This window comes from Brachyhypopomus gauderio, chromosome 18 (assembly GCF_052324685.1).
Source record: "Brachyhypopomus gauderio isolate BG-103 chromosome 18, BGAUD_0.2, whole genome shotgun sequence".
Classification (NCBI taxonomy): Eukaryota; Metazoa; Chordata; class Actinopteri; order Gymnotiformes; family Hypopomidae; genus Brachyhypopomus; species Brachyhypopomus gauderio.
In genome coordinates this window covers 202,250-274,338 of record NC_135228.1, presented here as the reverse complement: position 1 = coordinate 274,338, position 72,089 = coordinate 202,250, and the positions used below count along the sequence as shown (strand labels likewise).

Here is a 72,089-nt window from a genome sequence, read left to right as displayed (position 1 = left end):
ACTTTGATGATGAATCTCTCACACTGAGCTGTGAGGGACACGGTGACTCTACTGGATGGAGAGTGAGACGATACACACACAGTGAGAGTGGGAGTGTGTCAGACTGTTCATCATTCTGGGGACCAATGACAGGATCTACATGCACAATCAACTTCCTTGCTACATCCCACACTGGAGTGTACTGGTGTCAGTCTGAATCTGGAGGGAGCAGTAATCCTGTCAACATCACAGTACACTGTGAGTCTCTATGTGGTGCAGGAAAAGGAAATGTTTGATTGCAGGGGAAAAGGAAATGTTTGATCACAGAATATTATGTACAGTAGAGGAGTGTGAGCCAGTACTGTCCTAAAATTGAACACTGGCCTTTATTCATTAAAACTATAAAGATCTATGAACTACTCTGTAACGCAGCATGCGCTGCGGAGCAAGGAGACGGACACAAATGCTGAGGAGAGCGAGATTTATTAAATGGAATTCTGAAGTCATGGTCATAAGGGCAGGCATGGGTCATATCGGGTAGGCAGTCTGAACGGGATAGGTAGACAGGCATGATAAACAAAATAGGCAGGGAACCAGAATGGCAGGAACAAACAGAGCAGACTCACCAAACAACAGAATACAAAAAATCACAGAATACAAAAATCAAAAGGGCACGAATGAACACGAAACAAAGAGCACTGGAAACTTAAACGAATCAGACACAAAACCAGTGATACCAGACTGGGGAAACACAGGGACTATAAGAACATGGAACTAAAAAAGACACAGCTGATCACACTGACAACACGGGCGTGGCAGACAGACGGAAACCAGGGTAACAGACAAGCTGGGCGGGATAACCGGGCAAGGAACAACACAGACACGAGGAACAGGGAACCATGGGACACGGCGAGAGACAGGGACTGCGGACCAGGGACAGGACACTACAGGACAGACTGGAGGGACAAGACCGGGCAAAGCAGGGCATGGAGACTGAGGCAGGGCAGAGACAGGAGACACGGAGACTGGCCAAGAGCATGACAGAGGACACAAGGAGATCGGACAGAGCCAGGGCAAGGCACAGGAGCAGGGCTGGACGGGAACGGACCGGGAACAGACACGGGAGTGGGGCCAGGGAACGGGGCAGAGGCAAACACAAAGGTAACTATACTCAGGACGATGGACACAGACACAGGAACGAAGCGGGTCACAATCTGGGGAACAGACAAGGGGACAGGAACACCACTGGACACTGACACAGGAACAGGTACACAGACTCGGGCAGACACAACTACGGGGACAGGAGCCAATATAAAACCAGGGACAGGACTGGGGAGCAAGGGGAACATGGGCAACGAGACAGGATAACAGGGTGGATTAGACAGCTCATTAAGTCCATGCCCACTAGAGGGCAGCATAGTCTCCGGGGAAACAGGCCAGGCCAGCTGACAGGCAGTGGGAACAGGTGGGGCCGGCAGATAGGGAACGGGAACAGGCGACGACCCCCTCTGGGTCGCGGGAACAGGAGCCGGCGTGGTGGACCCCTTCCAGGTCGCGGGAACAGGAGACGTGGATGACCCCTTCCAGGTCATGGGAACAGGAGGCGTGGATGACCCCTTCTGGGTTGCGGGAACAGGAGGCGTGGATGACCCCTTCCGGGTCGCGGCAACAGGCCGCTGCAGCAACGACACGTCTTTAGGGGGCAGAGCCACCGGGCTGATGTCCTCGGGGGGCAGAGCTGCCAAACTGACGTCCTCGGGATGCGGAGCTGCAAAATTGACGTCTTCGGGATGCGGAGCTGGCCACTCTTGCGGTGAGTGGCTACTACTCCCCCCAAAAAAATTTTTTGGGAGCTTTCAGGGAGTGGCTGGCGGAATCAGTGGAGGGAGGTCCTCATCCACGGGATCCTGGTTGAGCCTGGAAGAATACACAGACACAAAAGCCTCTCGGTTGCTTTCTCTGCGACGGCTCCGCCTCCCTTGAGGCGTCGGGAGCTCGCAGTAGGCATTGAGAGCCAACCGAGGGTTAAGCCAACGCTCGTCTGCGCACTCATTCCGTCTGCCGGCGACTTGCACTATAGGTTGCTCCTCCCTGTAGTGTTCACCAAGTCGGGCAGACACATAACGCTCAATAGGAGTCTCGTTGCGAATTCCATTTGAAAGAGATTGCGCTTTCCTCTGTGTGTGACGAGACTTCCTTGTTCCCACAGCGCCAGGGGAGTTCCTGTCTCTGGCTTATTCACACTGTAACACACGAGAGTTAAACTGCATAGGGGTAGCCAACAACTCGTTACAGCGACTGAACTCACCAGAGTCTCACTCCCTCGCTGTGTCCTGGTAGGATTGGTGGTTCTGTAATGAAGCGTGCGCTGCGGAGCGGGGAGACGGACACAAATGCTGAGGAGAGCGAGATTTATTAAATGGAATTCCGAAGTCGTGGTCGTAAGGGCAGGCATGGGTCATATCGGGTAGGCAGTCCAAACAGGATAGGTAGACAGGCATGATAAACAAAACAGGCAGGGAACCAGAATGGCAGGAACAAACAGAGCAGACTCACGATCAAGAGAATACAAAACCTCACAAGAGCAAGAATGAACACGATACAAAGAGCACTGGAAACCTAAACGGATCAAAGACACAAAACCACCGATACCAGACTGGGGAAACACAGGGACTATAAGAACATGGAACTAACAAGACACAGCTGATCACATTGATAACACGGGCGTGGCAGACAGACGGAAACCAGGGTAACAGACAAGCTGGCCGGGATAACCGGGCAAGGAACAACACAGACACGAGGAACAGGGAACCGGAGTGACACCTAAGAGAAGGGGCTGTAGCCCTACGTGACATACTCAATATCAGATTCATGAAACATAAATACAGTCAGTAGTATCATTTCTAGACACCAGAATACTAAATACTCACTCAGGGTTTATACCAGTGAAGCGCCTGAAAAATAATGGTGTCTCTTCAGACAGTGTAAAACTCAAGTTGTGTAACTCACTTACATTAACAACACAACAAAAAGAAAATGTTTTGTTCACAATAGCATACCATTAAAAAGATAAGAAACCTTCACATATTACATGGCCCTCAAGGCTGACCATCCAGCGCTGAATACAGCGTCCTGCTGTTCCACCTGAATCATGACAAAAAATACTGAGTTACAGTAAAGGAAATCATCTTCAGCACTCAATTTCTGAACTAAAATTTTAAATCTGGAATTCCACCCAATAATCCACCCAATTGTCACGTTGAGGTCCCAGACCCCTCCCTTTGGGCGTGTGTTTACGTCGTCTGCGTCTGCTCGTCTGCGTCTGTGTATCTCCGTGGGTGCGTCTGCGTCTGTGTATCTCCGTTTCGTCTCACCTGTGGCTCGTCTCGTCATCACGCGGGGTTTATGTGGTTTGTCTATTTAATGTGCGTTCGCGCAGTGTCCTGTGCTCGTCGTTGTCTGAGTCTACGTGTGTCTACACGTTATCCATGTTATAAGTGCGCGGTCTGCGCTCTGTGTGTGTCCAAAATAAACGTGACGTTGGAAGCAACGGAAAGGGTTTCTGTCTCGTCTGTCGCCTCACCCCAGCGTCACACCAATAAGCAGGAAAAGAAGTCTAATGTTATGTTGTGCGGTGTATTTACATCAATAAGCATCATTACGCTTCACAAATTCACTAATAAAATATGTGTGCCCACACATGTAGGAATCATCTGTGAAAATTTAGCTAGCTACTGAATCATTCTTCAACACACTCACATATTCAGTAGGCTGATAAAAACAAACTGAAAACTTTGCTAATATACTTTGCACCAATTTCCGAATATAATAAAACTGCTACTCACCAAATTACTTGCCTAGATGGGGATGGATGCAGAGAGACACAGATCCACGTTCCCATGTGTAGCTTGGTTTAAACAATGCAATTTCCCACAATGCAAAAAATACATCATCATACTGTAATTTAGATGGTTTGGTTGAATTAGTAGCGGTAAAGTGCTGTATTTTAGAAAAACAGTATAGTCCTGTTAAAAGAACATTAAATTACCAACTTTCTGTTTGTATTAACAGTAGAGTGTTGTTTTAAAAAATTAACAGTTAATACTGTTGGAATTCTGCTGTAAATTAACAGAAATTTTTTACAGTGCTTTTATTGAAAATACAACAATATTCCACGGCAAGCAGTGAGAGTTATGCACAGAGGCGTTGCACACAAAAGTGTATGGCGTGAAGTCTGGTCGGTCCAGGGTAACAACAGGAAGGCAGGTACAGAAAGGTACAGAAGGGTTATGCTGTGTGAGAGGTCTACAAGGGAAACAGAGGTCAGAACACGGGCAGGCAAAGGAATCTATACACAGCAAAATCAGCAGAGTTAAATATTAGGTGTTGATGAAATATTTGAGAGTAGAGAGTCAATCTGACTATTGCCCGAGTTAATCCAACTCTGAACAGAGTCTCATCTCTGTGGTTTTACTCCCAACTCCCAAAAAAACAGTGTCAAAATAAAGTGTTAAACAGGCTCTCCTTTAAAATAACTCTGAGAGTGTAAGTACGTCAAGTTCTCCTTTAAAATAACTCTGAGAGTGTAAGTATAAGGAATGCCACCTGATCTTCCCTAACCAGCCTCACCTGCCTCTCATTACCACGCCCCCTTTCAGTCACACTTATACAGTCACACTTATACTTCCCCAGCACGTCTCAGTCGCGAAGTATTGTTGACTCATGCCACATACCAAGCGTTTCTATCTCCTGTTTGATTCCTCGTGTTCTGACCCTTGCTCGCTCCATAGACCTCGTCTCCTCCCTAGCCCTTCTGTACCTCCTGGATTCTGCTCTCCCGTTACGACCTTGGACCGTCACGAGCACCCCAAGAGAACGTTACCACTGCTAATGCTAGTGATCTACTGGTCATTCTCTGTGTGTGTGATTTATGTAAATTGACTGCCTGGTCAATTCATTACATCAGCTTACATATTTCAGATCCTTTGATAAGTAGTTCTCCAATGAGAATGATAAAAGAGCTTGCATAGTGCCATATTGTTATATGTTGAAAATATGAGAATGTCATTCTGTATTTTTAATGGTTTTATTTTATGTGGTGCACATGATGAGAAAAAAATGATAAAACATGTAGTATGTGATTCTGTTTTGCAAGTTAAATTGAATTAATTGCACACCCAAAGCTGCAGTATGCAAATCAATATCAGCATTGTCAGGAACAGCACATGATCGCCGTGAGATGCGTTTCACCTGCCGCTCATCGCCCCTCCCCTTTCACGCTATTTAAGCTTCCTCCTCTATCTTCCGGGTTGCAAAGTATTGTTGGCATGCCATCTACCAAGCGTTATCTCCTGATTGCTCTCCTGTGTTTTGACCTCTACTCTCGTTCCAGACCTCGTCTCCAGCCTAGCCCTTTTGTACCTCCAGCCATCTGTCTACCCGGCGTGAACTCGGACCGTCCTGACCACGACAACCGCACTCACACACTGCACACACCACACGGAGTTATTCACCTGTGCGAGTACTCCGTATTCATTCAAGAAATAAAAACATCAGTACTCCGCATTTGGATCCGTGTCTTCCTGGTTGAAACGTTACATAATACTTTGCCTCTTTCAATGGATCCAGCGGACGTACCTGCACTCCTGGCCCAACAAGAGAACACCATCGCCGCACTTCAGGAAGACGTCCGACGACTCACGGAGACCATGCAAGCTCAAGCCGCACAGCTGCAGACGGCCCAACAACAGGTGGCACAACACCAGGCGATACAGCAGCAGGTATTCCAACAGCAGGCTTCCCAACACCAGACTGCTGCCGCTGTCGCTCCTCCTGGTTTTCCTCCTTGTATTCCTGTTGCAGTGCCGGAGCGGTACGACGGTTCTCCAGAGCGGTGTCAGAACTTTGTCATGCAGTGTTCCATGTACTTCGACTATCACCCAGTCCAGTTCCAAACGGAGAAACAAAAAATCCACTTCGTCCTGACGCACCTGACCGGGGAAGCTGGTGCCTGGGGTACTGCCCTGTGGAATAGTAAAGACCCGGCACTCGAATCCGAAGCTCAGTTCTCCATGCTATTCAAGTCCGTGTTTGATCACCCAGCTGCAGGAAGAGACGTGGGCACTATGTTATGTGAGATACACCAAGGACAACGCAGTGCAGCCGATTACGCAAGAGAGTTCCGTACCTTGGTTGCCGGTAGCGGATGGAGCGAACCCGCCTTGACGACAGTGTTCCGTAGAGGGCTAAGACAAGACCTTCAGGTAGAGCTCGCCTGCCGGGGTGAAGGAAAATCGCTGTCGGAGTTCATACAAACGGCTGTCAACATAGACAAGCTGCTGCTCACCCGCCGTCCGACATCAGGGAGAGGTCCTGCCTTCGCTGCTTCGAGTCGCCCAAATCAACCGACGTCTGATACTACGCGTGAAAGTGCAGAACCCATGCAACTGGGCAGAACACCCCTGTCTCTACACGAGAGGTCTCGGCGTCTGCGAGAGGGCTTGTGCCTGTACTGCGGTGAGAGAGGTCACTTCCGCGATCGCTGCCCGGTTTGCCCTACTCGCGCTGGGGAAGACACCACGAACAAACGAGTAAGCAACCCAGTGTTTTGTTTGAACCGTAAGAACCAGCTTAACTTGCCTGTACGAGTCACGTGGGGAGGCATATCCACTCACCTTTCTGGACTGTTAGACTCGGGGGCTGCAGGAAACATCATTGATGTTGACCTGGCGCACCGGTTGCACATCCCCACGACATCTGTCAGTCCTCCGTTGCGTGTTAATGCCCTAAACGGCCAGCCTATTGGTGAAGGGCTTATTACTCAGTGTACTGTACCTGTTGTACTCCAGGTGGGGCTGTTCCATACCGAACATATCCAGTTGCTTCTCCTGCCGTCACCCCGCGATCCGGTAGTTCTCGGGTTTCCTTGGCTGTCATTACACGACCCCACTGTTTCCTGGAAAGCTAGAGAAATCACGAAATGGGGTTCTCACTGTCTCGGGGGTTGTATGCACTTACCTCTCCGATCCACGTCTGTAGAAAGTCCTGACTCTCCTCTCGAAACCTCCTATCCCATGCAATACCAGGAGTATGCCGACGTCTTCAGTAAGGACAATGCCAGTCATCTGCCACCACATAGACCATGGGATTGTGTGATTGAGCTGCTGCCCGGGTCGCCTCTTCCGTGTCGTGCTAAGCCTTACCCTTTGTCCCGTCCTGAGGATGCAGCTATGGAACAGTACGTCGATGAGGCCCTCCAGAAAGGTTTCATTCGTCCGTCCACATCACCCGTAGCGGCGGGGTTCTTCTTTATAGAGAAGAAAGGGGGAGGACTGCGTCCTTGTATACAGTTGTGATCAAATTTATTCAACCCCCAATGCTGCGAAGGGTTTTACGGAATTCAGTGCACATTTGTAATTGTGTTCATAATGAAATCTTACAAGGACTTGTTAAAGAACTAAATGCAACTAAGATAGCATCAATTTTTTTTGTCATAAAGTATTAAATGGCCTTTTTGTGATTTCTTCATTGACACAATTATTCAATCCCTTTACGACTACCACTCCTAAGAACAGAGGTTCATTCCAGTGTTTTCCATCAGGTATTGAAAACATCTGTGGATGTCAACGAGCAGCAATCAAGCATGATAAGCACCAATTAGGCAGATTTAAAAGGACTGTGATACTCAGCTCCTTCTAGACATCTACTGGTGTGTTTCCAAGCATGGTGAAGGCAAGAGAATGGTCCCAGAAGACAAGAGAAGAGGTTATTGCTCTTCACAAGAATGGCAATGGATATAAAAAGATTGCGAAGTTGTTAAATATTCCAAGAGACACTATCGGAAGTATCATTCGCAAGTTCAAGTTAAAGGGCACAGTGGAAACGTTACCTGGTCGTGGCAGAAAGAAGATCCTGACCGCGACTGCTGTGCGCTACCTGAAGCGTAATGTGGAGAAAAATCCCCGCGTGACTGCTAAGGAACTGAAAAAAGACCTGTCAGATGTGGGCACTGAAGTTTCAGCTCAGACAATAAGGCGCGCACTGCATAACGAAGACCTCCATGCCAGAACGCCCAGACGCACCCCCTTGCTGACTCCAAAGAACAAGAAAAGTCGACTGCAGTATGCCAAAAGTCATGTGGACAAGCCACAAAGGTTTTGGAACAGTGTACTGTGGTCAGATGAAACTAAATTAGAACTGTTTGGGACAATGGACCAGCGCTATGTTTGGAGAAGGAAGAACCAGGCTTATGAACAAAAGAACACCTTGCCTACTGTGAAGCATGGCGGGGGGTCAATTATGCTTTGGGGCTGTTTTGCTTCTAATGGTACAGGAAAGCTTTAACGTGTGCAGGGTACCATGAATTCCCTTCAGTACCAGGAGATCTTGGAGGAAAATGTGATGGAGTCAGTCACAAACCTGCGGCTTGGGAGACGTTGGACCTTCCAACAGGACAATGATCCGAAGCACACATCCAAGTCCACTAGAGCATGGTTGAACATGAAAGGCTGGAACATTCTAGAGTGGCCATCGCAATCACCAGACTTAAATCCAATTGAGAACCTCTGGTGGGACCTAAAGAAGGCAGTTGCAGTGCGCAAGCCTAAGAATGTGACTGAACTGGAGGCTTTTGCCCATGAAGAATGGGCTAAGATACCCATAGGTCGCTGCAAGACACTTGTGTCAAGCTATGCTTCACGCTTGAAAGCTGTCATAACTGGAAAAGGATGTTGTACTAAGTACTAAAAAATAATGTCACTAGGGGGTTGAATAAAACTGATAATGATGTGAGCACAGTAAAGACATTTGTGGTTATTCCATCATAAATATTATGTTATGTTTGTCTAATTTATAAGTGCCTCTTTGATATAATTGTAAATAAGATGACTGAAATGATCAAAATCAATGTCAAACTGGCCAAAACACTTTATTTCAGTGAGGGTTGAATAAATTTGATCACAACTGTACACTATCGCGCACTCAACGCCGTCACGTCCAAGTTCGTTTATCCCCTTCCGTTCATCTCCGCTTCACAGGAGCGTCTTAGAGGAGCATGCATCTTTACGAAGTTGGACTTGCGAAGTGCTTACAATCTTGTTCGTATTCGAGAGGGAGACGAGTGGAAAACTGCTTTCGTCACTGCTCGAGGTCATTATGAGTATCTAGTCATGCCGTATGGATTAGCTAACAGCCCCTCAGTCTTCCAGGCGTTTATGGATGAGATATTCCAAGACATGATAGGACAGTACGTCATCGTTTACATAGATGATATTCTTATATATTCCTCATCAGAGGCCGACCACGTCCGGCACGTCTCCGCTGTACTAGCCCGCCTACGGCAGCATCACCTCTACGCAAAAGCTGAGAAATGTGAGTTTCACCGGACTTCCGTAGAATTCCTGGGATGTACTCTGTCTCCGGGGGAAATCTCTATGAATATGGACAAGGCGTCTGCAGTCGCGCTGTGGCCAGTGCCTCTAACGAGGAAGGAACTCCAGCGATTCCTGGGATTCGCGAACTTTTACCGTCGCTTTATCAGGGGCTTTGGTTCCGTGGCCGCTCCGCTGACGAATCTCCTACGGGGCGGGCAGCGTCTGCGCCTTGACTGGACGGCTGAGGCTGACCGGGCGTTTTCGATGCTCAAGAGAGCGTTCTCCTCCGCACCCATCCTTCACCTCCCTGACCCCCATGTTCCCTTGGTGGTCGAAGTCGACGCCTCTGAGGTGGGAGTGGGAGCGGTTCTCTCCCAGCGTCAAGGAAACCCCCCTAAATTGGTCCTTGTGCGTTTTACTCGAGAAAGTTGCAACCAGCAGAACAAAATTATGATGTGGGCAACCGTGAACTCCTGGCAGTGAAACTCGCCTTAGAACAGTGGAGACACTGGTTAGAGGGGGCGGAACATCCTTTTATTGTTTACACCGACCACAAAAATTTGGAGTACTTAAAGGAAGCCAAGCGACTTAACCCTCGCCAAGCCAGATGAGCGTTGTTCTTCTCCCGGTTCCGTTTTTCTGTCTCCTATAGACCCGGCTCAAAGAACACAAAGGCCGATGCCCTCTCACGCATCCACGATAAAGACCCCGTAGAAAAGGAACTGCAGTACATATTGCCATGCACCTGTTTCCTAGCTGCCGTTCGGTGGAATTTGCAAAGCGAGATGGAAGAAGCACTACGCACAGATCCCAGTCCAGACGATTGCCCGGCAGGAAAACAGTACGTCCCCGTGTCTATGAGAGGGCGACTCTTACAACTAGCTCACGATACGGCGGGTACAGGTCACCTGGGGATTACACGCACCATACATCTCATATCACGGCTCTATTGGTGGGCATCTCTGAAAGACGACGTTCGCGATTATATATTAGCTTGCAGCATCTGCGCGACGAGTCACACTCCCCGAACTCTCCCTGTAGGAAAGTTGCTTCCACTCGCTATTCCTCGCCGACCCTGGTCCCATATCGCGATGGATTTCATCACCGATTTACCGAAGTCCGAGGGCAACACTATCATTCTAGTTGTAGTCGATAGGTTCTCCAAGATGTGTCGCTTAATTCCTTTCCCCAAGTTACCCACTGCCATGGAAACCGCCCTGGCCGTTTTCACTTTCGTTTTCCGAGTCTTCGGGTTGCCCGAGGATATTGTTTCTGATAGGGGTGTCCAATTCACGTCACAATTGTGGAAACAATTCTGCAAACTGCTCGGGGTCACGGTTAGTCTCACCTCCGGCTACCATCCTCAGGCTAACGGGGAGGTGGAACGGGTAAATCAGGAGATAGGGAGGTTTTTGAGGCAATATTGCGTTTCCCAGGCGGGCTGGAGTAAATACCTACCTTGGGCGGAATATGCCCGGAACTCGCTAATGCATTCCTCCACCAAAATGACCCCCTTTCAATGTGTGTACGGGTATCAACCGGCCTTCTTCCCCTGGGACGAAAGTCCGTCAAACATTCCGGGGCTGGACAACTGGTTCGAGAACAGTGCGCGCACTTGGGAACGGGCCCACGTACACCTGCGACGCGCTCTTCACACCCGGAGACTCCACGCAGACCGTCGCCGGTTACCTACACTGGTCTACCACCCGGGGCAGAGGGTGTGGCTGTCCACGCGAGACTTGAACCTGCGGCAACGATGCAAGAAACTCAGCCCTAAATACGTCGGCCCATTCAAGGTCCTGCGGCGAGTCAACGCCGTCTCGTATGAACTTCAACTGCCCCCTCAGTATTGTGTCCATCCGGTTTTCCACGTTTCTCTGCTTAAACCAGTGTTCTACAGTCCTATGTCTGCGGCGCCGTCTCTTGCCAAGCCACCTGAACCGCTGGAGCTCGACGTGCGCCCCGCTTACCTTATCCATGCCATTCTGGAGTCCCGTCGGCGTCTGGGTGGGCTTCAGTATCTAATCGAGTGGGAGGGCTACGGTCCCGAGGAACGTGCATGGATCCCCGCGCGGGATGTTTTGGACCCCCCTCCTCTCGCCGAATTCCACGCTGCTCATCCTCACTTCCCTGCTCCCAGGCGTCGTGGCCGGCCCCCTTCTAACCGGTCTGTTGCGGCTGGAGCCGCTCGTCGGAGGGGGGGTACTGTCAGGAACAGCACATGATCGCCGTGAGATGCGTTTCACCTGCCGCTCATCGCCCCTCCCCTTTCACGCTATTTAAGCTTCCTCCTCTATCTTCCGGGTTGCGAAGTATTGTTGGCATGCCATCTACCAAGCGTTATCTCCTGATTGCTCTCCTGTGTTTTGACCTCTACTCTGGTTCCAGACCTTGTCTCCAGCCTAGCCCTTTTGTACCTCCAGCCATCTGTCTACCCGGCGTGAACTCGGACCGTCCTGACCACGACAACCGCACTCACACACTGCACACACCACACGGAGTTATTCACCTGTGCGAGTACTCCGTATTCATTCAAGAAATAAAAACATCAGTACTCCGCATTTGGATCCGTGTCTTCCTGGTTGAAATGTTACAAGCATGCTAAATCAGTTTTAAAAAATTGACACTGTAAGGTAGTCAGTTTATAACACTGGACTCTGGTGCTGAAAAGTTTGATCACTGAGTAGTGTTGCACAGTGGTACATTTTAACTCTTTTAAGTAGTTAAAAATAACTCTATTGCAGTGTAATTACTACAACATTTTGAAAAGTGTTAAAATAACACCCTGGGGTGTGGACCCATATAGACACTTTAACCAAAACTCATTCAGCTCTTGCCAAAACCATATTTCTACATCAAAACTACACAAATATCAGATGAACAGCGTTTTCTATATGACACACTGATATGACAAATGTAAATAACCATGTGTTTGAGTGTTCAGTGTGTAGTCTGCTATAAAGGTCTGTCATAGTACTCACATATACATGCATATTCACAAATATACAGGTCATTTATGCACATTCAGTACATTTAGACCATAAAGTGAATCACAATTACAAGTTGAAAGTTTATTTTGATTTGCATGAACACTACACAACATATGCTGTATGTACTGAAAACAACAAAAAATGAAAAACAAACAAAATAGGCTTGTAACTCCATTATACAAAATTAGGGTGCATCTTATGTCGCATTTGGCTTTTGCTACATGATCTCATTGTGACGGTGGCGCCGGAGAGACGGACGAGACACGAGTCCGGTGGTTCACTCACAGTCACTTTTATTCTGGATACGTATATTGCGCAACATAAAAGACGTTCAGCACACAACGCGAACACTGTTAAGACACTGCGCGAACGCACATTAAATAGACAGACCACATCAACCCCACGTGATGACGAGACGAGCCACAGGTGAGACGGATAATGACAAGACGCACCCGCACCCACGGAGCTACACTGACGCAGACGAATAGACGCAGACAACGTTAACACACGCCCCAAAGGAAGGGTTCGGGGACCGTAACGTGACAGACGCCCCCACCAAGGGCACTACCCGTCCCGGGGTGCCAACAGGACAGAGTACCCCAAACCCACGTCGATGGGCGGATCCGAAGCGCCCAGTCCTGCGTCTGGGAGATGACCGCCCTCGGTGGAGAGTCCGCCACAAACAGCCTAGAACACCCTCCCTGGGAAGACCGGGGAAAACACGTTAGACACATTTAACGGGACGGACACAAACACACAAACAGGAACACTTACACACAGAGGAACAAACGGGAAAAAGGGGTTCGGTACACATACGGGTAGACTCACGAACACTGGGACAGACACACACGACACAGGCGCCAGGCTGCGCGCCAGAAGGAGGGCGATTAGGGGAGAGAGATTGGGAGCTACTGGAGCTGCAGGCGCTGCGGTAGGCGATGCTCCTCCTGCCCTTGCTGCAAACCCTCCACCGGGCGCAGCGCGGCTAGCGGACGCACCATGTGCAGCGCGGTTGGCCGACGCGCCAGGTGCAGCGCGGTTGGCCGACGCGCCAGGTGCAGCGCGACTGGTCTCTCCCCTCGGTGGGCCGTAGGGCATCCCTCCTTCTCCTCTCGACCGCCCCTTGGAGCCGGCAGTGGGGTCTTCTCCCTCTGTCTCCATCGCCTCACTGCCCCGGCTCCAGCTCATGGGCTGCTCCGGGCTGCCACCCCGCGAGTAGTCCATCTCTTCTCCCTCGGATCGATTGGAGGATGGGCCCGCCTCAGGAGTCCACCTCCCCTTTACCGTCCCGGCAGACAGCTCCGAGGAGGGAGGGTTCTCCTCCTCGTCCTCAGTGTAGGACCCCTCGTCATCTTCCTCCTCTCCGCCGTAGTCAGCGGAGAGTGCGGAGCACACCGACGGAGGGTACTCCTCTTCATCCTCCTCTCTCCCACCGTAATCTATGGTGGGCACGGAGCACACCGACGGAGGGTAGTCCTTTACATCCTCTTCTCCCCCACCATAGTCTATGGTGGAGGCGGAGCATACGGATGGAGGGTAGGCGTCTTCTCCCTCACCGTAGTATATGGTGGGGGCGGAACAAACCGAGGGAGCCTGGACGTCCTCTTCGCCTTCCTCTTCCTCCTCCTCGCCCTCCTCGCCCTCATCTGCGAACTCGCCCTCTGGGGTCTTCTCGGTGGCGTAGAGCTCCACTGAGCCCACCCGTATCGGCGAGAGTTCCCTGGTGGGAGGGGGGTGTCGCTCCCTCCACATCCGTACCGCAGACTGGCGGAACATCTCTGCCCTTTCGGGATCCACGGTCTCCCGTGCCGCGCACAGCATGTACGCGCACACTGGGTCTGACTTCAGCTGCTCGGGAGTCGGCGTGGTGGTGTTGCGCGGGTCGGAAGAAGAGGCATGGCGTCGCTTGCTAGGGCGCTGGCCCCTCTTTGGCTGGGTGGCGTAGCCTGGCATGCTTAGGGTGTCTCTTGTCGGCTCGTCGTTCTGTGACGGTGGCGCCGGAGAGACGGACGAGACATGAGTCCGGTGGTTCACTCACAGTCACTTTTATTCTGGACACGTATATTGCGCAATAGCGCACGAGCAACATAAAAGACGTTCAGCACACAACGTGCAGACATAGACAACGACGACCACAAGACACTGCGTGAACGCACATTAAATAGACAGACCACATCAACCCCACGTGATGACGAGACGAGCCACAGGTGAGACGGATAATGACAAGACGCACCCGCACCCACGGAGCTACACTGACGCAGACAAATAGACGCAGACAACGTTAACACACGCCCCAAAGGAAGGGTCCGGGGACCGTAACGTGACACTCATCAAAATCACAGGTGATGTCCTCTCTGGCCAGTCAGCGGGTGAAGTTGCTGAGTGACATATCGACCCCAGGCATGCTCCCTTATCAGTGTCACCACAACCTCCTTGCTGAACGGATTTGCGTCTGTGGGGTTGGCGACCACTGCCATGCCAAAAAGAACTCAATAGGAATGGAGAGTCTGGTGGAGATGAAGCACAACAAATCATGGCTGTTCAGTGAACCAGTTTGTACTTGAGCAGCCCAGTGGAAACTTACAGTGTTCCAGATGACAACAAACCCGGATTGTTCTGGTTCATCCCCCTAGCAGGGGCGCAAGCTGTCGTTAGCGTACCACCGCACTTCTTCATTCCTTTGATGCCCTCGTGCGCGTTGTTTACATATTCCGCTCCCGAGGAACACGGAGCTGTGAACCTTATTTTGTTGGAACCTTATTTTGCTTAAGAAGTTATCTAGTATAGATATTACTGTTTATTGCGTGTCTAAAGCTGTACTGTCGTCTCAATTTTTTTTAAAATTGCAATTAATTAGGAGAGGAAACAATTTTTTCCAGTTCGCTACTGCCCCCTAGTGATGGAGAATGAGTATGTTGTGCTCTGTGTTGGGGAAGGTGATGATGTGGGCAGTGTTGTAGGGACCAAGAGAGATCTGATAATGAACACCACCATTCTGGCAAATGGATGCACACATTGTGATGTTGCTGCCATGGCACCAGGGACTCTGACAGTAGCACTGTGTACAGTATTGTATGGCAGCAAGAAATAGGCATAAAGATGTCAATGCTGTGAGGCACGGGCCCAGTGCGGATAGGCACATTGAATGGATGTTGCTGAAAGTAATGATATGCTGTTGTATTCAGAAATGTATGCTACTGTTTGCTCTGACCATACATTCATACTCTTTATGAGTTGAATAGACATCTTCAGGCAGTCCAGTAGTGTGTGTGTGTGTGTGTGTGTGTGTGTGTGTGTGTATGGTTGAAGTGGCAACTTGATTTTTGGAGGTGATAAATTGTTACTCACTCTACTCACTCACTTTGTGCATGATAATTTGAGGTGATAAGTCACTTTTGGAGGTTGTTTATAGCAACCTATCAATTGCTTTCTGTCTCTTAAACCAGGTCAGTTATTTCTGGTTTAAATTTGCCTGTGTCAAATATGGGGCATAATTATCTCTAGATCTCTAACTTCTCTGAGTTTGATATGCTTAGCTGGCATGCTGACTTCTTAAAACACACACATGTACAAACGCACAAACATACTCTCATAGTCACCAGAGGTGGGACCAAGTCAGTGTTTTGCAAGTCTCAAGTAAGTCCAAGTCTTTATACCTCAAGTCCCAAGTCAAGTCTCAAGCAAAGACACTCAAGTCAAGTCAAGTCTCGAGTCAAGACAGGCAATAGTCAAGTCAAGTCCCAAGTCTGAAACTTGGAATTTCAAGTCCTTTCGAGTCTTTTTTTTTTTTTACTAATGTTGCAGGTATATTTTAAATTTTAAATGTAAATAATAGACATGCGTTCTTTTTTAAATCTGTATTCTCCTCAAATCTTGATAAAACATGTGCAACTGAAAACACGAAGTATATAAAAAAATAAAATTACACCTCTTTATTGCACAGTTCAATTTGTTAAACTTAGCTGCAAAAATATTCATACTTTAAACTACAATTTTCCAGAAATAAATATTCTGTGAAAAAGTCATAAGTAGAACTCCATGTTCAAATAAAAAGTGCTGATATTTTCACAGTACAATACAAAGAACCATAACAGCATTTTCCCTCTCTTCTCTTATCTGGTTTCTTGGAGAACATGTGTGAGTGACACAAGACAAATATAAGAACTGAACAATTAACAGGAATCTGCAACTTTAGACATTTCAGTAAACTATTCTGCATTGCATTTGCTGGCCAAAAGTCTGTATGTCATTTGTGCACGATGAATGATGTCCCCATAGCTGAAAACTCGCTCCACTTTTGTCAATATATTTTTTTCTCGACGTAGATGTTCAAATACACAATCCATGCTGAGATAGAACTGGATATTATGATGGTGACAGAGAGAGGCTCTCTTCCCCGAGTTCAGATACAGAACCCAGGGTTGCCAACTCTCACGCATTGAGCGTGAGACACACGCATTTGACCGTCTTCACACGCTCTCACGCCACACATCCGATTTCTCACGCCGGAAAAAAATCTAGTTTATTTACCTCTGATCCACATCTATGATTCAATGAGTTACTAGTTCGCTCTGGCACCAACCACTGGCGATCGATCGATCGCGATATAATACTTAATTTGTGTCCATTTTACACCCCGCCCGGTAAAAATTTACGTTCGCCAACCCCCCTTTTGATTGGTTGTGCTGCAGCTCATGCACACACACACGTACAGAGTGTGGAAAAGCAGAGGACTGGTCTGCGTCAGAAGGACGGAAATGAAATTAATGGGGCGCACTTTATAAATATTAATATGCGTTTTAAAATTTAGATTTGGGGTAAAAAAAAATCAAGTCTTTGCAAGTAAAGGTTCAAGTCCAATTCAAGTCCCAAGTTATTGGTGTAAAAGTCCAAGTCAAGTCTAAGTCTCTGAATATTTTTTCAAGTCAAGTCAAAAGTCTTAATATTAATGACTCGAGTCTGACTCGAGTCCAAGTCATGTGACTCGAGTCCCCACCTCTGATAGTCACACATCCAGATAGAGATTAAGATTTACTTCCTCTAGTATCATGCAAACTCAAAACAGCCCTTGTGAGAAGTATGAAAGACAAAGGAGAGATGAATGAAGAGACATTGAAAGAACATGTAGTATCTTTGTGAAATGTTCTTGGTTATACGTTAATATAATTTTAATAGTGAAGACGTGGTCTGGACACATAGCACAGACAGTGGAAACAAATGGAAATGGTCTCCTGCATTCGGTCTGTCTTTCTCTCTCAGAGAAATGTTCTATCTTTTCATTTTGCTCTTCCTTAAGTTTATTTTATTCTGTCTCTATCCTCACAAACACTTGAAGAACACCAGAGTAACACTCAGTATTCTAATACTCATCTGCTCTCACCACTGTCTTGGTTTCTCCTTGCATGTGTAGTCCACCCTCAAAGTGGTTTCATTACATTTATACAGAACATTTATATTTAGAGATGTGCCTAGACAAAAACAAATTTACACAAACATACACACATCTCTGTGTCTCTGTCTGTTGCACTTATGTCTTGTCTGCAATGTGTTTTATGTTGCACCATGGTCCTGAAGGAACGTTGTTTCCAGTGGCGGCCTCTGACAAATATCTCAGGGGGGGCAATTGTTGTGATGACCATTTCAGTGGGTAAATAAAAAACAGTGACTTAACCAATAAAAATATAATCATAATATATATTTCTCCTTACATTATAGACTGTACAGTATTTGTGCACCGATATATCTTGTAAATATCATCTTGGTTAAAGCTCTACAATGACTGAACAATTAACTGTGGTCAACAAAAATTGTCATCTCTCAATTTGCCCTCATAAACAACTTTAAACATGAAGAGATTTACCATGAATTAAAAGTGAATCTTTCCCACTCACAATAATTTCTGTATTCCTCAGACAGCATTTTATTTTAGGTGTTGCATAGAATATAAATGGGCAACAGCATTAAGGATGTAACAGATTGCAGGGAAAGCAGAACAGGGCGCGCGCTACTTCACAGCCTGCTAGCCATGTTTTCCCTTCATACCAGTTTCACGAAAATCCCCGGTTATATTTATTTCCTCCCTTTGTGGACACTTCACTTGTTTGATGTTTAAATTTGGTCTCGGTGGCCCTAATTCCTTAGTTGCTAGTTTATCTTGATTATTACGACGACAGAATGGCACTTCTCTTAATGAAACGATTGAGTTGTTCTGAGTTGAAGGAACCGTGTTGAGCAGATTAATTTCCCTACGTTACGTCTGACGTAAGCACGTAAGGGCACGCCCTCCCGGAACCCATAGACATTGCATTGCAGCGCCTACACTTTGAAAAAAAAACTTTTAATATGAGAGTCTACGAGAGCAGTCGGGGCGATTTTCAGTTAGACTCAAATCGCCCCAAAAAAGGCGGGACTACAGGGAATGCACCTCAACGCTGATTGGACAATGGCATTCAGAGGCAAGAGACGCTGTCCAGGACAGACACAGCTAGTTAAATACCGTGATAGAATGTGAGAGAAAAAACTTCCTTTTCATCCTTTCGTGGTGCGTCGCCCAATCGCCCTAATGAACAAACCACCCCTGGTTGTTTCGTTTCACTGTGTACTCTGTATGTAGTTGAAATGACAATAAAACCTCTTGACTTGACTTGACTTGATCTCTCTCTCTCTCCTCTCTCTCTCTCTCTCTCTCTCTCTCCTCTCTCTCTCCCTCTCTCTCTCTCTCTCTCTCTCTCTCTGTATATATATATATACAGTGGTGTGCACAGACATTTTGGGGGGCAAGTGCTTAGGGGAGGATAAGGGCACTTTTTAGTGCACGTTGAACACTTCATTCATTATAAAACAAATTTCACGCATATGTTGAATGAAATTTGACTTTTATTTGTAACATTCTCTAAACGTGAGTTTTCAATGGAAAAAAGCCACACCACCAGCTGATAATCCATATCAAATAATAACTATATACAGTTAGTTAAGTCCTTCTGTTAACTTCTGTTCCACTGTCTGCAGGCCTTGTTGCATATATTTTGCAATTAGTAAATCAATATATAGGCCTACAATTAAGACAATAAAAAGACCAAAAAGTAGGAGAAGGAGTTATAGGCTACTGAGTGTTGTCATTACATGAATGCAGATGGGCATTCATGGGACCGTGTGTGCTGTGCTGAAGACGCTTCCTTCTACTCGCTGAACTAAACTGCTGCTGCAGCGCATCTGGTGTAAAAGGAAGAGAGAGGTCGGGTGTGTGCGAGGTGGGGGCTCATTTCAGGGCATTGTTTTTAATCACTCAGGTTTCCAAAAGATCATTTCAAACCGACAACAGTAAAATGTTAATAATAATAATATATTTTAAAAACCGAAGTTTCAAAAGGGCACTTTCGTTGATTTGGTGGTGATTTAGCACCACCTGATGTCTATGTCTACACGCCTATGTATATATATTTATATATTAGGGATGTGGAGATTCACCGATTCACATCGGTGAATCGGTACACATGTCTGCGATTCGACTGGTGTCATAGGTGTAAGAAATTAAAATGAGAAGTAAAAACACAAAGACAGGAAGTAAATATGAGACAGAGCTCAAGTGGACAACTACTACAAGATGAAACAGGAACTAAATAACAGAACCAAGACAAGAAATACACAGATACTACATACTAAATTCATTTTAAATTCACACAGATACTACATGTTCTTTCAATGTCTCTTCATTCATTTCTCCTTTGACTTTCATACTTCTCACAAGGGCTGTTTTGAGTTTGCATGATACTAGAGGAAGTAAATCTTAATCTCTATCTGGATGTGTGACTAAGAGGGTGTTTGTGCGTTTGTACATGTGTGTGTTTTAAGAAGTCAGCATGCCAGCTAAGCATATCAACCTCAGATAAGTTAGAGATCTAGAGATAATTGTGCCCCATATTTGACACGGGCAAATTTAAACCAGTAATAATGTTAATATAATTTTAATAGTGAAGACGTGGTCTGGACACATAACACAGACAGTGGAAACAGTTGGAAACTTGGTCTTGGTCTGTCTTTCTCTTTCCATCTCAACCTTCTGGTAAGACTGTGATAACACAGGAAGTTTGTAACACAAATAGATCTAACATGTCTTTCATGTTTCTGATACAGTTACTTGCACCTGTTCTATCTTTTCATTTTGCTCTCTGTCTCTATCCTCACAGTAACACAAAGTATTCTAATACTCATCTGCTCTCACAACTGTCCTGGTTTCTCTTTGCATGTGTAGTCCACCCTAAAAGTGGTTTCATTACTGTTACGCGGGAAGGAGGCAGGCACGACAAGCGGGTACATGAACAGTAAATGTTTATTTGTGGCACAATTAACAGAGTGCAGCGCGGATTGTGCAAGCACTCTCATAAGCAGACTCACACAAAATGTGAGGGGCTCGCTACTCCCGGACCGTCCTGCGAAGCTGGAAAGCCCCGAACCTACACCAACGGGCAGGTCCAGAGCCTCCGGACTCACGAGCCCCCGAGAGGCATCTCCCCCGATGGTGGGAACCGCCGCTAACAGCTCTAAAACACTCTCCCTGGGAAGACAGGGGAAAATATATTCAACACAGGCATGTTTACAATCACACACACAGGTATATGGAACACAAGGGGCTCAAGAGGGAAAAGGGGATTAGGGATAAACAGCGGGACTGACACACAGGCACAGGCAGCCAGGAGATGGCTGTCCCCGCTTGCAGGAGCGTGGCCAGTGGCGCGAACCCTCCCAGGGCTGCAGGCTGAACCAGAGGCGGAGTCCGCCTGGTCCTCGGGACCGATCCTCCCGCGCGTGCATCGCTGCTTGGCGCTCCAGGCGACCGTGCACCCACTGGCTTCGTTCTGGGTGCGTCTGGCTTCTTCTTGGGTGCTGGCGGAGGGTCTGAGGGTACGAGGCGTCTCTGGGGGCACCCCGAAACACAACCTCAGGCCACTGGTTCTGCCAGTGGTCTCTCACGCTCTCCGGGGCAGCGTCTCCTCGCCCTCGCTGTCGGACTCGGCGAGGGGCATGCACACGGATGGAGGGAGGCTGACGTCATGCTTCTCTTCTCTGTAATACTCGGTCGGTGCCGAGTAAATGGATGGGGGAGGACTGACGTCTGAGTCCTCTTCTCCGTAATACTCGGTTGGTGCCGAGTAAACGGATGGGGGAGGACTGACGTCAGATTCCTCTTCTCCGTAGTACTCGGTAGGGGCCAAATAAACGGACGGAGGGTGGTAGACTACTCACCCTTGCCTTCACTGTGGTGCTCGGTTGGGGCAGAGCATGCAGAGTCTTCAGATGGGGGAGGACTCTCCTCCTCTCCGGACTCCTCGCTCCCAAACTCGAACTCGAGGGGGGGCGAATGCCCACGCACTGGCACCCACATAAAAAGGACCCTTGTCCTCCTCCAGGTCTGCCGGGGGGGAAGGTTCCCTCCACCGTCAACACCTCTCGGGCAGGTGCAGGGAAGGACGAATGGCTGCGCTTGCCCTTTTTCTTCCCTTTCTTTGTCCGAGAAGCGTGACCCGGCATCTTGTCGGCTCGTCTTTATGTTATGCAGGGAGGAGGCAGGCATGACAATCGGGTATATGAACAGTAAACGTTTATTTGTGGCACAATTAACAGAGTGCGGCGTGGATTGCGCAAGCACTCTCACAAGCACACTCACACGACACGAGCTTTAGACAAAGACAAGCACAAGACATTGCGCGAACGCACATTATATAGGTGATTAACACATACCCTCGTGATCTCGAGACAAGGCACAGGTGAGACTATGAACACGCTCACAGACGACCCACACCCACGGAACTACAAACATGGACATAACGGCATGCAGACAACGTAGCGACACACCCACAAGGAGGGGTCCGGAGCTGTCACTGTAACTGTCACACCTGGCTCCGCCCCCTCCCTGTCTGTGTAGCCTGGCTCCTCCTCCTCTAGTCTTTTCGGTTCCTGTTTAGTTCCGCCTCTGTTTTTGTCATTGGGTTCAACTGTCGCTTGTTTGTGTTCGTTTGGGTCTGTATTTATTCTTTGTGTTCCAGGTATTCAGTGTGGGTCAATGTTTCACTCTAAGTCGTGCTAAGTACTACGGTTTGAATGTTAAACTAAGTCTTGTGTGTTCTTGAGTTCTGTATGTTGTAAGCCTTGCTTTTGTTCGTATGGTAAGAGTTAAGTCTTGCTCTAGTTTGTATGTTAAATGTTAGGTCTTGCTTGTTTTTGTGATAATACGGTTGTTGTCAGAGTGAGTTCGCTGTGTGTCGCTTAGTTCGAGTTTGTGTGTGTAAGGTTTGTCTCTGGTTCGTCACGTTTCTCTTTGTTGTGGTTCAGATGTGTATTGCCTTGGGTTGTGTACGGTTTGTTGTCGGTTTAGTCATGTTTCTTTGTGTTGTAGTCCAGCGGTGTGCTGTTCAGTGAGTTTGTGTTTAGTGTATTATAGCCTGCATGTTCTGTGTTCCCTGTGTCATTTGTATTGCCTCTCGTCTTCTGTTTTGGTTCTTTGCGTATGTTCCTTTTTCTAATGTGCTTCTGGTAAATACATTTTGAGTTCACTTGGTTATGTGCCGCGTTCTTATTTGAGTAGTCAGTAGTCTGTGTCTGATCCTTTATTCACCATGCTGCGTAAGAATAGAGCCATCCATGTAGGCACTTTACGGTTAGCCAGTATGGCTACCTCTAGCAGCCTTGAATCCCGCTCTCTAGCGCCAGTGCGTCCGCCCCCTGGTTATACTACCACCCCAGCGTTACAGTAACAATTACATTTATACAGGACATTTATTTTCAAAGATGTGCCTAGACAAAAACAAATTTACTCAAACATATACACACATCTCTCTATATATATACAGACATATACACAGACATAAATGTATAGACATATATGTACAGACATATTTACATAGAAGTTGTGTTGGCCTGTTCAGCCTGTTGGTGTAATGCGTCAGTGTGTCTGCCATATTGCTCCAGGCACGATTAACCTGTAAACAAATACTAGAAAACAGGGACTCTGTGGTTTGTCTGGATTAAAAGCACTACAACAGGGGTGCACAACATACGGCCCACGGGCGCCTCCGTTGCGGCCTGCCTTCTGGCTTCGTGCCTGAATTAGAACGACGAACCAAAGTAAGAAAACATTAAGAATCGATCGTGACATAATTTGTCTCCATTTTACACTACTCGCCACCCCCCACCCCCAACAATTTAAACTCGCCCCCCCCTCCCCTCGACAATTTAAACTCGTGCCCTTCAAGCAACTTTACATTTATTTTTGGCCCGGCTCCTCCTTCAAGTTGTGCATCCCTGCACTGCAACTAATTTCAAGAAGCTTTTTTTATTTCAAGGGTTTATGATCTAGTGATCTAGTTATGACACTGTGATAATGTGGTCAAAAGAAATCTTGATATGGAATCTTGTTAATTTCCTGTTAAGGAAATAGTTGCTGCAAAATCATTGGTTTAGTTGTTTTTCTTTTGCAATATTATAGAGACTGCAGCACCGTGACTCAATCTGTTTCAAGAATTCATACAACACCAGGTCAAGACCTACTGCTCTCCTCCTGCTTTGGAAAACATCTGGAATTCCTTCCTCTCAGATGATCTACATGTGTTTTCCAGATTTTCCCATTTCCCAGGGTGTCAGAATAAGACAGTGGTCCTGTGTAGTTTTCCACAAAGGTTGAACCCACATAGTTCATCAATAGTGACAGGTGAGGTGGATGTTTTAAGTGGGTGTGCATTTATCCATTTTGAACAACCTTACATTATGATAGAAGCATGCTTTTCATGAAGGGTTCAGTACAGTCAGCATGAATTCTAGACCGGTGTTTCTCAACCCAGTCCTCAGACCCCATCTCCAAGTCCTCCACAATGGCTTTTATCTTGTTTATTATGGTTGATGTTACTCCAAACGCAAAACGATTGTAAGTAAACAGTCCACGGTGAGTGTTCAGAGTCAAATACTGTTTAGATATTTAATCCATGAGCAGCTGTAGGTATGCATGTTCTCCTTCAGATTGAGCTGCAAACAGATCTTCTTCCTGAGGTGTGGGATAGTGATTGAGAGTAGCAGCTTACTTTACTGTTAATTTTTGATCTCCACATATATGTTCTTATACTCCGTAGTCTTATTGAGCCATCTTGCTTTAAGACTGGAACTTGGAGAGCTGCCTGTTCTGTGTATTGTCTTCTTCAGCCAGCTGTCAACATCAACACTGCTATCCATGGCATAAGGAACAGGCCTTGGTCTACAGAATTTGGGGCACTAGATGAGACATGTGTAGTGGTCTTTGTTTGTAATGTTAGTGTAGTGCATTTTATTTACCTGCTTTACTGTCTATCTCCAACATCCAACCCCTGCAAGCAAATCAGGACCCACTCTAATCTTTCATACCTAGTGTGTCACTACCTAGTGGCATCACTAAAAGCCAGGTTAGTAAGACTATTAGCAAGGTATCTAGGTAGGTGGTGAACTAGGTTAGCTAGGAAGCTCTGAACATAATGTTATAATAACCAAATACAAACAAAATGTACTCTGCAGTCTGATCTGTGAAAGGTGATTCCCCGTATTCTGGTTTGAATTGTGCAATAGCTCGTACAGTCTCAAGCTGCACACGACTTAGGCACAAATTCTGCAGCAGTCCAGTCTTTTGAGAGTTATGACAAATTGTCAAGATCAATACGGTGTCAACACTGTATATTTATGTTTTACTGTGTACACTACAGTTACCTCAAATGATAAGAAAACTGCATGTGCTTTAAAATCAGACATACTGTAATTTCCTGGTTCTAGGAACTAGTTCCTCCCTCTTTACTTTACGTTTTGAACATTTAACACACAGTTGTTCAGTCAGTCTGTCATTACAGGACGGTATGGAGCTCAGTCCACTCCCTGTGATTCTCTGTGAGTAAATGTTCTCTTTATGTCTTCATAAGCGTGAGTGGTGCTGTATGAAGTTAGTAATATCCAGTCTGAGGATCCTGAGTGATGAGGTCCAGTGAGATAGTTGTGTAGTTGAGGGGAGTATCAGAGATTCAGTCCCATGTGCTCAGGTGTCCTCACTTTATCCGTGTGTGTTGTGTAATGAGTTCGGGTTGATGTACTGGGTTGGAGAGCAGGAGGATGTTGTAAGGTGCTGTTCATGGATGATGGAGATGATTTGATTATCCCACACATTCTCATTCCCAGCTTGTCATATATTTCTATATATTTCTCTTCCGATTTTCACAAGAAAATGGAATTGACACAAGAAATGTGGGAGAACCCACATGTCCAGACGGAACGTTCTCAGCTGGATATATAACTCGTGGGGGACATGGTGTGTGTAACGCGTAGCGCGCTGCTGAGCGAGAAGGCAGACTCAAATGCTGAGGAGAGCGAGATTTAATAAGGGGAATTCCAAAATTGTAGTCAACAGGGTAGGCAGGAGTTGTAACGGGAGAGCCATCCAGGTGGGACAAATACAGAGGCATGACAGAACGGAACGGTAACGAAGAGCAAACAGCGGAGAATGTGATTACCACAAAGGCAATGAAGGCAGAACACAGATCCATGTAACACCAAACGACAAATAAACAAGGGACTAGGGAAACATAGGGACATAAATACATGGAGCTAAACTAGACACAGGTGAAGATAATGATGACACGGGCATGGCAGACAGAGGGAAACCAGGGCAACAGACAAGCAGGCTGGGATAAATGAGCAGGGAACAACACAGACACGAGGAACAGGGACACCGAAATGACAGCTAGGAGAGGGGGGCGTAGCCCTGCACACAGACTGTTGTTCTGTTGTGAGCAGAGGCGGTCTTTGCATAGAGGCGTTGCTAGGCAATTGCCTTGGGCCCCTCCCACTGTAGGGCCCCCTTGTCTAGCTAAAGCCAGGTTCACACTACACGACTTTTCAGTCATCAGGTTTTTGTGCCATTCGCACTACACGACTGGTTGTGCTGTAATCGCAAGTCTTTCAGTTGTTGTGGCTTTCACACTACATGACTGATCGGTGACGTGGGCTCACGAATTAAACGACTGGGGAATCGCCGACTCATCTGGCTGCCCTCCAAAAACACGAGAACACGAAAATGAAACACTCGCGAGAACCAGCAACACCACGAAGAAAATAAAAACAACGTACATGTGCTCCACGTTTTCGTTATTATTATTATTATTTTTTACCGTTTAACCACTCCATAGTCCCAAATTGCCAGAATTATTTCATCTCTCCGTTGCAGTGAACATATATATAGTCAATCGCACTATTTCTCCAGTGCTGTCACAATAACTTAAACACAGTCTTGTAGTAAAGTTGTATGAAGCTAGACGCTGCTGTTGACTCACAGTCGCCGACTGGGCTAGATATGAAACATGCTGGATATTAAACATGCTAGATATCTGCCGGTTGTCTGCGATGAGTTGGCGGCCACTCGGCGACGGCTCGGCGAGCGTCTTTCAGCAGTTCACACTACACGACTGAGCGAGCGCCGAATGATCCCCGATTTGCGTCCGACCACAGTTTCTGTCGGCGATCTACAAAAACAGTCGGCGACTGAAAAACCAGCCTAAAATCTTGTAGTGTGAACCTGAACTTATTTCTCGCATATTAATGTTGATGGGCCCCCTAGCTAAATTCGCCTTGAGCCTCCAAATTGCTAAGTCCGCCACTGGTTGTGAGAATAATCTGTGGTCATATTTTTTTGTCTCCTCCTAATGTTTATCTCTCTATGTTTCTCCCTTCAATCTGTGAACGATGGCGCAACTCATGATGCAGTGGCCACTCTGGAATCTCGGTGCTTCACACCATGACCCCTGGGGAACTTAATTTCCCACTCGTGTGATCAATAAAGTTTATTCAATTCAATTCAATATGTTGAAGTTTGGCCAAAACCCTGTGGTGTCAATGTAAACACATTGAAGGAACTCTTTTGGAACAGAATTTAGTGCACACAACAGTCCCTTAGACTTCCAGTTAAATTCTGCTTTAATGGCAAAATTGAACCAGATTCTTTCATGTTTAAAATCAGATTTATTTACATTAATATTTACATTTACATTTACGGCATGTAGCAGACGCTCTTATCCAGAGCGACTTACAAAGTGCTTTGCTTCTGATCACAGAATACATCCTAGGTAATAGTACGGACAGGCCAGAATTCAAGATACCACTGAGTCAGACTACTATTAAACTACAGTAGTCAGTGTCATTACCTAGTGTTTTGCAAGTTAGACGTTTGCTAAGAAGCACAAATAACCATAGACAGAGCTACAATTTGAGAACAACGGCAAGCGGTATCAGCTGAGTTAGTGTTCTGGTAAAATCTCAACAAACAGGTGAGTCTTCAGTCTACGCTTGAAGATAGCAATAGACTCTGAGTCCTAGCAGTTAATGGAAGATTGTTCCACCATCTTGGAGCCAGGACGAGCCAAGCTTGAGGTTCTAAGTGTTCGCTGTACGGGTTGGCTTTTTACAGCCGGCTTTTTATTTAGTAGCCTATCCAGAATTACTTTGCTAAATGTTGAGTTTGAGATTTTTTTTATGTTAACTGTACTCTAAATTGGGGTTTAATCCAAGTTGCTTAATAAGAAACACCTGTGTAATGCACGAGGGCGAGTCAGGATGCCAAGATGAGAGGGCAAAATCGTATTTATTAACAATAGCACGATTTAGCACAAATAACACACAAAACACATGGACAAGTTAAACGAAACAGGGCTAAGACAAAGACGAGCGACACGTGATGAACACAACATAGATTCACATTAAAGACTCACATTAAGGAGACACTCATGCGACACAACACATAACGCAAATGAGACAAAAGACAAGTGTGACAAATGACACGGATGACCACACACCCACAAACACACACACACACACACACACACACACACACACACAGACAAACCCAAAGAAATAGTCAGAGGAAGAGTCTATTCCAGAGCCAAAAACTGCGGCAACCGGAGCAACTCCAGGAACTCAACATAAATACATAAATACGCTCCAGGGGAGAGTCTGCCAATAAAACAGACCTAGACCACTCTTCCTGAGAGGACAGGAGGGGATAGGCATGACACAAAGACTGGGACAGGCACTGTCACAGGTACAAACACAGTAACAGGAAAGGGCCTAAGGAAACATGAGGTCAGCCAAATACATGAGAACAGACAGGAACAGTGACGGGAATGAACACTAATTGTCCGGCATACCATGCTGGAATGACTGCACCCGTTCGAGGCCACACCCCCACAGGATGTGACACAATAAGGAGGGACCAGGTAACAAAACACAGAGTGACTAAGACTGACAGAACCACATGGATGCATTAACAAAGCAGACATGACACAAATAACATTTGTGTTCCACCTACACATACCTGCGTGACAGTCTTAGGCCTTATTCCTTCACTTGGACTGTTTCAACAAATAGGGTGAAAACATTTTTTGTTTTTGAAGCTCATTTTATTTTCAGTTTGTCTAATGTGTTTTCTTATAAAAATAAAGAATTGTTCACATGTTCTTTTACTGTTGTTTTTCCCCTTACTTTAGTGTTGACTTCACTTGGACTTTGTCCTGCTAAAGGTGAGTGTTACTTGTTTATGCTTTTTGATTGTCAAAGTTTATGCTTTGGGGGGAGGGGCAATATTTACTTCTACAACCTCCATGTACTTTGGTCAGTCACTGCTATAATTAATACAGGATTATTACCATAATTAATACAGGATTATTACCATAATTAATAATCCTGTACAACCCACTATTATTTCTACTTTGTAATTTTCTAAATCCCTCTTTAGTAATTCCACTGTTGCCATGTTCAGGGGCAACAAATGTAAACCGGCTCAAATCCACAGATGTTGATATAAAGTGGTAGAGGGATGTAGCCACACACTCACAGCACAGGGTGCTTTGCTACCATTATGTTGTGGCCCGCTTAGGGATATACCCATGCAAAAACTGATAAAATATTAATGTCTAAGTATGATATTTACGTATTTAAGTATCTTCATGAACAGGACAGGCATGAAAATGGGTTAGGGGTTAAAAAGGTGAGAAGACCGGGGGGCGGGGCATGTGACGTCATGGGGATACGGCGACGGTGCGTTGACATGTGGGGGGGGCGTTGACATGTGACGTCATGGGGATACGGCGACGGGGGGGTCGGGGGGTGGCTGCTGGGGGGTACAGCGACAGGTGATGCCAAATATTACGGAGCCCGTAAGGTGACATCATGTAAAAAATATAATAATGCGTGGCCACGACTTACTAACGCGTGCGAACGTGTGCGAACAAGATAATTATGTATTACTTTATATAAAGCCAGGTTTACCTTCCTTGGGCAGTCAGTTCGCGAACATCCCTGGGATCTGCTTGCTTTGTTGTGAAAAAATAAAGTTTGTTGCCGCGTGTGAAAGGCGACATTAGTATCTCATTCCCACGTGTTAATAAGTCGTGGCCACACGTTATTATTTTTTTACATGATGTCACCTTACGGGCTCCGTAAAATATAGTAAAATCCATTAAAAAAATTTTTTGACTGTGTTGTCAATAGATTCAATGTATGCAGCCAGATCGTAAACGCGAGAAGCCGCTTTTGCCATTCCAGATGGCTCAGTCAAAACTATTACGTCTTAATGAACCAATAAATACATCAGCGGCGAAAATGAGTGTAAAAATACCAGGGTTTACGTGTTTTTATTTTCTAACATGGGCTAAAGCACAGGGTAGACTCAAACGACAAGCGTTTACAACTTCATCTTCAACCTTTTCAGCCCTGGCGCGAATGTTCTCCTCACACGTCCCTGGATTCACCAGTTACAACTACAGACACACTAGAAAAAAAAATCTTGTTTCTTATTTTATGTCACCGTTAACTACACGGGGTTGACGTGAACTTAATGGGCCTATCTATCTACCTATTTATCACAAGAGCTTGTGGCTCTGACAGTGTTCAACGCTGTAGCGAACGGCAGTAACTTTGTTTTACCGCAAATTATGAAAACGATTGAAACCATTAATAACCCAATTAAATCCACTGGGAAATGTACGATCTGGTAAATGTAGTGGTAAATGTACGATCTGGTAAATGTAGTGGTAAATGTACGATCTTCTGCCTTGTCCCCGGTGTAGCACTAGGTCCTGCTTCTCGTCCCGCTTAGCAGTAAATGAATAACATGAATGAAGAACGTTCGTATGATTGAACGCAATTTGGCCTCTATGATGGTTCTGGGTGGAAACTGCTGGCCACTGTGTCATTGAAATAGCCGATTTTGGAAGTGCTCTGTTTGCCTATTAAGTCAATATGATAATTAAAATATATACATATAATCTCCCGACCCCCCCAACAAAAAACTCATCGGATCTACACGATTCATGTAGGTCACCCTTTTCAACTTCAAAACAGCGAATTCCGCCGAAAGGTGACAGATTTTCATGCCTGACAGGAGAAGTGATGATCAGATCTCAGTGAGTGATGGTGTTGTAATGATTAACTAAGTTTGTGTGTTTGTAATGAGACTTGTGAAATGGCAAGGTTGTTGTGCATGTAAAAAATTTAGAGGCTCTAATTTTGTATTCCCTGTGTTACAGGGAGACGCCAGGTGGTTTTTTTGAGTGTGTCTCCACAGAGCTGGCTGACTGAAGGGGTCTCAGTGACTCTAAGCTGTGAGGTCAGAGACTCCTCTACAGGATGGACATTCAGCTGGTACAGAGCTGTTCCCTACAGAGAAGACTTAACTCCAATAAGAGACACTAAAGGTCATGTGATGTACAGTGTAGATCTCCTCCCAGACAGCAGCAGAGGAGCTGGAGGCTCCTACACTCTCAGTCCTGCTGCTCTTCATCACACAGGAGTTTATGTGTGCAGAGCAGAGAGAGGAGAACCAGCCAATCAGACACAGTACAGCAACCCACAGCCACTATGGATCACTGGTGAGGAAATAAAATATGGAGTTCAGTATTTCTGCTTGAGTAAAAGATCAGACAGAAAAGTCAGCAGCCAATGAGAAATACAAAATTATTATTATTCTCATTATTATTTGAGCCCACATTTATAAACAAGATGTTGTATGGTGTATAAAGTTTTACATTTTACTGTCCAAGGGGGAATGATTAGAGCAACTGAACAGATGCATTCATATCAGCTTAACTACATGTCATCAAAGTAGTTTTAATTAACATGTGTATAAGACTGGTGTCATGGTATGGAGGCCCCCTGCCCACCACCCCCATCAGCAGTGACAGTATTCTATGTTTGTCCTGTCATTGTGATGTCATGTTCATCCCTCAGGTGGGTGTGGCCCATTAGGGAATCAGTTACCTGAGGGTCGTTTTTCTGTCTATATATGTCTTGCCTATGTACCAGTCGCTTGCTGGTTATTGCATCCTTCATTTGTATAATGTCCCAGGTTTTACGTTGCTGCACTTTATTGAAAGGTTGTGGCAAGGCACACAAGTGCAGGAGATCTTGATATAAGGATTTAATATAAGTATACACAAAGACACTACAGAAAAACCTCTAACACATCAGAACCAAACACTACTGAAAGTAATAACACAACATATCTAACAGAACAAACTAACACAATAAGTAACAGAGACATGAACATAGGCACAAGATAGCAGCTAAAACACAAACCAGCATTAACACACGAATACACACAATGTACTTACAATGACCAACCACAACTGGCAGAACACAGGACTTAAATACACAGTTCAAACCAATAACCCAACGAGACACATGACGAAGGGGCGGAATACAAGGGTGGGATGTGAAGCCAGACACAATAATGAATTTCAAAATAAAAGTACACAAGGAGGAAAAGCAAGAAATAAATCAAAACGAGGGGTTGCCGTGGGGACCATGACATTTATTCATTAAATTCTGCATTTTCTCTGACTGATGTGATCATTTCCTCCTTTGTTGCACTCCTCACCCACACAACTTGTTTTCTTTCCTTGTTGAATATAGACACAACACTTGAGATATGATGAGACAATTATAGTGTCACATCTTAAATGTATTTTCTGTTTGATAGGTGAGTCTCCTACAGTCTCTCTGATCATCAGACCCAACAGAACTCAATACACTGAGGATCAGTATCTCACACTGAGCTGTGAGGGACACGGTGACTCTACTGGATGGAGAGTGAGACGATACACAGAGAGTGAGAGTGCGCATGTGTCAGATTGTTCTTCTGGCTGGGGATTAGTTACAGGATCTACATGCACCATCAAATTCCTCCACCCATTAGACACTGGAGTGTACTGGTGTCAGTCTGAATCTGGAGGGAACAGTAATCTTGTCAACATCACAGTACACAGTGAGTCTCCATGTAGTACAATGAAATGGTAAAATACAAGGTTGGTATTGTTTCACTGAATTGTCTCAGCACTTTGCATTTGTTGTTACAGAAAGACCTCGAACAGTGCTGAGTGTGTCTCCACATATCTGGCTGAATGAAGGAGACTCAGTGACTCTAAGCTGTGAGGTCAGAGACTCCTCTACAGGATGGACATTCAGCTGGTACAAAGCTGTTCCCTACAGAGAAGGTTTAACTCCAATAAGAGACATGAATGGCTATGTGAGGTATTATGTAGATCTCCTCTCAGACAGCAGCAGAGGAGCTGGAGGCTCCTACACTCTCAGTCCTGCTGCTCTTCATCACACAGGAGTTTATGTGTGCATAGCAGAGAAAGGAGAACCAGCCAATCAGACACAGTACAGCAACCAACAGCCACTGTGGATCACTGGTGAGGAAATAAAATATGGGGTTCAGTATTTCTGAGTAAAAGATCAGACAGAAAAGTCGATAGCCAATGAGAAATACAAATTTTTTTATTGTTGTTATTATTATTCTCATTATTATTTGAGTCCACATTTATAAACAAGGTGTTTTATGTGTGACGCTGTGGCGCTGGAGGAAGGACGAGACACGAGTCCGGTCTTCAGAGACAAACAACACTTTTAATGACACGAAGAAGCACTTACAGCGCACGTAGAACATAAACACAAACGTGAACGACTCTAACAAAGACGAGCACGGGACACTGCGCGAACGCACACTAAATAGACAAACCACATAAGCCCCGCATGATGACGAGCCACAGGTGAGTCTGATTAACACACGGACACAACCACAACCACGAAGATACACAGACGCAGACGACTGGACGTAGACGACATGAACACATGTCCAGAGGGAGGGGTCAGGTGCTGCACCATGACAGAGCCCCTCACCAAGGGCACTACCTGTCCCGGGGTGCCAACAGAACTGAATGCCCCGAACCCACACCGATGGGCGGATCCGGAGCCTTCAATCCTGTGTCGGGGAGATGACCCTCCCTGGGAAGACAGGGAAAACAGGGAAAAAGACTTTAGACACAAAACATTCACGAAAACACAAACAGGAACATTCAGGAACAGAGGCACAAAAAGGAATAGGGGATTCGGAAGCAACACGGGGACAGACACAAACACTGAAACAAGAAAACGGAGCCAGGCTTCGCGCCTGTAAGAGCGCTGCCAGGGAGGGGAATCCTCCCTGAGCAGCAGGCGCTGCAGTGGGCGGTCTCCCGCAAACCCTCCGCCGGGAGCGGCACGACTGGCAGATGCCCCTGTAGTCCTCTCGGTAGGCGTGCGACCGGTCTCTTCTCGTGCCCTCGGGGTGTGCGCGGTCAGGTACGCCTGCCGACGCTCGCTGTCTGGTCTCCACGCGCCCCACAGGGGGGCTTCACCTCCGGGTGGTGGGAACTCCTGTGGTCTGGCTGCGGGTGAGGGTTCCTCTGTCTCCATCCCCTCCTCCAAACCACCCGGGCTCCATACCATGGGGTCCTCCGAGGTGTAGTACCGGGAGTCCATCTCACTCCCCTCGGAGTGGGAAGGATGACCGCTCTCCTTCCGCCCTCTTTTCTTCCTCACGGTTCCTCCAGAGCTCTCCGAGGCCGGCGGCCTCACCTCCTCCTCCTCCTCAGTGTATGGCCCGCCCTCCGAGTATTCAGAAGGAGGCGGACTGTACCCTGAGTATTCGGACGGCGGAGGACTTGCTTCATCCTCACGGTAAGCCGGAGGGTTGGAGCACTCGGACGGCGGGGGGCTTGCTTCCTCCCCGTAGTACTCCGTAGGAGCCGAATACAGCGAGGGGGGAGGGCTGACCTCTTCTTCATCCTCGCCGTCGTACTCGGTAGGTGCCGAGTACACGGACGGAAGAGGACTGTCCTCTTCCGACTCCTCCCCATCAAACTCCTTCTCGGGGGGTTTTGGAGTCATCCCCGCCGAGCAGAACTCAAAGGACCCGACCATCACTGGGGAGGGGTCTCTGGTAGGAGAGGGGTGTCTCTCTCTCTCTCCACACCCGCAGTGCGGATTGCCGGAAATGCTCCGCCAATGACTCCTGCTCGGCTACCTGGGCTTGCTGCAGCAGCATCGCACACACGGGGTCCTGCTGCAGCATCTCCTCGGTCACGGGGTTGGCGCGGCGGCGTACAGGGGAAGAGGCGTGATGGTGCCTACTGGCCCTCTTCCCCTTCTTGGCACGGGATGCATGTCCTGGCATGCTTGTTCGGCTCGTCTTTCTGTGATGCTGTGGCACTGGAGGAAGCACGAGACACGAGTCCGGTCTTCAGAGACAAACAACACTTTTAATGGCACGAAGAAGTGCTTACAGCGCACGTAGAACATAAACACAAACGTGAACGGCTCTAACAAAGACGAGCACGGGACACTGCGTGAACGCACACTAAATAGACAAACCACATAATCCCCACGTGATGACGAGACGAGCCACAGGTGAGTCTGATTAACACACGGACACAACCACAACCACTAAGATACACAGACGCAGACAACTGGACGTAGACGACATGAACACACGCTCAGAGGGAGGGGTCAGGGGCTGCACCGTGACAGTATGGTGTATAAAGTTTTACATTTTACTGTCCAAGGGGGAACGATTAGAGAAACTGAACGCATGCATTCATATCAGCTTAACTAGATGTCATCAAAGTAGTTTTATATAATTAACTTATGTATAAGACTGGTGTCATGGTACGGAGGCCACCTGCACACCGCCCCCATCAGCAGCGACAGTATTCTATCAATCAATCAAAGTTTATTTGTATAGCGCTTTTCACAACACATGTTGTCACAAAGCGCTTTACAGGATTTAAAAGGTTAACAATACTATGGGTCCAGAACCCTAATGAGCAAGCCAAAGGCGACAGTGGCGAGGAAAAACTCCCTATGATGGTGGGGAATAGGAAGAAACCTCGGGAGAACCAAGACTCAAAAGGGAACCCATCCTCCATTGGACGGCCCGTTAACACACAAATTACACAAAATACAGACAAATACACAAGTCACACACAAATCACACAATCAGACTAAGTAAAGGTAAAAATGAAAGTTCTGGGTTATGATATTGTCACTGTAAATGTCTGTTGATGAACGCCAGGCTTTCATTCCGTGTCGGAGCAGCGATGCTGGTATTGTAGGCTCCAACTGCAATGTTACTCTCCAGGTGAACCTCAGAGAAAAGATACGAGATGTAGTAAATATGTAACAGATTAATCAAAGGCCAAACTAAACAGATGAGTCTTTAATCGAGTTTTAAACATTGAGACTGTGTCTGAGTCCCGAATAGAGGCAGGAAGATTATTCCAAAATTGTGGAGCTTTAAAAGAAAAGGCTCTTCCACCTGCTGTGATCTTTTTGATCCTAGGAACAGTTAATAAGCCTGCGTCCTGTGAACGAAGTGAACGTGCTGGATTGTAATGATCAATAAGTTCACTAAGATAGTCTGGAGCTAAGCCATGCAGCATTTTATATGTTAATAAAAGTATTTTATAGTCAATACAGATTCTAATTGGCAGCCAGTGTAATGACGATAGTACGGGACTAATGTGATCAAACTTTTTAGTTTTTGTTAAAACTCGTGCTGCTGCGTTCTGAACCAGCTGGAGTTTGTTTATCGATTTACCAGAACATCCAGCTAGGAGACTGCTGCAATAATCTAAACGAGAGGATATGAATGCATGGATTAGTTTTTCTGCATCACTAATATTTAATATGTTTCTAATTTTGGCAATGTTGCGCAAGTGAAAGAACGCTACCCTAGTTATATTATTAATATGTGTATCGAACGAGAGATCTGGGTCTATTGTGTTCAAGTTCTTTACCTCTGCGCTGGGGGTTATAGTAAAAGAATGTAGATTCAATGCTACATTATGTATCTTGTCTCTCGCAGCCCTAGACCCAACTATTATTAATTCTGTTTTATAGGGATTATAGGGATTTAGTGCTAGAAAGTTACACGCCATCCAATGTTTTATCTCTTCTACACATTTCTCAATCTTACTGTTTGCGCCTAAATCATCGGGTTTTGCCGATAAATATAGCTGAGTGTCGTCTGCGTAGGAATGGAAACTGATGTCATGCTTATGCATAATCTCGCCTAAGGGTAACATGTACAGTGTAAATAGAATTGGTCCTAGGACTGTTCCTTGTGGGACACCATATTTAACCTGCACAGATTTAGAGGTTTTATTATTAACACTTACACATTGGAAGCGGTCAGTTAAATATTATCTAAACCAGAAGAGTGCGACTCCTTTTATACCTACCGTGTTTTCTAGTCTATCCAGCAAAATGTTGTGGTCTACAGTATCAAAAGCTGCACTAAGATCTAACAGTATAAGGAACGAGACGAGCCCATTATCGGCCGATAATAGTAGATCATTCACTACCCTGAGTAAAGCTGTTTCAGTGCTGTGGTTTGGTCTAAATCCTGATTGGAACTTTTCATGGATACTATTTGATTGGAGATTGTGGTTTAACTGATTGGAAACTGCTTTTTCTAAAATTTTAGAGATAAATGGGAGATTAGAAATGGGTCTATAGTTGGCTAAAATCTGCGGATCGAGATTCTGTTTTTTAATCAAGGGTCTAATTATGGCGCATTTTAATTGTTTGGGCATGTAACCTAGATTAAGGGAGGAGTTAATCATATTAAGTAAGGGCCCTGCAATGGCTGGGAGTAGGTCTTTAAATAGACGGGTTGGAACTGGGTCAAATATACATGATGTAGGCTTAGACAAATTAATCAGTGTTGTGAGCTCTTTTTGCGATATAGGATCGAAGATATTTAGCTCAGTAATATTTTTGGATGCATAGATACTAAAAACTAAACTACTGGGATTGGATTGGAGGTTAGGCTGCGATGTATTATGACTCTGTAGTCGGATATTATCTATTTTATTATTGAAAAAGTTTAAAAATTCATCGCTAGTGTGTGTAAGTGCTGTGTTAGAACTAGTGTCGTTGATATTTCTTGTTAATTTAGATACCGTCGCGAAGAGAAATCTAGGGTTATTCTTGTTGTTTTCTATTAGTGTCGAATAGTATGTGGCTCTAGCTTTTATTAGGGCATGTTTATATTTGACTATGGCGTCTTTCCATGTGATTCTAAACACTTCTAGTGAGGTGGATTTCCATTTTCGCTCCGCTGCTCGAGCTGCCTGTTTTAGAAGACGAGTGTGTTCGTCATACCATGGTGCAAGCTTTTTCTCCCTAATTTTGTTTTAATTGGAGCTACAATGTCTAAGGTATTGCTGAGTGTGGAATAAAACTGTTGTGTTGCCTGTTCCAATTCATTGGGCTGCAGTGGCATAGTGTTCGGTAGCTCTGACAGTGAGTTTATAAATGTTGCTGCAGTGTCGGATGTGATAGTGCGCGTGGTTTTTGTATGGCGCATCTGATGTACACTGTATAAAGTCATTTCATATATTAGTAAGGAATGATCTGAAATGGCGTCATTTTGGGGGATGACTGCCAAATGTTCTATGTTTAATCCGTAAGTAAGTAATAAGTCTAAGGTGTGTTTACAGCGCTGGGTAGGCCCTGTCACATTTTGGGCTATACCTACTGAATCTAGTATGGAGTCGAATGCAATTTTCAGTGGGTCTGATTCATTTTCATAATGAATGTTGAAATCACCCACAATTACAAATCTCTCGATGGTTAAGGCTAGTTCCGAAAGAAACTCAGCAAATTCCTGAAGAAATTCTGAGTAGGGACCCGGCGGTCGATAGATGGTCACTAATTTAAGCTTTGTTTTATTGCCTATTTATTGCCTTATTGCCTATTTCACCTATCAAAGCCTCGAATGAGTTAATAGAGGTGGTTGGTTTTACAGTAAAACCTATATCTGTGTCATATATTGTGGCTACTCTACCTCCACGCCCTGTGATACGGGGCTGATGAACATAACTGTATCCAGGAGGAGCTGCTTCATTAAAACTTACATATTCGTCTACTCTAGCCCATGTTTCTGTTAAACAGAGTGCATTTAGTCTGTTATCTGAGATTATTTCGTTTACTATCACAGCTTTTGATGCAAGCGATCTAATGTTTAAAAGTCCTAGCCTTAGCTTAATATTGCTGCTCACTTCATGTTGATTATTTAATTTAATTTTAATTAGATTTTTAAAACATATCGCCCTGTTATTCTTATACCTGCCACGGCTAACAGAGACAGTCTCAATGGTTTGGTAGTTAGGGAAGTAAGTTCTACTTAGCTAATTTGCGTGGTTTGTTGTGGCTGGTCAGGCCTGGCGTAGCACGTCCTCGATGTTCCTGGAGAGGACTGCTGAGCCTAGGCGACTGGGGTGAAGTCCATCTCGGCGGTAGAGTGATGGACGCTCTCGGAAACTCTCCCAGTTGTCGACGTACTTTCCCAGTTGTCGACGTAGTCCACGCCGGCCCTGCTACAGGTGTCCCGGAGCCAGCTGTGGAGACAGAAAAGACGGATAAATAACTCGCACCCTCGCCGGAACGTTGGAAGCGGACCGGAGACAACAAGCCTGGCCGACGTCTTCTTTCTCGCGGTGTCCAGAAGCGAGCGGTAGTGCTCCTTCAGGATCTCGCTGCGCCGGGCGAAGGTGTCGACAGCCCCCACGTGAAGGACGACGGTGCCGAAGTCGTCTCGCTGCTTCAGCGCCGAAGGAAGCCGCCTGGTCACGTCCAGGACACGAGCGCCTGGAAAACAGGACATAATGTATAGTGTAGATCTCTATGTATGTTTGTCTTGTCATTGTGACATCATGTTCATCCCTCAGGTGGGTGTGGCCCATTAGAGAATCAGTTACCTGAGGGTCGTTTTTCTGACTATGTCTTGTCTATGTACCAGTTAATAACTATAGTGGCACATCTTAATTGTATTTTCTGTTTGATAGGTGAGTCTCCTCCAGTCTCTCTGATCATCAGACCCAACAGAATTCATCACTTTGAGGATGAATCTCTCACACTGAGCTGCGAGGGACACGGTTACTCTACTGGATGCAGCGTGATACAATACACAGAGAGTGGGAGTGTGTCAGGTTATTTATCAGACTTGAGATCAAATACAGGATCTACATGCACCATCGGTGTCCTCTACCCATTCCACACTGGAGTGTACTGGTGTGAGTCTGAATCTGGAGGGAGCAGTAATCCTGTCAACATCACAGTACACAGTGAGTCTCCATGTACAGTTGTGATCAAATTTATTCAACCCCCAATGCTGCGAAGGGTTTTATGGAATTCAGTGCACATTTGTAATTGTGTTCATAATGAAATCTTACAAGGACTTGTTAAAGAACTAAATGCAACTAAGATAGCATCAATTTTTTTTGTCATAAAGTATTAAATGGCCTTTTTGTGATTTCTTCATTGACACAATTATTCAACCCCTTTACGACTACCACTCCTAAGAACAGAGGTTCATTCCAGTGTTTTCCATCAGGTATTGAAAACATCTGTGGATGTCAACGAGCAGCAATCAAGCATGATAAGCACCAATTAGGCAGATTTAAAAGGACTGTGATACTCAGCTCCTTCTAGACATCTACTGGTGTGTTTCCAAGCATGGTGAAGGCAAGAGAATGGTCCCAGAATACAAGAGAAGAGGTTATTGCTCTTCACAAGAATGGCAATGGATATAAAAAGATTGCGAAGTTGTTAAATATTCCAAGAGACACTATCGGAAGTATCATTCGCAAGTTCAAGTTAAAGGGCACAGTGGAAACGTTACCTGGTCGTGGCAGAAAGAAGATCCTGACCGCGACTGCTGTGCGCTACCTGAAGCGTAATGTGGAGAAAAATCCCCGCGTGACTGCTAAGGAACTGAAAAAAGACCTGTCAGATGTGGGCACTGAAGTTTCAGCTCAGACAATAAGGCGCGCACTGCATAACGAAGACCTCCATGCCAGAACGCCCAGACGCACCCCCTTGCTGACTCCAAAGAACAAGAAAAGTCGACTGCAGTATGCCAAAAGTCATGTGGACAAGCCACAAAGGTTTTGGAATAGTGTACTGTGGTCAGATGAAACTAAATTAGAACTGTTTGGGACAATGGACCAGCGCTATGTTTGGAGAAGGAAGAACCAGGCTTATGAACAAAAGAACACCTTGCCTACTGTGAAGCATGGCGGGGGGTCAATTATGCTTTGGGGCTGTTTTGCTTCTAATGGTACAGGAAAGCTTCAACGTGTGCAGGGTACCATGAATTCCCTTCAGTACCAGGAGATCTTGGAGGAAAATGTGATGGAGTCAGTCACAAACCTGCGGCTTGGGAGACGTTGGACCTTCCAACAGGACGAAGCACACATCCAAGTCCACTAGAGCATGGTTGAACATGAAAGGCTGGAACATTCTAGAGTGGCCATCGCAATCACCAGACTTAAATCCAATTGAGAACCTCTGGTGGGACCTAAAGAAGGCAGTTGCAGTGCGCAAGCCTAAGAATGTGACTGAACTGGAGGCTTTTGCCCATGAAGAATGGGCTAAGATACCCATAGGTCGCTGCGAGACACTTGTGTCAAGCTATGCTTCACGCTTGAAAGCTGTCATAACTGGAAAAGGATGTTGTACTAAGTACTAAAAAATAATGTCACTAGGGGGTTGAATAAAACTGATAATGATGTGAGCACAGTAAAGACATTTGTGGTTATTCCATCATAAATATTATGTTATGTTTGTCTAATTTATAAGTGCCTCTTTGATATAATTGTAAATAAGATGACTGAAATGATCAAAATCAATGTCAAACTGGCCAAAACACTTTATTTCAGTGGGGGTTGAATAAATTTGATCACAACTGTAGTACTATGAAATGGTAAAATACAAGGTTGATTTTGTTTGACTAAATTATCTCTGCATTTTGCATTTGTTGTTACAGAAAGACCACGAACAGTACTTAGTGAGTCTCCACAGAGCTGGCTGAATGAAGGAGTCTCAGTGACTCTAAGCTGTGAGGTCAGAGACTCCTCTACAGGATGGACATTCAGCTGGTACAGAGCTGTTCCCTACAAAAGAGGTTTAACTCCAATAAAAGACACTAAAGGTCATGTGATGTATAGTGTAGATCTCCTCTCAGACAGCAGCAGAGGAGCTGGAGGCTCCTACACTCTCAGTCCTGCTGCTCTTCATCACACAGGAGTTTATGTGTGTAGAGCAGAGAGAGGAGAACCAGCCTATCGGACACAGTCCAGCAACCTACAGCCACTATGGATCACTGGTGAGGAAATACAACAGTAATATGGGTTGATGTCTGAAATAATAATGGTAGATAAAGGATAAGGAACTATGCATTAACAGCCCATTTGTGTGTGTGTGTGTGTGTGTGTGTGTGTGTGTGTGTGTGTGTGTGTGTGAGAGAGAGAGAGAGAGAGAGAGAGAGAGAGAGAGAGAGAGAGAGAGAGAGAGAGAGAGAGAGAGAGAGAGAGAGAGAGAGAGTTTGTGTCATAGGTCAGATTAAAAAGGAATTCAGTTGAGGAGACAATGTTTTTAATTCACTTGTTTATTACAATCCAGAATTTAATAATTGAGATGCTAATTACTTTATCAGGTTTACCAATTTAAGAAAAATTGGTAATTTAAAATCAGTGAATGGTGCCTTTTTAAAGCAATTAATGTAGACACAGATAAAGGAGCTTAACTAGGTGTTGAATTATCCAAGGAAATTTACAACTTGTCATTATCTTTCAATGAGAAATTTATTCACTACACATCTACTACAAAAAGATAGAAATATATCTGCTTTGTATTTTCTGTTTTTAAGGAGAGTCTCCTCCAGTCTCTCTGATCATCAATCCCAACAGAACCCAACACTTTTATGGTGACTCTCTCTCACTGAGCTGTGAGGGACAGAGTGACTCTACTGGATGGGGTGTGAGAGGATACACACACAGTGGGAGGTTGGTAGATTGTTCATCAATCTGGGGCTCAATTTCAGGATCTACATGCTTCATCAGATTCCTCTACATATTCCTCACTGGAGTGTACTGGTGTCAGTCTGAATCTGGAGGGAGCCGTAATCCTGTCAACATCACAGTGCACAGTGAGTCACTGTGTAATATTATGAAATGTAAAAATACCAAGTGTGGCATTGTTTGAATAAATTGTTTGAGTAAAAAAGCATTTTGCATTTGTTGTTACAGAGAGACTCCAGGCGGTACTGAGTGTGTCTCCACAGAGCTGGCTGACTGAAGGAGTCTCAGTGATTCTAAGCTGTGAGGTCAGAGACTCCTCTACAGGATGGACATTCAGCTGGTACAGGGTTGTTCCCTACAGAGAAGGTTTAACTCCAATAAGAGACATTATTGACACTGTGAGGTATAGTGTAGAGGTCCTCCCAGACAGCAGCAGAGGAGCTGGAGGCTCCTACACTCTCAGTCCTGCTGCTCTTCATCACACAGGAGTTTATGTGTGCAGAGCAAAGAGAGGAGAACCAGCCAATCAGACACAGTACAGCAACCTACTGCCACTATGGATTACTGGTGAGGAAATACAACAGTAATATGGGTTGGTGTCTGAAATAATTATGGTAGATACAGGATATTGTAAATGACTGAAACAATGACTAGACCTTAACAGTCCATAAACAGTGAGAGGCACAAGTCCACACGTGAAAGTGTGAAAGTCACACAGAGGGAACTGAGCCCTACCTGATTAAGATGTAATCTGTCCAATAATCTGTCAGATAATCTAGCAGTAAGTGCAGATATTTAGGTGAGGTGAATACTGAGTACTGTTAATTTTTTACATGAACCTCTCTAAATGGGTGTTAATTTCATTCACTCTGAGGCCTAAGTGGGCAACAGAACCATCATGGTGATCACGGATTATGAACCCTGGTGGTCTGTGCACCTGGGTTTTACACTCTTGTAGGAAACAATCCTAGAAGGAACTAAACACTGATGAGATGAAGCAAGAGAAAAGGGAAAGACACCTGAGGGGAAATAGAACTGGGGTGAATAACAGAACAGGGACTAGAACCAGGAACAGAGGCAGCAGGAGACTCAACTCAACCATTTGAACCATTAGTGTAACGTTGCAGAGAGAAGGACACGTTGTGGAGAGAAGGACACAAATGGTGAGGACAGCAGGGTTTATCAGCTGGGGTATCGACTTGACTACCATCAGTAGCCTCCTCTAGCATAATTAATTAAAATAAAGACACAGCACAACAGGAAACCAAAACCCAGACAGAACTCAGATACTAAAAGACAAGGACTACAATAAATACAAGAGTTAGAAACACAGGAGAGAAAAGAAGCATAAAGACAAAAGAACAACTTACAAACTAACCATAACTTCAGACTAGGAATACTAACATGACAGCCACAACCACAAGGATTACAAATACAAGGAATCTAACACAATTGACTTACAACCATGGACTGAAACACAGGGAGTATGAGTATCAAACAAATTAAGACATAAACCAGAAACACCAGAGAGGAAAGCAAGGGAGGAGGGACAGACAAGACAAGGAACAGTGGAAGACAGAGACTGGACTGACAGCGTAACTGATCTAGACAAGGTTAAACAGCAGGCATCGACAGGACTGACAACAGGATAGGATCCATACATGACAATTAGGGAGTGAGAAAACCAGTGGGGAGATCACTGAAGGCTGGGAGGTGAACTAGGAACCCCTGATACCAGTGTGAGTGGGGAAATGTAATGTACTCCAAATCCTCACAAAGAATGTGGCTGAATCCGGAATGTTGTGTGCTTTGTTTATCTACTCTTGGAAGATCCTGTGATTGGTTAAGGTAGGATTTGAGATGAATTACTTTTGCCTCAGATTCTGGTAAATTCCAGGTTTCTTGTCCTAACCTTGTTGTTTGTTGGTTGTAATTACTCACTACAGGTGTAGTGTGGTCCAAGGTGTGAATAAGGGAGCGGATATAGCATTTACTAAAACATATAAATTAGGACAACTCCGTATGCAGTAGCTTCTGACCTCCATCAGTAATTCTACGCTCTTTGCTTTAATCGACTTTCCTCCAAAGACACTGAATCTCTAACCCAGCTAAGTGTCAACTTATTCTGTCATTCTTTTTTCCCTACTAGTGTCCATAATGCTTGTTCTATTCTATAATGTGTCTGGCAATTCCTGTGTATGTATCCCACAGAGCTCATAGATCTGAGTGGAGTTTCCATGTTCTCCCTGTGTTTGTGTGGGTTTCCTCCGGGATCTCCAGTTTCCTCCCACAGTCCAAAAACATGGAGGTTAGGTAAATTGGCAGTCCCTGACAAATTCTCCCTGAGTGTGTGTCTGTGTCTCTCTGTTCAATAAAAAAGTAGTTGTCTGAGTGTGTGTGCATGAATGTCCCGGATCCCGGTAGAGAGTACGCTGTGCGCATTTGGCTGCCGCTTCTCGCCGGTGTGTGTGTGATTGATTGTCTGTGACTTGTACCTGTGTTAAATTGTAAAGTGCCCTGGGTATTCTGAAAGGCGCTATATAAATTGAACATTCATTCATTCCTTCATTCATACCATCATAGTCATTGCAACACCAATAACCTAATTTACCCACAGGAGGACTCTGGAATTACCAATCTGCTGTCCAGAAGGCTGACTTCATCTCAACTCTTGCATCCCTCTGTTCATTACACTTCCTGGCTCGGCCAGAAACCTGGATCACTATGGTGAACTCTGCAACTACGGCTGTTCTGTCCTCTGCCTTCTCATTCCCTACAGTGCCTTGGAAGGGGAGGTGGCACAGGTCTACTGTTATCTCCAGAGTGGTGTTTCACCCAACTATCCTTCTCAGCTCTTTCAATTTCTTCCTTTGAGTTCCATGCTATCACTGTATCCTACCCCACTAATCTTCACATCAACGTGATTTATCTCCCTCCAGGTTCCGTTGAAAACTTAATTGATGAACTTGATACCCTCCTCAGTTAATTCACCATTGAAATAAACCCGCTCATTCACCTTGGAGACTTCAACCTTCCATCCGACAAACTTCATTCATCTTGCATCCTTCCATTGCTGTCGTCATTTGACCTCGCCATCAACCCATCCACTGTGACTCAGTGAGCAGGCAACATTCTGGACCTGGTCTTCACACGAACCACCGGAACATCGAACATCACAGTGACCCCACTGTCTGACCATCACCTTCTATACTTTTATTTCTCCCTCCCTGCCATTTCCACTCACACTTCCTCTGTATATTCTTCTTACTTTCACCCAAATCTACACTCCATCAATCCCTCAACCCTTGCTGCTACTATTATATCCTCCCTTCCTCACCAGAATTGTCTGTCTTCTCTCTCCCTGGACACAATTACCAATAATTTCCTCTCTATGCTCTCTTCAGCCATCAATATTCTGTGTCCTCCCTGCCCGAGGCTTAACACTGGAAGTGCTGCGCCTCATTTACATACTTATACCTAGAAGCGCGGAGGGCCGGTTATCTGACCGCTTTCACCACCTACTACTAGCGCAGTGTTGTTTTCACCTACTTAAAGCGCGCCTCGGGAGGTCAAAAGACCGCTGAGTCTTTACACAGGGAAGCTGGTACTGACACATAATTAATGCTAGATGGTGTTTTGCACAAAAGGAAGAATGAGCCGTCCAAACAAAATATTCGTAATGGTGATATTTGCACGTAACGTCAAAATGTTAACAAATTAATGTGACTAAATAACCTTTTAGATTCAGTGCCTTGTGACCTTGTTCTCAGTAACTTTCCCATTGCCAGTTTTGTTTAGTTTAATATTGCATTTCCTGGTTTGTGCGAAAACGTAAATGCAAAATATTGTTTCAGTTTTGTTTCTTGGTTAGTGTAATAGTTTGCTTGGTTAGTGTAATACAGGGTTGCCAACTCTCACGCATTGAGCATGAGACACACACATTTGACCGTCTTCACACGCTCTCACGCCACACTTCCGATTTTTCACACCGAAAAAAAAAATCTAGTTTATTTACCTCTTATCCATATCGCCAACCACTGGCGATCGATCGATCGCAATATAATACTTAATTTGTGTCCATTTTACACCGCCCCGGTAACAATTTACGTTCGCCACCCCCCGTCAACAACTTACACTCGCCACCGCCTCCAGATTCAAATCTCACTCCAAGCGATCTTGAAAATCGTGGGCAGTCATATCCTAGTGCAGGGGTACTCGACTGGCGGACCGTGGTCCGGATCCACCACCCCTGGTCTGGTCTTGTGACTGGAGGGTCGTGGGTTCGATTCCCAGACCTGAGGCCATGACTGAGGTGCCCTTGAGCAAGGCACCTAACCCCAACTGCTCCCCGGGCGCTGGGCTAGGGCTGCCCACCGCTCTGGGCACGTGTGATCCACAGCCCCCTAGTAATCACTAGCGTGTGTGTGTGTGTGTGTTCTAACTGCACAGATGGGTTAAAAGCGGAGGAAATATTTCGATTACGGTGTAAAAATCACAATTGACAAATACGGCACATTTAAAAAAAAAACTTGGCTACCCTGGTAAATGCTTATTTGTCTGTGTGATATTCTGTTGGCATATATGTCACTAGATTATCATGTTCATATGGCACACCACTGTGAAGCGTTAACGTCTTTTGTCTTGCTAATGCAACAGACTGCGCTGGAACCTTCAACCCCCACATCCACAGAAAGCTTGTTCAATACTGAAAGTAACAAAGTGAAGCTCGTAGACTGAGCCAAAGCAAGTTTATTTGTATACTCAATTAATATTACGCCATTTCAATTTTTTTAATGTCTAAATGTTGTATATGTTAGTGTATTGCAGGCAGAGGTGGGCAGTAATGAAGTACATTTACTTAAGTACTGTACTTAAGTACAGTTCTTGAGTATTTGTACTTTACTTAAGTTGATTTTTAAAAAAATACTTATGACTTTCACTTCACTACAGTTGAATAACAAATACAGTACTTATCACTCCACTACATTTCTGTCCAGCTCTCGTTACTCGTTACTTCCACACACAACTCTCCTCTCCTCCCCCGATAGTATTTTCACAGGTGACAGCCTATCAGCAATCAAGGATGTGTCTGTGAGGTGTAAAATCAAGTTCGGTGTCGCTAGTCGTTCTTTTCCTAAATAACAGCAACATGAGCGGAGACGGCGGTGATGGAGCATGCCAGGGTTGCCAACTTTTCAAGATCGCTTGGAGGGAGATTTGAACCTGGACTTGGTGGCGAGTGTAAATTGTTGATCGGGGGGTGGCAAACGTTACCGGGGCGGTGAAAAATGGACACAAATTAAGTATTATATCGCGATCGCCGGTGGTTGATAGATATAGATCAGAGGTAAATAAACTAGATTTTTTTCGGCGTGAGATATCGGAACTGTGGCGTGAGAGCGTGTGAAAACGGTCAAATGCGTGTGTCTCACGCTCAATGCGTGAGAGCTGGCAACCCTGGCATGCTCTTTTGCACCCATGGCCGTATCTCGACAAAATGTTCCAGTTTTCTGAACGGATGAATCATTCCTATCGTTTTAAATGCATGCTTTGTTTGCCAAAAACAAACTATATCGCTGCATACAAAAATTCACCGTCCCACCTAGGGAAGTATATTACGGTATGCAGCCTAAATGTTTTGTTAAGTGACTATGTAGTCAGAGGAGCTTTGCAGTAAGGCTAGTGAAATGACTTTGCCTGCTCACTCCACTGCTAGGTCTGCTAGGATCACTATAAATAATGTTAACATTATATTGGCAAGTAATTCAAACTACGGAAACATCAATAAGGGAAACCGTGTGGGTTAATCGAATCTTGTCAAATAATGTTTCCATTCTAATGTCAGTGTAGAATTAATGTCAATAATTCTAATGTGGCTGTGATTTCTAGTTTGAAAAGAGTTTGTTAGCATGTTGGGTGGCATGGAGTTGGCGGGCTTTAGCCATACTGCAAAAGGTTGTAGCAAGGTTAGACTACCAAGATGCCACACTGCTCATTTTACTTTGTCTTTGTTAATATTGACTGTAGCATAATGTTGTATTGGATGACTGAATACCTAACTAGCCTACCTAGGTTAGGCTAGGCTAATCAGTGAATTGTGGTTTTAGAAAATGTTTTTGTTCCTTAAACTAAAGTGTAGGTTAAACTTTTCTGCTACCACTACCTGAATGATGTACATCATTGGAATATGCCTTATGGATTATTATCAAAGACTGTATGATTATTATGCCCAAAGAGGATTTGGTAGGATGTATAATACTTTTAAACTATAACTTTTTTACAAATGTGACGGAAGGTGTACTTTAGTACTTAAGTATTTTTAAAAGCAAGTACTTCAGTACTTTCACTTACGTAAGATTTTGAACATGCAACTTTCACTTGTATCGGAGTAGCATTTGACCAGTGGTATCTGTACTTTGACTCAAGTAATGAAATTGAGTACTTCGTCCGCCTCTGATTGCAGGATATGGTGAACATAACAAACTTACAAATAAATGTCTATAATGTTTTATGTTAGACAAAGAACAAAAAGCACAAATAATTAAAATGAAATATAGCCGCAAGCGGCGATTGGCGGGTTCACACACAAATAGGCATATTTTGGCCTCAATAGGCAAAAGGAAGCCCAAAAGGTCCTTTAGACCTAAAAGTGAAAAGAAGCTGTTTGGGTTTGGCCAGTGTGTGCTCTACAGATAGTGTGTGATGACATCTGCGTGTGTCAGAAAGGGAGACACAGAAATAGCACATCTGGCTAGGGCTGCATCTATGTGAACAATATAGGAAGGCCTGCATGTGTCTATACATGATTGGGCCTGTATATTACAGACAGAGAGAGATTGAGGGTGCCAGAGACTATGCTTTGTTAATTCACTCCTTGCACACCTTGCACGCCTATGACTGCCCGTGTATTCAAAGTATGAATGTAGTCTGCAAAGCCTGGCATTACATGACTGACATGACTGGCATGACTGACATAACTGATATGACTGGCATGACTGAAATGACATCACTGGCATGATGAACAAAAGTAATATGACTGATATGACTGACATAACTGGAATGAGTGACATGACTGGCATGACTGTAATGACATGACTGATATGACTGACATGACTTATGTCTGACATGACTGGACTGACATGACTGATATGACTGGACTGAAATGACTGACATGACTGGACTGACATGACTGTTATGACTGTACAGATATGCATACAAACTATACATACATTTAGGTAGAAGTGTGTGTGTGTGATAGTGTATGTACTCAAACTATGACAACATATACTAATACATACATACATAAGTATACATAGAAACTATACATACATATAGGTATAAAGGTGTGTGTGTCTGTGTGTTTGTGTGAGAGAGAGACAAAAAAGAAGCCAAATATCAGTTTGTATAAGCATGTGTTAGTATACATAGAAACTATACATACATATAGGTATAAAGGTGTGTGTGTCTGTGTGTTTGTGTGAGAGAGAGACAAAAAAGAAGCCAAATATCAGTTTGTATAAGCATGTGTTAGTCACTGAGATATGGGTGGGTATGGCTAGGGAAGTGTCATTGTGAATGCTATAGGAAGGCCTGCTTGCGCCTGTATGTGTGTGTGCCTGGTTAATAGACACAGAGAGATCTAGGTAGCCAGAGCAATGTTTACTTAGGGCACAGAGATGGGAGGGGGAATGTGGGTGAGAGTGTGAGAGAGACTGAGAGTGTGAGTTTCAGCTTGCGTGCGTGTGAGAAGGAGAAGGTGACAGAGGGACTTTACATGCATTTTTATGCATTGTATATAATACTGCACTGTAGAGCCATACGATAACCGATTTAGATGAAACTTGACAAATTTGTTCAGGATGGGATTCTGAATGGGCTTATGCATTTTGGTCAGAATTGGGTAAAATATGAAAGAGCTTTAAGAATATGAATATTATATGTATCGATGCTGTCCATTAAAAAAATATTTAGCAGGTATAAGTGTCCTCAAATCCAAAATCTTTGGATTGTTTTTTGATTTCACACTCTGTAGAGTATTATAAGACTTTGCTTGACATGATAGTATGAAAATCCTAGGAGCAGTATGAAAAGTGATGATTTCAAACTATTATTAACTGTAAATAAACTGTGCATTTTTTTAATAGGACATGTAATGGGAAAGTTGTTCGCATTACTGCAAGGAATCAAAAGAGTCCAATTGCATGTTTCCAAGTGGAATTATGTAGTGGATACACTTGCTTTTTTTGCAATAGCGCCCCCCAGTGGCCAATCGACACCCGGGTGGATTATGTCATAGGGGGCGTGCACTTGTCCACACCCAAGAGGTTTCGTGCAGATCGACCAATGGTAAGCCTGTCAAACGCGTGCCGATCACTGATTGGCCGATTACGTCAGCCATTTTGGAAGTATGGCATGTCTGCTTTAGGACCTGGTTTCCAGAGGCCCATAGATGATGTCTGTCAAGTTTCATGTGGATCGGCCAATCTGAGTGCATGGGGCAAATTTTTGCATGTTATAGCGCCCCCTAGCAGGTGAGGTATGGCAACCTCTGCGAGCTGCCCCAGACCCTCACAGGGAAGCTGTCTGTGAAGTGCCATCTCATTACATGCAAGTTTTCTTAAGTTAGAGCTCCATATGCGCAAAATTTACTATTGAATTTACGCCCCCTCATTTGATTGGCTTATACTGACTAGGTAGTGAAGAAATTAGCATTTTTGTTGGATACATTTTAAAGTTCAGACTCTTCTGAACGTTTTGATACCACATATGTGCATGTATGTGAAAAATCCAGGGACTAGTTCGCGCTCAAAAATGTGTGTGATTTTGCACATTATGCAAATTAACTCGAAATCTAAGTGGGCGGAGCTTAATGGTTGTATATTAATTGTCCTATTGAATTTAGTCAAGGAATGTATAGGAACTGGAATTTTGGTTCTAGGACCTACGGTGTAGGAGATATGGACAAAAAGTCAATGTGGTCTGCTATAGCGCCACCATCAGGCCAATTTGGGTCCCTGTATGGGAATCTGGTCCTTGGAGTTAACTGAACCTTTTTGCCAAGTTTGGGGTTTCTAGGCATTACGGTCTAGGCTGCACAATACGTTTTAGGTCAAAAAATGGGACAAAGAATAATAATAAGAAAGACAAGCGGCGATTGGCGGGTTCACACAAAAAAAGGCACAAAAGCCCAAAGGGTCTTTTAGACCAACAAGTGATATGAAGCTACTTCAGTCTAAAAAATGGACAGATAAAGTAATTTGCAAAAAAATATTCAACTGGGGCAATAAAGGCCCAAAAGATCAAAACAAAATGTCATGGCAAAATGATTCAGATCATAGAAGTTAATCAAATGCTGTGATTAGCTTTGTATGTGTGTGTTTGTGTGTTTTTTTCATGTATGCAGTAAGGGCTTCTTGAGGCTTTTTTGGTTGGCTTGAGCAAAGGAATACAGCTGAAGTAGAATTTTGTTTCTAGGCCATACAGTGTGGAAGATATTAAACAAAATGATTCAGACCATACAACTAAATCAAATGCTGAGATTAGGTTAAAAGCACTGACACACTGACCCAGGGGCCTAGTCAAATAAATATACCTTTGGCTGAATTTGTCAGAAGTTGTGAACATAGCAGCAGGAGAGCTCTTGTTAATGCCCCACATGTAAACACCACTCTTTAACCCTTTTCATTTAGCTGACAAAATCTGTCACATGTGAATCTCAAACAAACCAAAGAGTGATGGCTTACTATACAATAAAATAACACAAATATTCTTATCTTTGCCTGTTCATGATGTTCTCATCCCTACTCTGACATGTTCTCACTGTTGTGCCCATAGTAGGGAGGCCACTAGGAATGTGTATCTAAGACTTTGATGATAAGTAAAGCATGCAGTTATATAGAGGTTGTGTGTGAAATGTGAATTACATATGTCTGTCCTCTCTTATGTCATTTCAGGATGTATAGAGGGCATGAGTTGAGAGTGTGGATGGAAAAATGAAGCTAAATATCAGTTAGTGTGTTGGAAATGGCTAGAGAAATGTATATATGAAGCATATAGGAAGTCATGTGTGAGGGTGTGTGGAAAAAAGAAGCTAAATATCTGTATATTAGTCACTGGGTAATTGGTAGTAATGGCTAGAATTAGTGTGTATGTAAAACCTATAGGCCAGAGAGGCCTTTGTTTTTGTGAGTGCATGTGAAAGAGAGAGAGGGAGGAGGGAGAGCCCAAGGGTTGTAAAATGTTAGAAGGATGGGGGAGTGGAGGAGGGGGGCAGCGTGTGCGAGAATGGCACGTGCGTGTGGGCTGAGCAGTTCTCGTCTTCTCCCTGCACAGCTCAGTATGGAAAATGAAAATATTCACTGTAGAGCTGTTTGTGGACGGATTTGGCTCAAACTTGGCAAACAGCACATCAATGGTCATGTGAATATGGATGTCAATTTTCATAACAATCAGACATACTATGGCGTAGTTATTGAACTGTGAATTTGATGTGTTACGATGGTAGCATTGTGATGCATATGAAAAATATTAATTTGTGAAAACCTTAGGATTTTCTCCCTAATCTTAGCATTTCAGAGTCTGCTAAGTATTACAAGGTGTGATTTAAAGGTGTTGGAGTTAAAATGCTAGGACTAGTATGAAAATGACAAGTTATATATATTTGATAATAGTGAAAAAGTGGTACATTTTTGCAAAGCACATGTAATTAGAAAGTTGCTAGGAATTCTGCATACAATCATATGAGTGCAAGCATTTCTTGATAAGTGAAAATATGTAGGAGAAATTCTGGATTTTCTAGTATAGCGCCACCTAGTGGTGCAATTCCCTTCTAACATGAGTATGTCTTAGAGGGTGTGTACATGAACATACCATGTCAGTTTCATGTGTATGTACCTATGGTAAGTTTGTCAAATGGCCAATTAATTCAAAGTAAAATTTATTAGCTCATGGCGGCCATGTTTTTTGAGTGATGATGTCATCATTGTGTGCCTTGATACCACTTGGGCCCCTGATGATGCCTGTAAAGTCTTGGCTTGATGTGACTAATGGTTTCTGAGAAACAGTTTTTCCCATGTTATAGCGCCCCCTATTGGACAATCATGGCCAGCTTTGACCTGTGACCTCCGAGTCATATGCCCTAACAACTGATAAATTTTCATGAAGATTGGTCAAAGCATTGCTGAGATATAGCTGCTGAAGTCAATTTGGCCACGCCTCAGAGCTATTGATTGACATGTGACAACCAGACTGTATACCAATGTCACAGTTTTGTTGATATTCCTTGATAATGAGATTCTTGTGAATGTTTTGACACCAAGATTGTGGTGATCAGATGAAAAACCAGGGACTAGTATAAAAAAATAGGTTTTGCATATTATGCAAATTAGCAAAAAATCTAAGTAGGCGGAGCTTAATGGTTGTATATGAATAGTCCTATTGAATTTTGCCAAGGAATCCATAAAAAGTGGAATTTTGTTTCTATGACTTACGGATTGGGAGATATGGACCAAACGACAAAATGGTGTGCTATAGCGCCACCATCAGGCCAATGTGGGTCTCTGTACTTGAGTCTGGTCCTTGGACCATACATTATCAATTTGCCAAGTTTGGTGTTTCTAGGCCTTACGGTCTAGGCTGCACAATGCGTTTTAGGTCAAAAAATGGGCAAAAGAATAATAATAATAAGAAGAAGAAGAAGAAAGAAAAATCCTAACAATTACAATAGGGTTCCCACACTATGTGTGTGAACCCTAATAAGAAGAAAAAGAAAAATCCGAGCAATTACAATAGGTTTCCCACACTACGTGTGTGAACCCTAAAAAGAAGAAAAATCCGAGCAATTACAATAGGTTTCCCACACTATGTGTGTGAACCCTAAAAATCCTAACAATTACAATAGGGTTCCCACACTATGTGTGTGTGAACCCTAAATATAGCCGCAAGCGGCGATAGGCGGGTTCACACACACAATAAGCAAAAGGAAGCCCAAAAGGTCCTTTAGACCTAAAAGTGAAAAGAAGCTGTTTGGGGTTGGCCAGTGTGTGCTCTACAGATAGTGTGTAATGACATCTGCATGTGTCAGAAAGGGAGACACAGAAACAGCACATCTGGCTAGGGCTGCATCTATGTGAACAATATAGGAAGGCCTGCATGTGTCTATACATGATTGGGCCTGTATATTACAGACAGAGAGAGATTGAGGGAGCCAGAGACTATGCTTTGTTAATTCACTCTTTACACACCTAGCATGCCTAACATGACTGCCCATGTATTCAAAGTATGAATGTAGTCTGCAAAGCCTGGCATTACATGACTGACATGACTGGCATGACTGGAATGACATCACTGCCATGACAAACAAAATTAACATGACTGATATGACTGACATAACTGGCATGACTGTAATGATTTGATGATTTGACTGACATGACTGATATGACTGGACTGAAATGATTGGCATGACATGACTTACATGACTGGCAGAACATGACTGGCATGTCTGATATGACTGACATCACTGGCATGACTTACATATACTATACATATACTATAGATATGCATACAAACTACATACATTTAGGTAGAAGTGTGTGTGTGTGTGTGTGGTAGTGTATGTACTCAAACTATGACAACATATACTAATACATACATACAGTTGTGATCAAATTTATTCAACCCCCACTGAAATAAAGTGTTTTGGCCAGTTTGACATTGATTTTGATCATTTCAGTCATCTTATTTACAATTATATCAAAGAGGCACTTATAAATTAGACAAACATAACATAATATTTATGATGGAATAACCACAAATGTCTTTACTGTGCTCACATCATTATCAGTTTTATTCAACCCCCTAGTGACATTATTTTTTAGTACTTAGTACAACATCCTTTTCCAGTTATGACAGCTTTCAAGCGTGAAGCATAGCTTGACACAAGTGTCTTGCAGCGACCTATGGGTATCTTAGCCCATTCTTCATGGGCAAAAGCCTCCAGTTCAGTCACATTCTTAGGCTTGCGCACTGCAACTGCCTTCTTTAGGTCCCACCAGAGGTTCTCAATTGGATTTAAGTCTGGTGATTGCGATGGCCACTCTAGAATGTTCCAGCCTTTCATGTTCAACCATGCTCTAGTGGACTTGGATGTGTGCTTCGGATCATTGTCCTGTTGGAAGGTCCAACGTCTCCCAAGCCGCAGGTTTGTGACTGACTCCATCACATTTTCCTCCAAGATCTCCTGGTACTGAAGGGAATTCATGGTACCCTGCACACGTTGAAGCTTTCCTGTACCATTAGAAGCAAAACAGCCCCAAAGCATAATTGACCCCCCGCCATGCTTCACAGTAGGCAAGGTGTTCTTTTGTTCATAAGCCTGGTTCTTCCTTCTCCAAACATAGCGCTGGTCCATTGTCCCAAACAGTTCTAATTTAGTTTCATCTGACCACAGTACACTGTCCCAAAACCTTTGTGGCTTGTCCACATGACTTTTGGCATACTGCAGTCGACTTTTCTTGTTCTTTGGAGTCAGCAAGGGGGTGCGTCTGGGCGTTCTGGCATGGAGGTCTTCGTTATGCAGTGCGCGCCTTATTGTCTGAGCTGAAACTTCAGTGCCCACATCTGACAGGTCTTTTTTCAGTTCCTTAGCAGTCACGCGGGGATTTTTCTCCACATTACGCTTCAGGTAGCGCACAGCAGTCGCAGTCAGGATCTTCTTTCTGCCACGACCAGGTAACGTTTCCACTGTGCCCTTTAACTTGAACTTGCGAATGATACTTCCGATAGTGTCTATTGGAATATTTAACAACTTCGCAATCTTTTTATATCCATTGCCATTCTTGTGAAGAGCAATAACCTCTTCTCTTGTCTTCTGGGACCATTCTCTTGCCTTCACCATGCTTGGAAACACACCAGTAGATGTCTAGAAGGAGCTGAGTATCACAGTCCTTTTAAATCTGCCTAATTGGTGCTTATCATGCTTGATTGCTGCTCGTTGACATCCACAGATGTTTTCAATACCTGATGGAAAACACTGGAATGAACCTCTGTTCTTAGGAGTGGTAGTCGTAAAGGGGTTGAATAATTGTGTCAATGAAGAAATCACAAAAAGGCCATTTAATACTTTATGACAAAAAAAATTGATGCTATCTTAGTTGCATTTAGTTCTTTAACAAGTCCTTGTAAGATTTCATTATGAACACAATTACAAATGTGCACTGAATTCCATAAAACCCTTCGCAGCATTGGGGGTTGAATAAATTTGATCACAACTGTACATAAGTATACATAGAAACTATACATACATATAGGTATAAAGGTGTGTGTGTCTGTGTTTGTGTGAGAGAGAGACAAAAAAGAAGCCAAATATCAGTTTGTATGAGCATGTGTTAGTCACTGAGATATGGGTGGGTATGGCTAGGGAAGTGTCATTGTGAATGCTATAGGAAGGCCTGCTTGCGCCTGTATGTGTGTGTGCCTGGTTAATAGACACAGAGAGATCTAGGTAGCCAGAGCAATGTTTACTTAGGGCACAGAGATGGGAGGGGGAATGTGGGTGAGAGTGTGAGAGAGACTGAGAGTGTGAGTTTCAGCTTGCGTGCGTGTGAGAAGGAGAAGGTGACAGAGGGACTTTACATGCATTCTTATGCATTGTATATAATACTGCACTGTAGAGCCATACGATAACCGATTTAGATGAAACTTGACAAATTTGTTCAGGATGGGATTCTGAATGGGCTTGTGCATTTTGGTCAGAATTGGGTAAAATATGAAAGAGCTTTAAGAATATGAATATTATATGTATCGATGCTGTCCATTAAAAAAATATTTAGCAGGTATTAAGTGTCCTCAAATCCAAAATCTTTAGATTGTTTTTTGATTTCACACTCTGTAGAGTATTATAAGACTTTGCTTGACATGATAGTATGAAAATCCTAGGAGGAGTATGAAAAGTGATGATTTCAAACTATTATTAACTGTAAATAAACTGTGCATTTTTTAATAGGACATGTAATGGGAAAGTTGTTCGCACTACTGCAAGGAATCAAAAGAGTCCAATTGCATGTTCCCAAGTGGAATTATGTAGGGGATACACTTGCTTTTTTTGCAATAGCGCCCCCCAGTGGCCAATCGACACCTGGCTGGATTATGTCATAGGGGGCGTGCACTTGTCCACACCCAAGAGGTTTCGTGCAGATCGACCAATGGTAAGCCTGTCAAACGCGTGCCGATCACTGATTGGCCGATTACGTCAGCCATTTTGGAAGTATGGAGTGTCTGCTTTAGGACCTGGTTCCCAGAGGCCCATAGATGATGTCTGCCAAGTTTCATGTGGATCGGCCAATCTGAGTGCATGGGGCAAATTTTTGCATGTTATAGCGCCCCCTAGCAGGTGAGGTATGGCAACCTCTGCGAGCTGCCCCAGACCCTCACAGGGAAGCTGTCTGTGAAGTGCCATCTCATTACATGCAAGTTTTCTTAAGTTAGAGCTCCATATGTGCAAAATTTACTATTGAATTTACGCCTCCTCATTTGATTGGCTTATACTGACTAGGTAGTGAAGAAATTAGCATTTTTGTTGGATAGATTTTAAAGTTCAGACTCTTCTGAACGTTTTGATACCACATATGTGCATGTATGTGAAAAATCCAGGGACTAGTTTGCGCTCAAATATGTGTGTGATTTTGCACATTATGCAAATTAACTCGAAATCTAAGTGGGCGGAGCTTAATGGTTGTATATTAATTGTCCTATTGAATTTAGTCAAGGAATGTATAGGAACTGGAATTTTGGTTCTAGGACTTACGGTGTAGGAGATATGGACAAAAAGTCAATATGGTCTGCTATAGCGCCACCATCAGGCCAATTTGGGTCCCTGTATGGGAATCTGGTCCTTGGAGTTAACTGAACCTTTTTGCCAAGTTTGGGGTTTCTAGGCATTACGGTCTAGGCTGCACAATACGTTTTAGGTCAAAAAATGGGACAAAGAATAATAATAAGAAAGAAAAACCCTAACAATTACAATAGGGTTCCCACACTATGTGTGTGTGAACCCTAAATATAGCCGCAAGCGGCAATTGCGGGTTCACACATGAAAAGGCAAAAAAGCCCAAAAAATTGGCAAAATGATTCAGATCAGAAGTAAATCACATGCTGTGATTAGCATTGTGTGTATGTGTGTTTGTGTGTTTTTTTGATGTAAGCAGTACATCTTAGCTTGAGCCAAGGAATACAATAGAAGTAGAATTTTGTTTCTAGGCCCTACAGTGTGAAAGATATTGGAAAATAAAAGTGAAAAGAAGCTGTTTGGGTTTGGCCAGTGTGTGCTCTACAGATAGTGTGTGATGACATCTGCGTGTGTCAGAAAATGAGACACAGAAATAGCACATCTGGCTAGGGATGCATCTATGTGAACAATATAGGAAGGCCTGGATGTGTCTATACATGATTGGGACTGTATATTACCAAGAGAGAGAGATTGAGGGAGCCAGAGACTATGCTTTGTTAATTCACTCCTTGCACACCTAGCACGCATAACATGACTGCCCGTGTATTCAAAGTATGAATGTAGTCTGCAAAGCCTGCCATAACATGACTGACATGACTGGCATGACTGACATAACTGATATGACTGGCATGACTGGAATGACTTCACTGGCATGATGAACAAAAATAACATGACTGATATGACTGACAACTGGCATGACTGGAATGAGTGACATGACTGGCATGACTGTAATGACATGACTGATATGAGTGACATGACTGGCTTGACATGACTGATATGACTTATGTCTGACATGACTGGACTGACATGACTGACATCTGCGTGTGTCAGAAAAGGAGACACAGAAATAGCACATCTGGCTAGGGTTGCATCTATGTGAACAATATAGGAAGGCCTGCATGTGTCTATACATGATTGGGCCTGTATATTACCGACAGAGAGAGATTAAGGGAGCCAGAGACTATGCTTTGTTAATTCACTCCTTGCACACCTTGCACGCCTAACATGACTGTCCGTGTATTCAAAGTATGAATGTGGACTGACATGACTGATATGACTGACATAACTGGCATGACTGTAATGATTTGATTATTTGACTTATATGACTGACATGACTGATATGACTGGACTGAAATGATTGGCATGACACGACTTACATGACTGGCAGAACACGACTGACATGACTGGCATGACTGACATGACTGATATAACTGACATGACTGGACTGACATGACTGGCATGGCATGCCTGATATGACTGATACGACTGACATTGCTGGCATGACTGACATATACTATACATATACTATAAATATGCATACAAACTATACATACATTTAGGTAGAAGTGTGTGTGTGTGTGTGTGTGTGTGTGTGTGTGTGTGTTTGTGGTAGTGTATGTTCTGACATTAATCAGATTAAGCAAACAAAGTCACCCAATGTCAAATGTCTTGAATCTCAAGAAGATATGCAGGGGCCCATGGGCCATATAGGATATGAGCATTGTTTAGAGTAAATAATTAACCTTGGATTTGAATACATGTAGCATGCTCTGAAGTATCAGTGTCCATTTAACTGGCTTATGAGTCACCAAGGCCCAAAAGGTCACAAAACATTGTAATGGCAAAACAATTCAGATAATAGATCTAAATCACTTGCTGAGATTATCTTAGTGTGTCTTTGGATGGCAAAAATAAGCTAAACATCAGTTAGTGTGTTGGAAATGGCTAGAGAACTGTGCATATGAAGCATAATTGTAGTCATGTGTGTGAATGTGTATAGAGAAAAAAGTTAAATATCTGTGTGTGTGTGTGTGTGTGTGTGTGTGTGTGTGTTTTAGTCAAAGAGTAATGGGTATACATGGCTAGGGCAGTGTGTATGTTAAACCTATAAGTAGGTGTGTGTGTGTGTGTGTGTGTGTGAGAGAGAGAGAGAGAGAGAGTGTGTGTTTTCAAAAACAGAAGCTAAACGTCAGTTTGTGTGTTTGTATCTGGGTTACTCATAGAGAAATGGGTAGGTATGGCAAGAGCAGTGTGAAAGCTACAGAGGCCTGTGTTTTTGTAAGTGCATGTGAAAGAGAGGGGGGGGAGGTAGAGCCCATGGGTTGTAAAGTGTTAGAAGCATGGGGGAGTGTGAGGGGAGTGGAGGAGGGGGGGGCAGAGTGTGTGAGAAAGGCACCTGCGTGTGTCTCTAATCCTCCCTCCACTGCTGAGTATGGAAAATGAAAATATTCACTGTAGAGCTGTTTGTGGACGGATTTGGCTCAAAATTGGCACATCGCACCACAATGGTCATGTGAATGTGGATTTCAATTTCCATAACAATCAGACATACTATGGCGTAGTTATTGAACTGGGAATTTGATGTGTTATGATGGTAGCATTGTGATGCATATGAAAAATATTAATTTGTCAAAAACTTAGGATTTTCTCGCTAATCTTAGCATTTCAGAGTCTGCTGAGTATTACAAGGTGTGATTTAAGGTGATGGAGTTAAAATGCTAGGACTAGTATGAAAATGACTAGTTATATATATTAGATAATAGTGAAAAAGTGGTACATTTTTGCAAAGCACATGTAATTACAAAGTTGCTAGGAATTCTGCATACAATCATATGAGTCCAAGCATTTTTTGATAAGTGAAAATATGTAGGAGAAATTCTGGATTTTCTAGTATAGCGCCACCTAGTAGTGCAATTCCCTTCTAACATGAGTATGTCTTAGAGGGTGTGTACATGAACATACCATGTCAGTTTCATGTGTATGTACCTATGGTAAGTCTGTCAAATGGCCAATTAATTCAAATTAAAATTAATTGGCTTATGGCGGCCATGTTTTTTGAGTGATGAGGTCATCATTGTGTGTCTTGATACCACTTGACCCCATGATGATGCCTGTAAAGTTTTGGCTTGATGTGACTAATGGTTTCTGAGAAACAGTTTTTCCCATGTTATAGCGCCCCCTATTGGACAATCGTGGCCAGCTTTGACCTGTGACCTCCGAGTCATGTGCCCTAACAACTGATAAATTTTCATGAAGATTGGTGAAAGCATTGTTGAGATATAGCTGCTGAAGTAAATTTGGCCACACCTCAGAGCTATTGATTGACATGTGACAGCCAGGCTGTATGGAAATGTCACAATGTTGGCGATAAGTTTTGATAATGAGATTCTTCTGAGTAGTTTGATACCAAGATTGTGGTGATCAGATGAAAAACCAAGGAGTAGTAGGCAAAAGTAGGTTTTGCATATTATGCAAATTAGCAAAAAATCTAAGTAGGCGGAGCTTCATAGTTGTATATGAAATGTCCTATTGAATTGAGCCAAGGAATGCATAGGAAGTGGAATTTTGTTTCTATGACTTATGGTATGGGAGATATGGCCCAAAAAGTCACATAGTGTGCTATAGCGCCACCATCAGGCCGATGTGGGTCCCTATAAGTGTGTGTGGTCCTTTTGACCTAGAGAACAAGTTTGGCAAGTTTGGTGTGTCTAGGCCTTACGGTTTAGGCTGCAGTATCATTTATAGACAGCAAAATGGGCAAAAGAATAATAATAATAAGAAAAACGCTAACAATTACAATAGGGTTCCCACACTATGTGTGTGAACCCTAATTACAAAAATATAATTATAAAAGGTAGGCTATGTACCTTTGCGTAGCGAAACGCAAAATTATTAAAATAATACAATGTTATGGTAGATGGCTTCACGAATATAGTTGCCTCTCTCCTCTCTATGTTAACTTTGTTCTCTCGCCGTATTGTGTTGCCATTTCAAATAGAGAGGTGTTTGATCGGTGAATAGCCGATGTGTGATCCCACGTCTTAACGACCGTGTCACCAGTTGAAGATGTTTCCATCAGAGTAGAGGTCTGCACTCCCGCGGTAATCCCGCGGGTCCCGCGGGACCTGACAGAATATCTTGCGGCGCGGGACAGAATTTAATTGTTATTGGCGAGAGCGAGAGTTGAATTAGTCCAGGCGATGCGGGAGCGGGACCACATATACATGTAGAAAAATCCTGCAAATTAATAGTCTAGAAAATTATAATAATAACACCGCAATGATTTCCATGCATAAGGAACAGGACGAAAACAACTAATCATTCAGTAAGTAAGCAATAAACTAATTCAAAATATTGGCTAAGCAACTGATCACGTGTACATGAAGTGTGCGTCATTTTGTCATTTTGATACAGAAATGGCAGAGACTGTAGACCAGGGGTCGGCAACCTTTGAGACATGGAGTGCCAACTTTAACAGGTGTAAATGCACACAAATTAAGTATTATATCGCGATCAATCGCCAAGTATAAATGCCTCCGCCGTTCGCGCGAGGTGTGCGTGCGGAGTCACGCGCTACGGTCACTCGCGAAAGTATAATCCATTAATATAATAATTTATATTAAATTATATATATTTTTGCTGATGCTGGTCCAGCGTGTTGCGTGCCAGTGACTATGCCTCGGCGTGCCAATGGTGGCACGCGTGCCATAGGTTGCCGACCCCTGATGTAGACGGTCAACCAGTTTCAGCTGTGGAAAATTCTATTAAAACAGGCAAATACACCACAATTAAGCTACAGGAAAGTCTGATGTATGGAAGTCATATTCCATTGTAATTAATGGAGATGGAAATCGGCTTGTTGTGACAGATGTCAGAAAGTGTTGGTGTACGTCACCTGACGGCATGTGTTTGGACTGTGGTAAGAAATGGGACAGCGCGATCCATCGCTATATTGCTGTTTTAATAAATACATAAGAAATTTTCAAGTACTAAATCTAATTAATTCAATTCATATTAGGATTGCGGGCAGGGGCGACAGAAATATATATGTGGCGGGCGGGTGCGGGATTAAAACAAGCCATTTTTTGGCCGGTGCGGGCGGGAGCGGGATTAAAACAAGCCATTTTTTGGCGGGAGCGGGTCTAAAACAAGCGGGAGCGGGCGGGATTAAAAAAGCAGTCAACACATTATCAATTAAAACTGTCTAAGGCATTGTGCTCAGGATGCATACATTTTTTAGGTTTTGCCTGGTAAATCATTAGTTATTTTTCCAGCCCACAACACATTGGTGGAAAATCTTTCAAACCGTGCCTGTGTACATGGGGGCATCTCACGTCTGATTTTATTAATCGTACCAACAATAGGGGTTTGGTTCACCAAATGGGTGTTTGCAAGTACCAATGAAGTGAAGAAACTGTCAGTCTTTACATTTCTTCCTTTCCCCGTGAAACACAACACAATATTTTGGAACAACCGTTGAGCAGCCGGCCTGCAAACTGTGCTTCAAGCAAACTGCGTTGCTGTTCGATCGCCCAAGCAGTTTTCACTCAAACTGTGTAGCCGCCCCAACTAATTTATGGCGTTCCTGATGAAGGGCTCGGTTTCAATATCCACAGGATCCTCGAGGAAAAGACATGTCATGATGATGTGTTTGTAACTCGGGTTTAGGTACGAGGCTGAAGTTGGTTCCTTATTCGCCAGTGTCTTATTCGCACTTTCCGTTCCACCTTAAAAAAATAAAGCGGTAGTTTCATTATGTCGCCGCGAGAGAATGTATTGTACGTTTCTATGGCTGTATCTCCTGATTCTTACATCGTCTCAGAAATCTGACGAGCAGGTTTAGTTGACCATATAAGTGACTGTATAAATCCAGAAGAAGAAGAGTTTTTACTGTAGAATATTTTTATAATCGTCCTGTGAATTTGGCATGTCTGGCGATAATGTACTGTGCATACAGTGCATTGGTCTTAGTTTGTATGGCAGTATCTCCTGATTTTTACATCGTCTCAGAGATCTGACAAGCAGATATACTTGACCACATAAGTGACAGTATAAATCCAGAAGAAGAAGGTTTTTTACTGTAGAATATTTTTTTTATTGACCTGTGAACTTGGCATGTCAGGCGATAGAATGTAATGTGCATACAGTGCATTGGTCTTAGTTTGTATGGCAGTATCTCCTGATTCTTACATCGTCTCAAAGATCTGACAAGCAGGTTTAGTTGACCACATAAGTGACTGTATAAATCCAGAAGAAGAAGGTTTTTTACTGTAGAATTTTTTTTTATTGACCTGTGAAGTTGACATGTCAGGCGATAATGTACTGTGCATACAGTACATTTGTCTTAGTTTGTATGGCAGTATCTCCTGATTCTTACATCGTCTCAGAGATCTGACAAGCAGATACTTGACCACATAAGTGACTGTATAAATCCAGAAGAAGAGTTTTTACTGTAGAATATTTTTTTTATTGACATGTGAAGTTGGCATGTAAAAAACCTTCTTCTTCTGGATTTATACAGTCACTTATGTGGTTTAGGTTTAAGTTAACCTGTCAGCAAGCAGGTTAATTTCAGAGCATAAGTTGCTATAGCAACTGACACGAGGTTGTTTTAACCCACTTTCTGGAACAGAAAACCCCGGGTTTTAGTGAACTCAGATAGCCTACCCTGAGTTAGACACCTAACCCGCTTTCTGGAATACTCCCCAGGATTAAATTGACCAAGCCCAGTGATCACTCAGGGCTTATGTGTTTTGTCTATTTAATGTGCGTTCGCGCAGTGTCCCGTGCTCGTCTTTGTTAGAGTAATTTATGTGTGAGTCGTACTTCACGTTACATGTGTGAATGTTATACGTGCGCGGTCTGCGCTTCTTGTATTTGACAATAAACATGACGATCTGTTACGGTGACAGCTCCGGACCCCTCCTTGTGGGCGTGTCGTTATGTCGTCTGCGTGCAGTTATGTCCATGTTTGTAGTTCCGTGGGTGTGGGTCATTTATGAGCGTGTTCGTAGTCTCACCTGTGCCTTGTCTCGTGATCACGAGGATATGTGTTACTCACCTATTTAATGTGCGTTGGCGCAATGTCTCGTGCTCGTCTATGTTTAAAGTTCGTTATAAAGTTATGTCTAATTGCGGAGGACAAATTTCGATTGAGGTGAAAATCACAATTGTCTAATATGGCACATTCAAATTCTGTAGCCTGTACATTGCACAAGAATCCTCAATTTAACCGAATACTTTTTTCAATTTACAGAAAGATTCTCATTAGTTTCTGAAGAACTAGTAGTTTACTATTTCAAGTCTGTTAAAACTGGTTTCTACCTTTGCATATTCATTACTCAGAGGACCTGTACAACTGGACCATTTCCATGTTGAATGTTTTCATTACTTAATTAGATAATTAAACATGTAATGATTAGACTGTCATAGTAAAACATCTTAATTGTATTTTCTGTTTGATAGGAGAGTCTCCTCCAGTCTCTCTGACCATCAGACCCAACAGAACTCAACACTTTAATGATGAATCTCTCACACTGAGCTGTGAGGGACACAGTGACTCTACTGGATGGAGAGTGAGACGATATACACACAGTGAGAGTGAGAGTGTGTCAGATTGTTCATCAGACTGGGGATCAGTTACAGGATCTACATGCACAATCAACTTCCTCTACACATCCCACACTGGAGTGTACTGGTGTCAGTCTGAATCTGGAGGGAGCAGTAATCCTGTCAACATCACAGTACACTGTGAGTCTCTATGTGGTGCATTTACTTATTAAGGGGAAAAGGAAATGTTTGATCACAGATTATTATAAACAATAGAGGAGTGTGAGACAGTACTGTCATAAGATTGAACATTGGCCTTTAAAACTAGAAAGATGAACTATGAACTACTCAATATCAGATTCATGAAACATAAATACATCTGTCAGTAATACCATTTCTAGACACCAGGTGTCCTCATCCTCTGAATACTGCTCATCTCCATAGCGACCCTCATCTCCAGCACCTGTCCCTCATCATCCTCTCATTACCCTCCCTGTACATCTTCCTCCTTCTGTTGACTTTTCTGATATTTTTTACTCTTGTGATCATGGATTTGTTCCTGGTGTTCCTAGTGTTTTTGTCTCTTTCATGATGTTGAATTCTGCAGTTACTGAATTAGCTTCAGCTGCATGAGAAATAAACAACTACAAAGACTCCTGAATGTGCTGCAGTATTAAAACAACAATGAGTGGTGCAACATTACTGCACTGTTGAGTGTTTACTGTTGAGGAAAATCAGCTTTGTTAGAGCAGGTTAAACACTCAACAGGGTTGTACTGTGGCCATACAAATCCAGTACTGATTCTGGGTGTCAGGTGATTATAATATTAATAAATTAATACATTCACATTATGTAATGTTAATAAATGAATACACTGACATTATAATGTAAATAATTAATTAGTGCTTTACTTAAATCCAAACTTTCAGCATTAGAAGCAAAATGTGATGAATGTAGATGTCTGTGTCAGTAGAAACATTTGTTTGTCTCTCTCATCGTAAATGATGAGTAACGTTTTCTCTGTTCTAGATGGTTCTGTAATCCTGGAGAGTCCTGTACATCCTGTAACTGAGGGAGATCCTCTGACTCTACACTGTTTACTTCACCCCACTGTCACATCAGACCTCAGAGCTGATTTATATAAAGATGGATTACTCATCCAGTACCAAACTGCAGGAGAGATGACCATCCACACTGTCTCAAAGTCAGATGAGGGTCTCTACCACTGTAAACACCCAGAGAGAGGAGAGTCACCACACAGCTGGGTCTCAGTCAGAGGTGAGAAAACAATGATTTCACATCTTCATCATGATCTTAACACACATCTATGTCCATGCAATCTATGACCTGCAATACTTACTTTTGTAAGTCACTCTGGACAAGGACATCTGAGAAATTCTGTAAATGTAAATGATCATAAACAGAATACAAGGAAAACAGAGAAGCACACATTAGTTACATATTGTCACTCCATCATTTATAAAGGATCTATAAATGTTTTATAAGGGGGATTTACACAACAGTGTCGAAAATTCTGCTGCCATCAATTGAAATCAGATGACTCAGTAACCCCAAGTGTGTGAGGAAACACTGCCACCTTGTGGCATGAATATGTAAAAAAGAAACATGAATATATGGAATCCAAGGTGTAAAACAATAGGCTTAATCATCCTGTAATGGCATTAGGGCAAACTACAGCACTGTTTACCTGTATAATATTACACCAAACAAATGACCACAAACAAGTACCAAAAGTTGGAGCCAACAACCTTTGACACTCTTGAATGTAATTACCAGGGGTGATAGTGGGGGGGGGGGGGGGGGGGGGGGGTGGAGTGTACCATATTTAGAATATTTAATAATTAATCTTTAAATTAATTAATAATAAATAAGTCAGGTAATCATTATAGTGAAATAAAAAAACTAATTTCTATTAATATTCTGAGAAAATGCTGTAACCTAAAGATTTATATTAGACACAATATGTTAAACAGGCATGATTAATTATTTATTCATTACTGTTAGTAAATTATAGGATACCATACAACTCAAAGAAATTATGCAAATAAAGTTTAAAAGAATTACAAGTATTAGGATTATAGTTAGTTTATATATATAAAATTTAATAAATTTATATATATATTATATATAATATTTTGTGTTGGTTTATTAGGACATACATTTTGTGCTTTTGTTCATATTACACCTTACGCCATAAGGCAGCCAGGATGAACCAGATCGTCTGACCACCTGTACCGGCTCAAAAAAAAAAAACACTCTTATATTTCTGATACAAATTTAACTTAATCAGAATAAAGATAAAATACTGAATTTATCTTGTATCTACCTCTGAAGGTCTTCCGATGTCTGAAATACAGGCGGTCCCCGGTTTACGACGTTGATCCGTCGTAAATCGATTTTCGGTGTAAATCGGAACATACGTACATACTGTACGTAAATAACATACTATACGCAGTTATCCTATCCTAAAGCTAGGCTTTTGACCAATACCTTTATCCATAACTGCATTTAACTAATCCTGACGCCGCGCACACCAAACACCAAGTTCCGTTTACGACGCAGAACCACTTAGGTCCAAACGAGGCTTTATACAGTAAATGGGAGATGTGTAGTAACCACGAAAAATCGTAACTTGGGAACCTCATAAGGATCATATTTCGGCCTCAAAACAGATAGCATGCGCGCGTGTGGTTTATCATTATGATTTGACGGATTTTCCCCCCCCTCAAATTTTTTTTTTCGCGGACTTGTCGGTACGCCGGAATTCCGAAAACTATCAGGCCTGAATTACACAGGTGAGTTTGAACTCCTGGAATAAACTGAAATGCATGAATGCATAATTCTAAATATTGTTGTAAGGCAGTTTGCTTATTGAATGAATGCACAAAAATAATAAATTAACACATTTTTGAAGTGTGTAGAGTCTGTGAACCACCCCACTGTTTCTGACTGAAACCAGGTTCAGTCTGGCCTAGACAGGGATGTTATAAATGTGGCTATACTGACATATCTGATATAAATACATTTAATGGGGTTGTGATTATATTTAATAATTTTTAGTGTGTGCATATATGTTTTGTCAGGTGTGTCACATTCAGAAGCCCCATTCTCAGTTCTTGGACTGCTCAGTAATCTACTGGCAGCATCTCCATATCTGCTGGTGTCCATCATACTGGGGGTCAAATGCTACAGAGCTCGTGGTAAGAACTCTTCATCTTTGCCTGTACACATCACACACACTGGAATAAAAGCTCAGACATCTAGAAACAGTCAACAGAGGATTTGAATTAATACACTTTGGCAGCAGTAGAAAGTAATTTAAAATAGCAGTAGATCATAAGATTGTTGTAATAATTATCTGAGGGTCACTGACACACAACTGTCACCAAATATCATGTTGTTTCCAGAGTTCTGTGTCTGAAACATCTCTCACCACATCTGTACAGTGTGAATCTCACAGACACAAGCAGCATAACTAAAATGTAATAGTGTAATCATAGTGAGACATTCTGACTCCTGCACTTTTAATCAGTTCAGTCTTTTTTTCTACAGTTCATACTGGTGAAAACCAAAGTCAGAATGCAGTGACAGAGGAGTGAGAACATTAAAGAATAACTGGACACACAATGATTTCTGTTTGATTTAAAACTGTCCAGTTCTGGTTTACAGAATAATGTTTAATCTCTTCCAACAAATTCCTATGCTTTGTGCACACATTTTTATTACCAAAAGTAACTGTGTTTATCTCTATTATATTGTGTGTGTTTGTGCTAGCGGGTTGTTTTACAGGCTGTCCACTAAAGGGCAGTGTGAAAAGATGAGATGGAGGAAATTGGCTACCTCTGAAATTGGGTGCCCTGTTAGAGTTCCTGCTCCTGTTATGGTGGCTTGTGGTGTGTTGTTCTCCAGTCCACCACACAGTCCTCTTTTCCAATATGCTGCCCGGTAGGATTTGAGCTGTGATTGGATATATGTCTGTAGGTTTTCTTGCAAAACCGATTCAAGTAGTTAAGAAATAATTCCGTGCTCAGAGATTAGTGGGTGTTTAATTGTACCTTAACAAAAATTGCAATGGGTCCACCACACCCTGCCAGACCCCAAGGGTGACGAAAAGGACTGGATCCTACCAGAGTTAAGAGTGTTTAATGATATTGATATGTGGTAAGATGTTATAGTCTATCTGTATAGATCATAGTTTACATGAGTCTTAATTTACTCATTTTGTTGTTGTTTTGTTTGTATGTTGTTGCGGTGGGTGCATCTTCCTTTTCTCCTGTTCTTCTGAGAGGGAGTTAGGCAAGATTGAATTGTGTATTTTTGTTATTACTTTTTTTGTAGGGAAGTTAGCTTAGGATAATTGGGATTGTTTTGTTTGTTATTTTGGCACATGCCCATCCCAATGTTATACTCCAAAGTTGTGTTATATGGGGTTGGTGTATATAAAATGTATAAAATGTTGTGTTGTAAAAGGAAGTTTCTTCCATCTGAGTAAAATAACAAAACCCAAATCCATTTTGTCTCTGGAGGTTTTCATTCATGTGCTCATTTCTCTCTTTGGCATCTGCAGCTCTGTGTTGATATCAGTCAGTTGAACTTGTTACATCTATATACAGTTCAGAGTGCTTTGAGGCTTTTGACAAGAGCAAGGAAAAGTGGATGACACAGCTAGCACGCTCACTCTTCTAGGCAAAAGGAATGCACAGCACTGACCCTGTGTGACCCTTAGGGAGATTTCCTCGCCACTGTCGCCTTTGGCTTGCTCATTAGGGATCTGGACCCATACGATTGTAAAGCTGCTTTGTGACAACGTGTGTTGTGAAAAGCGATTGTAACGAGGCTCGCGCCACGGAGCGAGGAGACGGACACAATTGCAGAGATGAGCGAGATTTAATACGGGGAATACCAAAAGCAGAGTCGTAATACCGGGCGCAGGTCATATCGGGAAGGCAGTCCATACAAGAAATGACAACAGACATACTCGGACAGATAAACCAAACACGACGGGGAAACACGGAACAGGCAGGTACTCTAGTAGCGGAAACAATACTCACGAAGAACAGGTATACAAAGCATAAGGCACGTAGTAGACAAAATCACGGATGACACGACTGGGGAATGACGGGACTTTATACATAGAAACTAACTAGGGACAGGTGATGGCAATGACACTGGGCGTGGTAACAAACAAGGAAACACGAAGACAAACGAGCAGGGCGGGACAAACAGGCAGGGAACACGGACATGAGGGAACCCAGAGTGACAGCTACGAGAGGGGGCGTTGCCCTACGTGACAGCGATATATAAATAAATTTGACTTTTGACTTTGTAATGAAACAACTAGGCAGAGTAGGATCCAATTTCGGAGTAAAATCCCTTTTATTGAAAATACAACAATATTCCACGGCAAGCAGTGAGAGTTATGCACAGGGGCGTTGCACACAAAAGTGTCTGGTTGGTCCAGGGTCACAACGGGAAGGCAAGTACAGAAAGGTACAGAAGGGTTATGCTGAGTGAGAAGTCTACAAGGGAAACAGAGATCAGAACACGGGCAGGCAAAGGAATCTATAGAATGCTCGATACATGGCATGAAAACGGCAATACTTCGCAATCAGGAAGTGTTACTTCCGCTTTTAAGTAGTCGAGAACAGGCAGGAAGAAATGAGAGGCAGGTGTGCAGTGTGAGAGAAATTATTGACTAATCATCATTGATTAGATCATGTTTAGTGTGCTATACGTGACCCAGGTCAGGGAGAGTGCTGGGGGTAAGAGCACTCTGTTAACTGGTAGTCACTAGGCTACTAGTCTTGGGTCATTTAGCTTTCTCTGTGTTCAACTGATACATCAGTTGCTTCCGCTAACTCTAGGGAAGTCCATTTTAGGAGATACACACATGTGAGACCAAGTAGCCTGCTGGACGCTTATGTTTTGGAACATGCTGTGCTAAAGATAACCTGCTGTTAGAACTGCTGCATTGTGTTTAAGATTGTATATAAGCAGGGGGAGCGCCCCCCTGCCTTCAGAGTTGTCATGCTTGAATGAGACTCTCATGTCTGTGTCTGTCTTGTGTCTGTCTTGTATCTGTCTTTGTCCTATTTATATATATTTATATTTTTGTAATAAATTAATCATTTAACCACGTCTGAGTCCTCATCCATTTATT

General features: G+C 43.7%; 1 protein-coding gene across 3 annotated transcripts; it reads left to right on the top strand.

Moving 5' to 3' along the window:
• The first annotated feature begins 25,203 nt into the window (after window positions 1-25,203).
• On the top strand, window positions 25,204-70,375 carry LOC143481334 (Fc receptor-like protein 5). Of its 3 annotated transcripts, XM_076979314.1 has the most exons (14): window positions 25,210-25,237; window positions 28,879-28,911; window positions 30,709-30,795; window positions 30,919-31,260; window positions 32,370-32,654; window positions 32,746-33,084; window positions 39,562-39,840; window positions 41,544-41,882; window positions 42,426-42,704; window positions 42,805-43,143; window positions 65,825-66,109; window positions 66,938-67,186; window positions 69,013-69,129; window positions 69,482-70,375. In XM_076979314.1, the coding sequence occupies exons 4-14, from the start codon at window positions 31,095-31,097 to the stop codon at window positions 69,526-69,528; spliced, it is 2,724 nt and encodes a 907-aa protein (XP_076835429.1). In that variant the 5' UTR covers window positions 25,210-25,237; window positions 28,879-28,911; window positions 30,709-30,795; window positions 30,919-31,094; the 3' UTR covers window positions 69,529-70,375. The 3 variants fall into 3 exon arrangements, with proteins under 3 accessions (XP_076835428.1, XP_076835429.1, XP_076835430.1); XM_076979313.1 differs by lacking the exon at window positions 30,709-30,795 and having other exon boundaries at window positions 25,204-25,237; XM_076979315.1 differs by lacking the exons at window positions 25,210-25,237; window positions 28,879-28,911 and having other exon boundaries at window positions 30,640-30,795.
• The last annotated feature ends 1,714 nt before the right edge of the window (window positions 70,376-72,089 follow it).

What these genes read in the sequence shown, in the direction of transcription:
- LOC143481334 (XM_076979313.1), top strand. Translation starts at nt 25,207, where the DNA reads ATGGAGCTCAGTCCACTCCCTGTGATTCTCT. An exon ending in ACAGCCACTATGGATCACTG is followed by an intron (nt 31,261 to 32,369) that starts GTGAGGAAATAA and finishes TCTGTTTGATAG; the next exon opens with GTGAGTCTCCTACAGTCTCT. An exon ending in TGTCAACATCACAGTACACA is followed by an intron (nt 32,655 to 32,745) that starts GTGAGTCTCCAT and finishes TTGTTGTTACAG; the next exon opens with AAAGACCTCGAACAGTGCTG.